The sequence below is a fragment of the Hetaerina americana genome, unplaced genomic scaffold (assembly GCF_022747635.1).
Source record: "Hetaerina americana unplaced genomic scaffold, ioHetAmer1.1.p SCAF_5, whole genome shotgun sequence".
NCBI lineage: Eukaryota > Metazoa > Arthropoda > Insecta > Odonata > Calopterygidae > Hetaerina > Hetaerina americana.
The window spans coordinates 61,096,477-61,164,189 of NW_027287095.1; the positions used below are offsets into that span (position 1 = coordinate 61,096,477).

General features: G+C 35.6%; 4 protein-coding genes across 7 annotated transcripts; 3 read left to right on the forward strand and 1 right to left on the reverse strand.

The window, feature by feature from the left end:
* Window positions 1–8,922: 8,922 nt before the first annotated feature.
* APC7 (anaphase-promoting complex subunit 7) lies at window positions 8,923–27,577 on the forward strand (the record flags this gene model as incomplete). The annotated part of the gene is made up of 10 exons (XM_071592506.1): window positions 8,923–9,037; window positions 9,109–9,331; window positions 9,506–9,687; window positions 13,743–13,855; window positions 15,480–15,663; window positions 17,291–17,494; window positions 17,582–17,824; window positions 18,529–18,657; window positions 22,051–22,196; window positions 27,367–27,577. Coding segments are annotated over exons 1-10 (1,704 nt in total), but the record flags the coding sequence as incomplete, so codon positions are not given.
* On the forward strand, window positions 24,107–25,171 carry LOC139693475 (galactoside 2-alpha-L-fucosyltransferase Sec1-like). The gene has a single exon (XM_071591651.1). It carries the CDS (start codon window positions 24,107–24,109, stop codon window positions 25,169–25,171), a length of 1,065 nt encoding a protein of 354 aa, XP_071447752.1.
* An 8,423-nt stretch (window positions 27,578–36,000) lies between the features above and the next one.
* LOC139693936 (uncharacterized) lies at window positions 36,001–39,880 on the reverse strand. 2 transcript variants are annotated; one of them, XM_071592280.1, is made up of 6 exons: window positions 39,836–39,880; window positions 39,580–39,736; window positions 38,999–39,503; window positions 38,573–38,632; window positions 37,949–38,222; window positions 36,001–36,452 (listed from the first exon to the last, which is right to left on the reverse strand). In XM_071592280.1, exons 2-6 carry the CDS (start codon window positions 39,696–39,698, stop codon window positions 36,145–36,147), a joined length of 1,266 nt encoding a protein of 421 aa, XP_071448381.1. In that variant the 5' UTR covers window positions 39,699–39,736; window positions 39,836–39,880; the 3' UTR covers window positions 36,001–36,144. The 2 variants fall into 2 exon arrangements, with proteins under 2 accessions (XP_071448381.1, XP_071448379.1); XM_071592278.1 differs by having other exon boundaries at window positions 38,573–38,635.
* A 13-nt stretch (window positions 39,881–39,893) lies between these two features.
* Window positions 39,894–56,833, forward strand: LOC139693937 (uncharacterized). 3 transcript variants are annotated; one of them, XM_071592281.1, is made up of 6 exons: window positions 39,918–40,119; window positions 40,242–40,333; window positions 40,438–41,039; window positions 50,155–50,605; window positions 51,057–51,309; window positions 54,280–56,833. In XM_071592281.1, exons 3-6 carry the CDS (start codon window positions 40,478–40,480, stop codon window positions 54,553–54,555), a joined length of 1,542 nt encoding a protein of 513 aa, XP_071448382.1. In that variant the 5' UTR covers window positions 39,918–40,119; window positions 40,242–40,333; window positions 40,438–40,477; the 3' UTR covers window positions 54,556–56,833. The 3 variants fall into 3 exon arrangements, with proteins under 3 accessions (XP_071448383.1, XP_071448384.1, XP_071448382.1); XM_071592282.1 differs by lacking the exon at window positions 40,242–40,333 and having other exon boundaries at window positions 39,894–39,939; XM_071592283.1 differs by lacking the exon at window positions 40,242–40,333 and having other exon boundaries at window positions 39,896–39,939; window positions 40,512–41,039.
* Window positions 56,834–67,713: the final 10,880 nt, after the last annotated feature.

The window sequence follows — 67,713 nt, forward strand, 5'->3', positions numbered from 1 at the left end:
ATGAGTATCCACACAAGTATATCGCTGAGGACATTTCTAATGCTCAGATAAAATACTTTTTCCAGCAATTTTTAGGCAAAGAACATTATGATATCTTTATTCTAGTTAACCTTTTGAGGGGGAACTTAAAATTCCTTTAACTGCCAGACCACTTTATTTGGTAAATGTTATGATTATTTAATTCAAAGTTACCATTTATTTTGTTTTCTGAAGTCCATATATATAGCAAACAAATATGGAATTGGGGCTGCACAAGCAGTGGGCTAGAGGAGGTGTTAATGAATTATTACAGAATGACCACAATTGGTAAAACAAAAGAGTTAATCCAACAAGGATTTGAAACAAATACTGTCAGAAAGATAAATGATATTCATTTCTCCAAAAATTATTTACCTGATTCTCAAGATCCCATTCCCCACATTTTTCAATCATCAACTGTTACTGAACATTAAAATTCAGTTTGACATAGGTTTTGGAGAACCAAGAGTAAAAGTGAGGAGTTCCAATGCTAGTGGTAGGTGATGCAGGAAGGTTTATCAATGGCAATGCAAAATGGTAGATGCGATAACTCCCAGGTTTTCTGAAAGCAAGGAGGAATCATCTAAGTAAGTCAAGTAAATTGTTTGCTCAAATAAAGCTTTTGGTGAAAAATGACATAAAACAATTTTAATGAAACAGATAATAAGTAATTTACTGATATTTGCTAATGATAATAAATTTTGGCAGTGTACATGGCAACATCCCCATATTGAAAATTAAATTTCACATTTTGGTGCTTGGCGAAATTGCATTGAAATAGTAGAAAAAATGTCACAATATCCTTTTAAATGAATTTGAAACTATCTTTCAGCATACTTAATCATTTCCCAAGAAAGTTTAGTACCTTAAATACCATGCAATTTCTTTCCATCCATCAATTGAATCGGATTAGAGGTGAGCTAAGTCTAGGCGACTATGTCCCACGGACATTTTGAGGGTCCAGGGAATCATAACTGAACACAATCACGAAGTAATTATACTCATTATGGTTAGGTGCTCTGTTGTTGTAGTTTTGACCTCAACTACAGTATTTCATTAAAAAAATGGCCTCACAAAACAAAATCTACACTAGGAGGGTTGAAAAACCATAACCTAAGAAAGTAAGTGTGCTACCCCCTAGAATAACCCGGAGTGCATTTTTAAAAGCTATATCCCTCTATAGAAAACAATCATAAATTCAATAGGTAAACAACATCCTAAACTATATGTACTAAGAAAAATATGCATGATAAGTGCGAGAACAAGTTAAGTGTGATTTAAATTATTCTGCATCAACAAACTATCACACAGTAGGTAAGTACTTTTAAAATATCACCTAGTATCAGAAAGAGACACCAAATTACTGATAAATCAACAAAACTTCCACCTCTGCGTAGGGATTTGGCCATATTCCAGTAAAAATTTCATTTTTTTATACCAAAAACAAAAACTAAAATAATAAATTGCAAGTTCGGTAGGAGAGAATAGAGCTCAACGCATATGAGATATAAAATCTAGTTTATGGAAATCACACGTTTCGGTTAGGGTGGCCCGTTACTTTCATGATCATTCAGAGGTCTCCTTGGAAGTTTTAATAAGCATACAATCACTAAGCTTAGATTTAGCTGGGACTCCCCACAGCCATCAATCAGCCAGATGTGGACTCAGGAACTTCCTGTACATGGTTGACCTTCAACTGATCAACGACCAAATATCATGAACTACTAGTGTAACTTAATTTTTAGCCAAAGCTAGTCATACATTTCTCAGATTGTCCTGTGAACAGTACTAAAAAAGTCATTCTCAGTTTACAATAGGTGCATTAAATGTACATATTTTTGTTTTCTGTACTTTTTATTAGTGTTGTGGTAGTTTTCCAATTGGTTCTAGGGATAAAATGTAAGAATAGAAAATGTACATATTCATAAGCTTTCCCGGAGCATTAATGCATGTATTAGTCAAGTAAAAGTGGTCATGATGAAATATACTTTTCACAATGGCCGGAAAAAATCTTAAATTTATATATTTTCTCAAGGCTTGGTAATCATATTTTGAAAAGAGCTTTCAGGGTTTTGATGGACTTGCTTCCATTGCTGTGGAAAAATGAAGTGTCAGAATGAGACATTGAAAATTTGATATTCCCTCCCAAACTCATATTCACTTTTGTCTAAGACTTGAAATTTTCATTTATTAAGGTTAACATAAAATCCCATTCAAATATATGACTAAAGCTACAGTGCGGTCAACTGCAACTTATATAGCTGAACCACAGAACAGACAAATTGTTTATAATCAGCCAATGTTTGATATTTCTTCCATAAAATGTAATAATATTGTTGTCATTGGAAAATGCTGGTGAAAAAACTAGTTTATATATCAAAAGACTTCAAACTAAACAGCCCACATGATCCTGAGAGAGCTCACATGCAATTTAAGCCATAAGGTACACCAATGAAGATTTTCATTTAATTTGAAAAAAAACACTTGGCTACATAATTCCTATTTTACTGTACAATTGTCACTGTTACTACTTGATGGACACCATCTATTTTGGGCTTTGTGGAATCTTCTTTCACCTTAAGTCTAGTATTAGTTTGCTCAGCTTGACACTTTGCCGAAATAGAACGGGAGAGTTTCAAATTCCAGAAAATGAATGAAGACATTGTAATTAATTAATCTCATATGCTTCTCCAACTTATTGTATTTCAGGGCTATTCTGAGGACCTCATGCCACTACTTGTCCAATCCTCTGAGGGTACAGCTGGGCAACAGCTGAAGATGCTATTGGGAGCTATGCTCGACCACAAGGAGTTAGACTCCACAGGGGATGAGAATGCAGTGAGAGAGCTGGCTAAGACTGTCATGAAGGACTTGCAGAATGAGAATAGTGACTTGAACAAGATTATGAAGCAGATAGAGCCTGTCAAGTACTCAATAGACTAGAATGTTGATCAGTGCTAGAATGAATTGAACGAACACTGTGCTGGTGGAGAGCTGATATTTTACAAGAGATCCGTTCTGATTTTATTTACCTTATAATTTAAATGACTGCAATGATCTTAGTAAATTACTGTCTCAGAGATGGTATGGCAAAGAATAAAATCACAATGTAAATAATTAATGTTCACAAACAAATTCTCATCACAAGTGTCATTGAATACCATTTCTGTAAAATACACCAAAGGAAAATGCGTGAAAATCATTATTTTTATAAAATAGCCATCACTCTTTTTAACTGAATTATTGTGACCTGTCTAATACACACAAGTTGAATGTGTGTGCTTTAAATATGCTTATTTACAATAAATAATGGTGCGCTCATTGTGGGTAATGAGGCACTATGCAAAGATGCCTGGATTATTTTATGACCAATTCCTGAGAGAGAGCAGACAGCCATGGAAATGTGTTCATGCATTTTGACTGAAATGAGATATTTGTGGCTGAGGAAAATTTTTAAGAAAGACCAAAGAACATTCCTGATTAGATAATGTATACAGTCCCTGTACAATGAGGGACAGAACTAAAAATGTATAATATACGGGAATGAATAAATCCCAGGAAAAATGAAAAGGCAACACACACTTCATAGATTGAATGATATCAGACTATCTAAGCTAATAACAATATATCAACCCAATGGAAAACAAAGATGCCATGAAGGCCCAAGAATAGATGTGGGTAGCGCTTAATGTAAAAAACAAACGGGCACCTAATCAGTACCATGAAGTGCTTGAGAAAAGGAAGCATTCTTGTTCAAACGTAAAACTGCAAATAGGATGATGATGGAGGCACAAAATATCTTCATTTTTACAATTTATAGAATAATCTGATGTTCTCAGTTCCATTTCTAATAAATTACCTGCTTTAGTAAAAGTATTCTGCATTCTAAAAATAAATGAAAACTTGCACCAATAATCAATTATGGAAGCCAATGAGTCGCCAAGGAGTGAGTTCTGAGATATCATGGATACATCAATAGTGAATTCTTTTTTGTTCATTATTATGAAGCTGATAATAAATAATATCAGCAATTACTCATACATGGAGATCCTTGCTCTTAAAAGACCTAGGATAAATTAACAAAAAGCATGTTTGACAAAATTTGATAGAATAATTGAGGATACATATTATGCAATATTTGATTCCTCCCTTACTCACTCCATATCAGACACTCTAAATCACTGAACCATACAAAAGTCGTGCAAAACACATTCTTCTTGCATCGTTGTCATCAACTTCTGAACACTCACGCAAACATTCATCCACACCACACTTTTCTTCCCATTTTACAGCATTAATTTTAAACATCATATTCCTAATCAATGGAAAATATCAACAATGATTTGAAACAAAAATATCATCCACTATTTTTGAAAATAATATTAATGGATACAAATAAAGCTATGAAAATGAGCCCATGAGAATGAATAGGTTAGTCAAAGTAAGAAAACTATTAGAGAATGAGATGAAATGAGGAGGCATTTCCTGTAGAATACTGGTAGGTTAGGCACTAAAGAAGAAAAGCCCTTTCCCTTTATATACAATATTCTTAACTTAGAGCCACCTGAGCCAAATGAATCCTTACGCATAGAATCTGGTTTAAACACCAAGTACATATTCTTAAATCAACTTCCTCATTTGAATTTACTTGAATTCTATGCTACAGAGTTTTTTTAGTCGTGAACATTTTTTTAACAATTAAAAGTGGTAAATACTTTTTCTTTTTTGACACATATACAATGCTACAATTTACTCATTTTTTCACATGAATTTACAAGTCAGTCACTTGAGCCTAAAAATTCATCCTCGGTATCTACATGTTTACTGAGAAGCACAATGTTTATGCAACTTATTACATTTTCTCTAATAATATCAAGTAACAAAAAAGTCTCTGCATTTCCTGTGCAAAATTAGATATGATTTAATTCTTGCATATACACATGTTTTAAACAAATACAGGTACATAGAAAGGTAGTCACCAATAAAGTTTAGGTTTACCTGGGGAAATATCAGAAAGAATATTCTGAAATAAGATGCTTTTACTTTAGAAAGTTATACCAAATCACAAAAAGGGTGATATGAACAATGTAGGAAACTATAGACCAATAAGTTTGATATCTGTTTTTCTAAAATGTCTGAAAAGGTTATGTCGAAATGTATTGTTAACTTCCTAGAAAAACTCTTTTTTCAAACCAATGACATGGTTTTAGGAAAGATAAATCTACATCTACAGCACTCCATGAATTCATTATAAGTGTACTACATGCTATGGACAATAAGTATCTATCCCTGGGGATATTCCTTGATGTCACAAAGGCTTTCGAGACTATAAATCATGAAATTTTATCAAGGAAATTAAAAAATATGCTACTTTGGGCATCTCAAATAAATAGTTCAGATCATATCTCCAGAGAGAGCATTAAATAGTTGAAGCATGTCATCTCGATGAATCTACAAATCAAACTACCAATTAGTTGAAAAAGAGGTTAAAACAGGTGTTTCTCAGGGCTCTCCACTGGATGTTTTACTATTTCTACTCTCTATAATTGATTTACCTGATTGTATTTTTGAAGCAAAATCCATTCTTTTTGCTGAGGATACTACTATTCTAATAAATACCAAAACCTGTCCTGAGCTACAACAAAAAGTAGACTCTACAGTAACATGCCTTCAAAATTTGTTTCAAAACAACTTATTGTCAATGAATGTACAAATAACAGAATGCATAAATTTTGAAAAAATCCATTACTGCTTGTTTGACTCCATGATAAGGATCTAAATCATGCTTACGGTGTATATTACTTGGACGTTCATTTTGAATCATCCCTAAAATAGCCCTTATATATTGAAAACTTAAAATGTAAACTAAATAAAACTCTCTTTCAGCTGAGATATTTGTTTTTAGTACAAGCTTAAATATACTAAAATGTCTTAATCATTCAGATTTTCAATCTCTTTTATCATATGGCATTATATTCTGGGGTGGGTCAAGCCATAGCCAAAAGATTTTTAACTTTGAGAAATTAGCCATAAGAACTATCTTAAACTAACTTTTAAGACACTCCTTCAGGCCTCATTTTTATGAGCTGCAAATTATGCTACTGGCTGCTATTTATGTATAAATCTAATCTTATTTGTTAAGAATAACATACATAAATTCAAACAAAACCTAAATATCCATCATTATGATACACGTACTAAGACCTTACAACATATATACACAAGGCAAGATTGTCTAATTTGAGTGGTGAAGGACCATACCACCAAGGAGCTACATTTTTTTTACCTGCTTCCACCAGATTTGAAAGAATCTCCTTCAAATAATTTCAAGCGTAATCTAAAAGCAAACTTGCTTGTTGAACCTTTGTACTCAGTGGATGAATTTTGTACATTATGTAAAGATAAGTCTAAAATGTTGTTTGTTAAATATCCTATGTAACATAAATAACCTTTTTTCATGTGATGCATACTAACAAAATTGATGTACATTTTTTGTTTTATGACAAAACCATGCTGAACTGGCCTATGATGAATAAAGCAATAAATAAATTATCATATTGTCACTTAAGAAATTAAGCTCCTCATACATACAATAGGCTGGCTCTCAAGGGTATGCCATTGCTCTCCTCAGAAATGGTGGCATTTGGCTGAAAGAAGATTAAAAACTTTCAAGGCCTTTGCACAGCCAACCTTCTGTAAATTGGCTATGGATCAGAGGTTATGTGCATCAGAATGCTGAAAGTTTCATTGTGTACAAAGTTAATCTTTTAATTGTGGCCAAAATATTCTTATTTAACAGGGTAGCAGATTGCAGCTTGGCAAAAGAAAAAAAAAAGTTATTGAAAAAGAGTAGGAAAGAAAATGAAAGATGAAAATGCACTTCGAGATACAAAAATAAATATTGAAGAAAATATTAAAATGGCGAGTGAACAGATGTTTTCAAGTATTTCAAAGTTAAGTGATGCCAAATTGTTCCCGCTTTATAAAGTTGAGATTCTAATCCATCTGAAAGCTATCTTATATGTGTGTCAATGGAAATTCAAAAATTGAAAATTTAACATGTGAAAAAACAACATGGTTACACCATGGCAAAGACATTGCTGGTTTCAATGGTTGAAAATCATATCCTCAAAACAGTAACTTAATGAACTGTAAAATGAGAGAATAAACTTGAGAAACTCTCTTAAAAATATCTGAGCAAGGTAACAGGCTTCAAGAAGTATATACTTTAGCAATAGTTTTAAGACTTTTCGCAACTGCAAAAGAGTTAGCTACCAAAGGAGAATAAAAAAACCAAACAACCTAATATCAAGTAATACTACTGAAGACAGTCGAGTTAAGGATGACCATGAGGAAACAGCATTTGGCGTGTAGAAAAACAGCTAAAGGTGTAAAGAATGCACGAGTAAAAGCCAAAGACTGTCCAAAAGGAATAAAAGTACTTTCAAATATATAATTTTAATATTCACACAGAGAAGAACTTTTTTTTAAAAAAAATTCCGGAAGATCAGAAACGGGTACATTCATCAAGAAGGTGGATTTAAATTCAAACCTACTCCTGTTTCTACTTCGCATTCACTAATATGCCGTGGAAAGGCAACCCTCCATAAATGAGTACCTTGAATGAAATCCGTTTCAAGGCGGAGAGTACAAAACCCTAAAACTTATGCTTTTAAACAGCTGCGGGAAAGAAGTATCGATAAACGGTGATTATATTTTTTGTTTTTAGAGTAGAGACGTAAAAATAACTTTACTTGAACCATTTAGCTCAATGGAGGGATTGGCGTGGTGGCTAGCGTACTGGATTCCCACCGAGAGTGCCTGAGTTTGAATCCAGGAGACAGCAGATATTTTTCAGTGGCATCCCGATTCCCCTTCAAGGATCGCTTAGGTAAGTATGCAGTCCGTCAGATGGGACGTTAAACTATGAACCTGGCGCTTTCGCCTCTCTTCCTCCTTCACTATCAGCATGGAACAACTATCGTTTTCAGGATTCGTACCATTCACGAGACTTCCCCTGCAAGAGTAGGGACCTAGTTTAGAACAATTGATGCATGCAATGCATGATGCGCTAAGTCTTTGAAAACTATCAAAATAAAAAGTTGATATTATATTCGTTTTATTTCAACGAAACGAACCACAGTGCAAACTTTCGCAGCCCGTGAGACGTCTTCTAAAAAAATTGAACCATACCAGACAAGCGACGAATTCCTGTAATAAAAACCGATGAGTTGAACGAATGTCTGTAAAAACGTACTGATGGGTGCTTTGGAAACTCCTACTGCGGAAAAAGTAAATTATGATCAAAGCTGCTGTAAGATGAAAATGGCGAAAAATCTTTAAGATCATTAAAATACCTTAACCTCATGCTTGATGCAGATAGTAACATCATGGCAAAAGGAGGAATCCAACTTCTTTACATGATGAAACACTAAAATTGTGAAAATTTAGCGTAAGCTGCACTAATTGGCGCCAACTTTTCCTTAAAATTATGTCCAAATTTTTTAACACTTCTTCAAACTTTGAGTCTTCATGTAAGTAATCAAATTTTAAAATGTAATAAAATGTTTGTTTCGCACAAATACAATCTAAATTTCGCTCTTAGAGGTTGATTCAGTAGAACCTATAACATAAGTGCCAAAAATCAAAATTATGACTTCAATTTAACTCTTAATGAATTCTATCATAACTTAGGAGAAAATTACCTTTATTTTAATCAAAATAACTACGAATAATCAAAATTATCACCTAAACGAGCTCTAGAAAATATTTTTCAAATTTTGTAATGGTGGCCAACCACCCGCTCCATCCACCGGATTCAGGGTAAGTGCGGCAACAGCGTGCCCACGTATCGCTGTTGTTCTGTTTTTGCCAGACATTTCTGGTTTTGGTAGGTGTTAGTAGGCGTACTATTAGGGGGAAGGGTTAAGCTGTCGTCAAAACAGTAGAAATGACAGGCATATATGATCATATCAGGCAACTCTTCGATCAGAATCTTCATTCCAATGTTGTGTCTCTGGTAAGTAGAAATATATCATAATATAATAATATATTCAACTGATAGGACTCTTATAATATTTTCTCTTTCAGGCAAATTTTGCACTTTCAGCTAGTGACCACAATCCAGAAATGCTTTCGGCCACTAATAAACTAAAAACGTATGTCCATTATGCCGATTCTCTGTTCGCTCTTGGGCAAAACAGGAAAGCAGAAAGTACGTATCGTAAAGCGCTACTGTTTAAAAAAACTCTTATGAAGTGTAAAGGTGCCAAACCACAACAAGATAGTCAAAAGGAAACTATCTCTGATATAGGTAAGAGTCATCCATCACCCGTTAATACAATCGAATTGCCAGCAGCTACAGCAAACCCTGTCAAATTGTTACATTTTGGATGATATTCGGATTAACGCGTTAACCGGAAAATATTTAATTCTTTCTGAATTAAATTTTCTCAAAAATTGGTTGATGTGACTATCTTTGTTTCAGACATCAAATATCAGATTCATCTCTGTCTTTTAAACTTGAAATTGACTCACCAAGCAATAGGAGTATTGCAGACTATCCCTGGAAAACAGAGAACTGCAAAGATCAACATGGCCCTAGCAAAACTGTATCACCAAGGAGGTTTGGAAAGATCTGCTATCACAGCTTATAAAGAAGTCTTAAGGGTATGTTGTAATTTTATTTGTATTCTCATTTACTTAATTTCGTCTTTTGAATTCTCCTTAGGGTAACTCAAATGAATTATACATGGGAATTATGCAGGAATATTATTGGAGAATGATGCGGGCATGAAATACTCATTTACTAGGGAGCTGTTTTTGCTAAAATATTTTTTTCGAAGCTAGCTAGTTCAACTAAAAAATTTACATATTCCTAACCAAAATTATTTCATTTTTTCTGTTGGCATCAATTCAACCATTGGCTTGACGCTGTTCTTTTCTTTTAACCATATCAGCTAAACACGTCGTTTTTACCTTTATTCCCGTTCCTTCTATTATTTCTATTTTCTTCATGCATGCATATGATATTGTCCTACACCTTTATACGCCTAATATTTTCCAATGTATTACCGGGTGTGCATTACATACTGCAATGATGATGTCTGTAGCTTAGTGGTTATAGTGACCAGCTGTTAAACAGAAGGTCTTAGTTTGGTTCATGGTGACTTAAGACTTTCGCAGCTTCACTGAAGATGTTATTTTTTTGGTATTAGATATTCCCGCAAACCACTCTCGACTAAGGGAAAAATTGGCCTCTCACCCTATTGTTTAAATTTCATGAGTAATAGGACCAATAGTTAAGCTCTACCCTTACCTGGCTGACCAGTGTTCAAAGTTGAGCAGCATAGTTTTTTCTCATTTACTCATTGTGTTTTTTAATGGATGGGAAGCAAGTCACTATTTACCTAAGTGTCCAAGTAACTACTTGATTAAGTAGTTACTTGATTTACTAAGTGTCCAAGTAACTATTGATTACTTCCAGAGGAAGTCAATGAAATCAAATTTTGAAGGTAAATATCAATAGAAATTTGAGTTAGTTACAGTAAAAGGGTTGGCAGTTGTTTTTCCAATTACAGAGACCTCTGCCCAACATTATTTATCCCCAGTACGCTAGTCTTTCCTTGGGTTTTCTAGAATATGGTCTCATGAGCTGCAACTCAGCTACAGTGGAGCCTTATCATTATCAATACCATTATATCAGAATATTAATGTAATAGTGTTGATAACAGTGTCTGCCAAAATCTTGCTTTTCAATTATTGTGTGCAAAAGTATTGTCACCTGGCCAAATTTATTGGGAGTTGTGCCTAGTTTATAGACCACTAATAATTAGTGAAGGAAATGTTATTGCATAATGAAGAGCAGAGTAGCACGCCAGTATCCACACTGATGAAGTTGTTCATAAGTGGACCAAGAACTCTGATCTGATGAAGATTAATGGATAGTGCTCTGGCTGTTTAATTTCTTCTTGTTGGATGCATCAATATTTACATGATTGTTATGAAAAGACTTGGATATTATAAATTATATGCAAGTTGTTTGCTGAAAGTGCCAACCAACCAACACAAAGATCAAAGAATGTCGAGTGGACAAGCATATTTGGACTACTATCGACAGTCCTAACCTTGTTCCTGGCGACTATTTCCTCTTTTTATACTTGAAACAGTGGCTTGTTGGACAAAGGTTTGAAGAGATAAGGAACTTAAATCCACCATTGTAAACTGGTTTAATTCTCAGGTGACCAACTTCTGTGAATTATGAAACTGCTACAATTAAATAAGCTGGTGCAACGTTACAAAAAGTACTTAGAAGTGAATAGTGATTATTTAGAAAAGTGTGGTAGGTTTTTAGGAAACTAAAACCATACATAACAACTTTTTCCTACAAATATATTTTTTATGACCAAACAGTATTTACTTTTTGAACATGCCTCATAGTACAATCATGGAATTACAAACATGTAGAAAATGTTATCATAAACTTCAGCATAAAATTGATGTGTTAACATAAGTGTAGTGTACAGTCACACCCTCTAATAAACAAAAGTTTAATGACTCTCATTAGCCTCATTATCATATATAGCATCATTATCATATTTAGCATATCCATATTTTTTGAGACTGGTACACCATATCGAAAGGTTAGTGATTAAATTTCTAAGATACCACAAATTTTTGCTAAATTCTCAGGCTTAAATTCTTTTTAAATGCTCTTATCATTCATAATTCAATCAATACTTGTGTTCAACATTTTTTTTAGTTCTAAGCCATTATGTTGCAAAGTAATAATAACTAAAGCAGTTGACCTAGGATCTTGCACAAATTTGCAGATCAGATACAGTAGTGGTTATAATGCTTTGCCTCTTGTCCATCAAAATTGCTTAGAAAGCATGGAGTGATTGAAGGAATAGTGCAGTTTTGCCAACCACCGAAAACTGGCGATTTTGCTTTGTGCATTTAAATGAAATGCATGTCAAGAGTTGCACCCAAAAAATAATAAATTTTTATTGATGTACCTGGTCATCCACCTTATGTGAATTCTTGGCCAAAATCAAAACTTAACATGAGCAAACAAAATATAATTATCCAGCGCACAAATACCCAAGGCATTGTTTTCTAGCAATAAAGCAAAACCTCAAAAATATTGTTAGATAATCAATATGCTTTTCAACCGTGTCGACACAATCCATCCATGGAATTCTAGGTAAAAAAAGTTTTAGAATCAGTGGCTTTGGTAATGCAACTTTTAATTGATTGAAATGGGAATGGTAGGAGCACAATGTACAGATATACAGCTCTCATTCAAAACTTCCATACTTTTCACCTCTGTGCAATGTGTAAGTTCCTCCCCAGTAACAGCCCTTTCATTACTATAGGCATGTACTGATAGGATTAAAGCTTAGCTTACTCTTGCTTAATGACGATAGAGCATTATATATTTATCTTAAAGTCCTTGCTTGTTTCATGGTTCAACTTTTTATTTTATGCCTTTGTTCTAGCCTCTTTCACTGCAAGAGTATGGCCAATTATGTTTTAATCAATTACAGTCAGCAGTGTACCAGCTAGTTAAAATGTAGACAAAATTAAGAGAAAGCATTTGAAATTTTCTGGAAAGAAAATCTAGTTCATCTTGCATGTAATCCTTCTTCTGCTGTGTAATGATCATTTCTTTTTTTCTTACCCGTACCTTTTTTATATATTCACATTTGGTAATACTAGTGGTCAAAAGTATTTTCCAACTGGGGAACAAAGTCTTCATCCTATTTTATATGGATTTTAATAACAATACAATGCCAATCATTAGTAGATTCAGACTTGCCAGATTAGGTGATATGATGTTATGTGATGAAAAAGCGATGTTCTACACAAATTGCAATAGGTAACTCCATGACCATCTAATTAACTTTTAGGTGATTTAGAATCAGGAAACCAATAAAATATAATGGGTAGTAAAGGCTTGGTCGTAAGTGAGTGCATCTCTGCAGGATTAATCCCAGTTGTGTGTGGTGCATCAGACCAAATAGAAAAGGGAAAGAGAAAAATAATAAAAAGTCACCCACACCCTCCTACTCAAATTTGTGTGGCACAGTGGCATTGGGGTGTCACTGCCATAGAAGCTCCTCCTGGTAAACTCTGGATGTGTGTGTGATTGTGACTCATGAAGGGCACTGATTTCTACGAACTGGAGTTGGAGAATATGTGCAATAATTGTCTATGATTGTGTGTTCTACCGTAGTAATGTTATAATCTTATTTGAATGGAACTGGTTTTTGCTACTTAATGCATATTTATAATTTGAAAAAAACCAACCGATTACATGAAAGCATGCTAGTCACATTTTAAATATTGTTTTAGCTATCAGAAATATTGTAAATCCATTATTGACTATTTTGATATAATAGACACCATACACTTTTTTAGAAGTTAATTCTAGCATGCTTTATGGCTACATAATTTTTTACGAGTCCAATGAACATATGAGTCCAAATCTTACAAAATGGTCAACGCCATGAATTTGTCAAAATAATTCATTTGGTTCAGTTTGGTCGAATATCAATCAATAGATGAAAATTGAATGAAATTCTAAGTAGGATTTCCAGAATATTTGTTGAGTTGGTTTGGAAGGATACAGGTGTGTTTATGGGAATAATTTAAAATTTTTGTTAATTGCATGCTATCGTCAGACCAGAACTATTTATTCTTTGTTATCTCATCTGATGTAGGAATGTCCACTAGCCATGGAAGCAGTCGAGGGACTCCTCAGTCTTGGTGTCAAAGGTGCAGAAGTGGGCTCTTTTATGCTTGATGGAACGTCTACGTTACCCAACATGGATTGGTAAGCAAAGCACTTCTGAATATTCAACTTAAATAAGGATGGGGCAGTTTCCTGAGAAAGAAATAAGGCTGGCCATTAGTTATCGCTGTTTGCAGAAAACAGTGGTACAATCACAAGGGGATATTTATCTAAAATATTATGCTTCCTTAATCAATTTACTTTCTCTCTCTGAAAGGAGGGAACCAAAGCTGACACCCTGAAACTGCAACATTATTTGATACTCTCAATTATTTAAATAACATAATAATAATGAAATCCAAGCCTCTGGGCTTACTATAATGCAGAAAACATCCATTCATCAGAAAACCCCTCTTTCAGTTAAACACAGTTTCATATTCATAAGTTCGAGTTAAGTTTGATTTCATAGCCCCCAATCAAATTCATTGTGCTTGAACTCTTGCTGAATCCAAATCAAGGAAATGGCAGTTGTCATTCCATGTCCATTGATGTAAAAAACTATTATAACACCTATTACCTCAGTTCTAATGAAATTTGATGTACAGTAAACTTTCAAATACCCGTTTTGCAGATTATCTGTGCCGCTCTCTCCCAGTATCTCAACATTTAAACAAAATTACAATGGTATAGATGATTAAATACTTCGAAACTTTGATATACTTTAAAAAAAATACAAGTGTGACATACCTGGGCTTTCTTAATAGTTTTTGATTTTACAAAATCAAAATTTGCCAATAGTATTTGATGTTTTAATTCAAACAATTTTTTTGTTGTTTCCGACATAACTTGAAAAGAGGAAGTTATCTTGCCGCGCCCTTTATTTACTTGCATTGTAGGAGCATGAAATGAAATTATTGACTTTGTAATTCCACACACTTTATTTAAAAACATGACCCAGGTTTTGATGTTGAATGTTATCATCAGGTGGTCCTCATAGAAGCAAACTTGGTATATATACCTTCTGATCGGGGGAGAGGGGGTTGGTCAGAGAGGTCGGGTAAGGGAGTTTGGAGGGTTAAGAAGGTTAAAATGTAGCTGGGAGGAAAAGAGAATTACATCTTTTGTTGTCAATCATTGACTTGGAAGAGTGGTATGTCTAGGAGTGGGGAGTGAGAGGGATACATAATTAAACTTTATTAAACATTTTAGTACTATCCATACTTTCCCATTATCATTTCCCTCATATTGATTAGCCCTTAGGATTCCATGTACTCTTTTAATGCCAGCAAATACTGGGTGCGGCAACATAACTTCCTTTTTTCAATTGAATTTGCATAGGAAAAGGAAGTTACCTTGCTGAACACTGTAAATATGTAGTTTTACTATTAAATAAAAGTCATTAGCTATCTACCCTGCATTATTTTAATTAGTATCATATAAAGAATATGAATTTTTACCAGCATTCCTTTGTCAACATTCGTCCTTCTCCTTTCATAAGTTGAACTGATGTTGTATGATTGAGTAATAATGGAGAGAGCACAGGGTAATGAAACTACATTTTTTTTTTAATTTATACTTCAACTCTTAACTGGATGTTTCTCTTAAGAAAGATATTGTGCAGGCATGGAGATTTATGTCATATTTCATTAATGATGGAAATATGGAAGCTTAAATAAGCTTCTGTCTTATATTTTAAGTTTTTGGTTATGTTACCTTCTGATTACAGGTTAACAATGTGGGTAAGGGCTCGTGCTCACTTTTATGCTCGAGAGTACACCCAGGCAAGCTCTTTGTTGAGGCAATTAGATGACCGCTCAGCTCTAAGGGACAATCCTGTTCTCCTGGTGGCATTGGGAGAATGTCTTCATCATGCTGGGGATCACTCAGCTGCCCTTAGTGTACTTCTTAGGGTGAGCTATCATTTTCACGGCCCTGAACACTCAGCAATCTACCCCAGTGATTCTAAGCCTGAACAAACCACATTTTCCATCCATAATATAGTTTTACTAATTGCTTGCATTTTTGAAATTACTGCTTTACAAGGCCCGAATGAATTTCAGCTCATTTAGAGTGAAAGGTTTATGCAACATTTGACCATTGCTATGATAAAATGCATAAGGATATTTTTTTATATGTACACACAATGCTTATTAAGGAACAGATTATTGATGGAGATGTATCAGCTATATAGATTTTCAAGAAAAAATTGTTGATAGAATTTTCTCTTGATTGTTAAGAAAAAATCTCCCATATTTTTAAATTGGAAGATAACTTATTTTATTCCACAAAAATGAGTGGATTTATAACATCCAGCTTGAATAATTGAATTTTACTAATTTTCACTCCTCTGTGCTTTTTGGAGAACATGTGACACATTCCAAACTGTAGTTTGAATTGTTTGTAACTAAAAGACAAGAGTATATATAAATTGTAAACGTCTGTTTGTGTAAGTAGATGTTACATATTTTCTTGAAAAATGTATAAATTAAGAGATAGCTGCGGCAACTCTGAAATGCTAATTTAAGATTTTTCTGAATTTTTGTAATTCAAAAGTAATTTGGTGATCTAGAAGGCTGTGTCCATAGAATTTTATAGAAAACATCTGAATTTGTCTGTCGGGAGATTACAGTAGCAGTGTTGTTTATTTTTTTTAATGGAAGACAGTGAATTATGAGGGAAACAAAATTTGCTTTTTTCCACAGATTTATTTGTAATCCTCAGAATCCTGTTTTAACAGCAAACAGTGAAACTCCCTCTCTCCTATTGATTCCACCCTTTGCCTATTTCCCATCTAACCACCCTCGACCATCCACTCTCAGTATGTGTTGAACAACCCTTCCCTGGTAATGTCCTTCTTAGAATTACTTATACCTCATCCCTCAACCTGCCTCTATCCCGTCCATGTCCTCTTCCCACTTAACCCTTCTTCATTCTTCCCTCCTTCCTACCACCAGGATACCAGCTACCTGTCACTGTCCTCAAATAATGACCACAAATGCTTATCTTACCCTCCCTCTCTAAACCTCTAACATTTCTCTAGTTACTCTGTTTTCTTGGGTTTTCCATATTTCCCCTCTTTGTCCCCGCCTACATTACTCCCCACTCTTTTCTCCCCCACCCCCTACCTATGACAGGTACAAATATGATGTAACACGAGTTGAATCTTGTCTTGTACCTGAAGATGGTTCGATGAAGTGAAACACGCTATAATCTCTCTCAGTCTTTCTCATAATGAAGAACTTCCACTTCATCTTGCCTGAATCTGTTGAATATATTCGAAGAGAGAGAATGTCCAATAGCATCTTAATTTGTCTATACTTATATATGTATAAGGTTATAGCTTAAAATAGGTTATTCACCACCCAGTGCTGAAAATCAAAACTCAGAATTCATTTTGTATGGATTATTTACAAGCATTAAACTTGTCACATGACATCCCTTGTAGCATTGTCATTTAATACCAAAATCAGTGTAACAGTGGATTACCAGAACAAATTTTCGTTATAATTTTCTCTATGACTTTGATTTACTTTACAGGCAAATTCCCTGGAGCCTCACCTTCATCGAGGTCTAGACATACTTGCCGCATTGCTTGCAGGGGAGCGGAGGCTAAGGGAATTAGAGCGTTGCATTTCACCTCTTGTGGCCATTTCTGAATATGGCCCAGAAACATGGGTTGCCATGGGATATTATGCTCATGCAGTCAGAAAAAATGCCAAAGCCGTTTATTTTGCACATAAGGTAAAGTGCTCATTTAGATTCATCCTGGTAAGACCCAAAAGAAGTTCCTTGGCCGAGATCATGCTCTTACTCTTTCATTCCTTCCAGGCATGCTTAATCGACCCACGTAATGTTGAAGCATTGATCTTAAAAGGGTTGGTCCTACTTGAGATGAAAAAGTGGCAAGAAGCAGGGCTCCATTTTCGAGAGGCTATGCTGCTGGCTCCTCATCGGTATGAGCCACATTGTGGCCTTGCTGACTGCTACATTGCAATGCATCGAACACGAGAGGCACTGACAGTTGCATCCAGTGCATGCAAGCAGTTAGGGCAAACCCCGCGTGCGCTCACGGTAAGCTCCGTTAACAAATGCAATATATGCAGTCAGTGAATTTAGACTTGGTAATTCCACACAAATATTATTCCTTCACAACCTGGGTTTTAATGTAAAATGTCGTCATCAATTCAGTGTGAATGGATTTGACATGGTTCTGCTTGAAACAATAGACTTTGTATTTGATGATGTATATATTAATTTATCAGTCACCCTCTACAAATTGCACTTGTCTTATAAGTAGTCTTGAAGCATTGTAACCAAAATAAGCAGAGATATTTTAAGTAACAGTATTTTTGGCCTGATTGTTTTTTCTTTGGTTTATGATTAAGTGAAATCTTCCTCAAGGGTTTCACGAAAGAAATAATTTGTATCATTATGATACTTAATGGCCCAAGATATCTCTTAAACATGGTTATTTGACAGTTATAATTGTTAACCAATGAAGTTATTGGTAAAATGATTCCAAATAATAAATTAAAAATCTAGAATGTCTCTGGCTGACAGTATATGTGAAGATAAATGTTATTCCATTTCATTCTTTTGAATGTTAAGTTGCCAGCCAAAAAACAGAAGAACGTTGTTTCTTTTTATCTGAGTTCTTTGAATTTATCTGTTAAGTGTCCATTTGAGTTTGCATTCTCAAGAAGATAGTCTCATCTCTGCGTCATATTTTTTGTAAATTTGATATTTACATAAGAATATTGTTCTTTTTTGAATAGCTCTATGCCTCTGTGCTAATGAAAGATCCTGTTGGATCAGCTCGTGCCAAAGGACTTCTTGAGAAAGCACTGCAGCAAGATCGGACACATTTGCCTGCTGTTTATCTTCTTGCAGAAATTTATGAACAGGTAAGAAATTCCCATCCTAATGGTCTGGCACCTTGATGATGCAATAGAAGTGCTTGGATGATTCAAAGACTCCTATTGTTGAAAAAAATAGTCAGCACAGCACCTAGTGGGTAATAAGGCACTCCAATTGAAAGTTATAATTCCATGTCAAAAACAAAGTTGAAGAAGGAAACTGGGAAACATCTCAATTATTTTGGCTATTTCAGTGAAGTGGTTGTTGAAAAAAGTTTAATGAATTATGACAGCTATGAGATGCTGCCCCCTTGAATAAAAATAAAAGAAATCTTCCCCTGAGGTTAATTTTCATTAGATGGAAAGGGGATTTCTTGAGCAATAGTTATGGAGTAATTTCCAGTGGAGAATTGTGGGTTGGAAAGTCAGGGTTGGGTAGCCATGGAACTGAACAGGAAATTGGAGAGAAGAGTTGTGAATATAGAGCAGATGAGTATTGTAATTCTAAAGGTTTAGACATAAGCAGATCTTGCCAATCTATGGGTAATCCATGTGTACATGCCAACTAGTAATTACTGGGAATAATAAGCAGATATTGTGCATGATCAATTGGAACTTGGAATTCGGAGTGTTCCTGTAAGGAAACTCCTGACAGTGATTAAGGAATGAAATACAGTGGTAGGCAAAGGGAGAGATTGGAGAGGTAGCAGAGCATGCATTAAAAATAAAAATGGCCCTGGGGAGAAAGCAGTTAAATTTTGCTAGAAAAAGATACTAACAAAAAAGATATTAAATAACTACTAGTATGTGAATCAAGTACCATTTCAAGCATTCACGAGTATGGAAAATGCAGGTATAAACATTAAGGTACCAGTAAGGTTACATTGAGTTAAATGTGGAATATGATCAGTACCATCAATTTACACAGTCCTCTGATGGCAGTTGTAAGGTTTTGCTATAATTTAGTAGCTATGAAATACAACTGAATTTAATATAACTGGAAAATAGTATCCTGATGTGTTAATACACTTCATATACCTCCTTGTGGTAGAGTTGAGGTAATGTTGTGTTGGTTATCAAGGTTGTACTTTTAGAAGAGTTCCTAACTTGTTCAAAATGGTGAAAACAGGTCTGGAATATTATTAGACTTTGGTTTGAATTCTGGCATGCAGACAAAAATGTGTCTGAACTGGACAGGAGTGCATTGCAACCATTACGAGGGAATTCTGCCAAGGCTGGATACCTTATGTACACTAAATACCAGTTCTTAGAAAAGTAAAGTAGCCTTGAATGACAAAAGTCATCATGGGTGATGTAGGTTGTCTTTAAGATATATTGATATATTATTAACATATATATCTTTTATGACCTCTCGCAGGGAGGTCATAAAAGGGGTGTATATAGCTGCTTGTATTACTAGATGGAGATAAGTAAATGTAAGAGCAAGACTCAGTTAAATTACAGATGAAAAGGGTGGTTAGGGCTACTTAACTCTGAAAAAGTTACATTAGAAATTACTGTTAACAATATTATCTTATATTTATATTATATATATATATACATACAAAAAATATATGTATATATTTGTATAGAAATGTATATATTGTATATATATATAGTTTTGTATACATACACACACACATACATTTATACATATATATATATATATATATATATATATATATATATATATATATATATATATATATATATATATATATATATATATATATATATATGTATATATACATATATATATATATTATATTTTATTATTATATTATATATATATGTATGTGTGTGTGTACATATATATATAGTATATATGTGTATATATATATATGTATATATATATACTATATATATATATGTATATATATATATATATATATATATATATACTATATATATATATATATATATATATATATATATACTATATATATACTATATATATATATACTATATATATATATATATATATATATATATATATATATATATATATATATATATATATATATATATACTATATATATACGAGGGTCATCCGGAAAGTAGTACCCGTTCGTGCCGCATGAAGTGCTGACGACGCGAGTAGCCGCTGGACGAGGTCAGATAGCTTCAGTGGCTTGTCTGCCTTCTCTGAGCCAAGTTGCGTGACGCTAGCATTGCCTGTGTTGTTTCTGTGATTGTTTACAATGTTTAAAAAAATTGAGAACGCCGCCAGTTGTGAAGTGAGGGCAGTGATTAAATTCCTCAATGCAAGAAACGTTCGCCCATGTGATATTCATCGCCAATTAAAGGAGGTGTATGGAGACAATGTAATGGACGAGTCGTCTGTTCGGCGGTGGTGTCGCAACTTCAACATGGGGAGGGGGAACACACACGACGATGAGCGTTCGGAGAGACCGTCTGTCATTACAGACCAACTGGTGAGCTCAGTTGACGAATTCGTGAGGAACGATCGGCGCGTCACAATTGATGACATCTGTGAGCATTTTCCCAATGTTTCTCGAACAATTGTTCATGAAATTGTTAAACACCATCTGCATTATGCAAAAATTTGTGCAAGATGGGTCCCTCGCGTATCTCAATGAGCTGGCGGCGAAGGACTATGCAGCAGGAATACAGAAACTTGTCACACGTTATGACAAATGCCTTAATTTGCTTGGAGATTATGTTGAGAAGTAGTTTAAAGTATCCTCTTTCAAATAAAATTTTTTATGTTTGTTAATATTTACTTTTGTCTCGTTATTTCACGAACGGGTACTACTTTCCGGATGACCCTCGTATATATAAAAGATAATATTGTTAACAGTAATTTCTAATGTAACTTTTTCAGAGTTAAGTAGCCCTAACCACCCTTTTCATCTGTAATTTAACTGAGTCTTGCTCTTACATTTTCTTATCTCCATCTAGTAATACAACCAGCTATATACACCCCTTTTATGACCTCCCTGCGAGAGCAGGATTGTAAAGCAGAAGTGTTACGACAAGCTCATATAAGCAGAATGGAAATATGTGCACCCATCCATAAAATTCTTTCACAGTTAGAGATAAGCTCTGAATTAGTGCATATGAGATTACAAATGAGTGATGAGTCATGCTATATGGCTTAATTATGTATAGCACCCTAGTCTCTGAGTACAATGAGTGGGTCAATTCTCATAATGTTTTGCAAATTGCCAAATTTCATAGTATTACTTGAAGTTATGCATCCTATACATTGGATGTGGATTACCATTAAACATGAGGTTGTTCAAAAAGTATTTTCCCAAGAATATTTTTGATAGGCACCCTTCCCAGACTCCTTGCTGACTTGGTTGCTGACAATGAGTGAAGTATTTGGCCATTTTAATTAGAATTTAGCATTTTCTAAAGAGTAGTGTTCATATCTTATGCAGCAAGTGTCCTTCATAATATGTATTGTGTTTGTAGGAAATGTTGCTGGAGAACGCTGTTGCATTACTTAAGGAGCAGGTGGATATACAGCCAACATGCAAGCTGCATCAAATGCTTGGGGACCTTTATTCAAGAATGCACGATGCAGATAAAGCTCTGGATCACTACAACATGTCATTGAGGTAAACAAATTCATTAGGAAATAATTAGTGGTATTTATTTTCATTTTGGCTGCATTATTTCAGTGTTTAAAATGGGAGGATAGTTTGAAAGCTTCTTGGACTCAGCACCAGATGTCAGTGCTAGAGCAATTAGTTTTCCGTCAGTGCTCTGGGAAGAGATCTGTGGTGCGGATGCATGTCTGTTGTTGTTCCTGTGTAGTGATTCGTGAAGATGGAAAACATTGAGATTCGAGCAGCTATTAAATACTTTCTAAAGAAAGGTATGACAGCTTAGGAAATTCATGCCAATTTTCAGAACACTCTAGGGGAATCTGCTCCTTCATCTCCAACTGTTGCCAAGTGGGCAAGCATTTAAGTTTAGGTGGAATAGCTGAGATGATGATCTGCGTAGTGGTCAGCCAAAATGTGCCATTAGCCTAGAAATTATTACATAAGTGCATAAAATGATCATGGAGGATCCTTGACTGAAGGTGCGAGAAATCGCTGAAGCTCTAAGGGATGTCATCTGAACGGGAATATTACAATTTAACTGTGGAATTGGATATGAGAAAATTATCTGGTAGATGGGTGACTCTTGACCCACGTTCTTAAATGCACCAGAATGGAAATTTCCAAGCGAGGACCCCTTTTAAGGGGAACCAACAAAATTTTCTGCGGTGGTTTGTGATCACAGGTTAAACTTGGGTCCATTGCTATACCCCGGGGGCAAAATAGCAGTCAAAGGAGTGGAAACCATTTTTTTAGAAAACTTGAAAAGTCTGCACCTTTTGCAGCATGCACCTATTGCTCTCATGAAGGTGTTACATGCTGCACAAAAAGAAATGTGGAGTCACTAAATACTCGGCTGATAGCAAAGCTCAAATGTTTCCTTTGAATCATCATACCACGTGGCATTTCAATCACTCTAATTGTTAAATAATTTGGTTATACACAGATATACATCATTTTCCGAACTTTAAGAAAAAAATCTTTTCAGCCTCAAGTCATCAACCCTTATTTAAATACTATTATTGTATATGATGCTTTAAACTAGTGGTTCATCACTAAATCATTGTGGTGATTCCATATCTTAGGTATTAAAATAAAGTAAGATTGCAGTGCTTGTAGGCAGGCAAAATGCATGTAGGGGATATAGTTTTTCATGTAAAATTGTAATATGAGGCATATTTCATGAGGCCCTCTTATTTGCAAAGTGCATTTGGGCTGAGAGTGCTAATATTATGACTGGTGAAGTATGCTGTTGTTACTTCCATGAAATACTTATCATCATATGTTTCTTCTAGTTCTTGGCTGTCCATTCTAGTTTCCATATGTCTATGCATATGCTATGTATGCTATCTACCTCCTACAGCTTTCCCTCATTCACGTTGCTTCCCCCTTTAAATGAATCCATAGTAATAAAGCCTTATCTTACATCGGTCCTCATAATTGAGGTAGTTTTGGTGGATAAGAGCGGTTTTATTGATCCTATCTCATATGCTGGTGACCAACATGCAAGGAAGGAAGTGTTTCTTCTGAGGGAAAATTAATCTCAAGTGCACTACACAGATTTCATTATCTAACCGGCTTTTTTTCAGTCTTGATGATATCAATTCCTCAGTTATGTTGGTTGTAGTTTAGACCTTTTTGAAGCATTTTTGGACCTCACTTTCAGATGAAAATTTTAAATTAGCAACAGATATTGTTTTTTCTAATTATGGACATCTGGACAGTACTTGATGAATATATCAGCCTTAGTATGTACATATTAAATTTGTTTATTGATTTCTACTAGCAATTTGTAAAAACACTAATTTCTTTGTAGCTTATTATAATGTAGTGTATGGTCTTTATCAGTAGTCATGAAATGTCATATTTCTAAATTTTTTGTCTTTCTTTCTTTCATTGGTGGGACATTTTTCTTGTATCATATGTTTTATGTTAATACCACAATTCAAAAAAGGTCACTTGGTATTTTATGTCCAGTTCAGGGCATAATCACAGTGAGGCAAGGTGGTCGTTTGGGCAATTGCATCTGGGAGTATGCATCCACTGTTGCAATTGGACATGTTCTCAATCTTTCTCCGTACATGCCACGTGCCAACCTGAAGTGCCTAGAGGGAGTATTCAAAAATCTTAGCATACCAGCATATGAGGACACCATTCTTTCAGATCATTGTCGACTGTTGCATGGGGGAATCCTCTCACATTGCAAGACCCCGAGGGTGGAACTCAATGCTCAATATGTCTCTCCATGGGATTATCTCTGTAACACTCTCAAGAAAGGTAAAGCTCTCAATGTCAAAACTTCACGATACCCCACATCATTGCTGAAGAAAATGTATGATGATGGCCAGTTGAGTGATGTTCTGATCCTCCCAAAGTGGATAGCACACACTGAGGGTATCGTCAAAGTAGGCGTGGAAAAATTCCGACAGCTCTTTCACTTTCACAGTGACGTGCTGGATCTAGTCAAGGAAACTATCACCGGAGTGCTAAAAGCCATTGAGGTAAAAGGTGAAGTGTCACTGGTTGGTGTTCATGTGAGGCAAACAGATTACAAAGCATACCTGGTGAACCAATTTGGGAAAAGTATCGTGGGTGCGAATCCTGATTACTACAAGCGGGCCATGGAGAAAATGCGTGCACTCAGGTCTGGCACAACTGTGGTATTTCTGATTGTTAGTGATGATCGGCAATGGTGCCTGAGGAAATTGGTGAATGAAACCAATGGAGTGTTCTGGGGAGGAATGGAAGGAAGTCCTTATCACTCTGGGAAGAAGAAACTGAACTCCATCAGTGGAAGATCCCATGACTTGGCTCTGTTGGCATCACTAAATGACAGTATCATCAGTTATGGAACTTATGGTGTGACGGGTGCTCTACTAGCTGGGGGGCATACTATAGCTTTCAATCTCCAAACAAGTGTGAGTGACGTGGTCCCAACAAGTGTCTCTTTAGCTAACTTCTTGGTGAACTGGGAATTGATGACTTAAATTGTGTTTCTTTGTTTATTATTGTCTCCAATTATATTTCAACAATTTTTAAATGCACTTTGATTGTGTATTATGGCTATAATAAAATTGTTTTACCACAATTTTTTAAATGTATTTCAAAGAGTTTCTATAAAGCAGATCTACACATTGGTGCCAGTTGAAGTCTGAATCCTTTACCAAATTTTTGTTGTCATAATACCACTGACATTTGGTAAAGGTGTATATGTTGTTTTATTTAAAACTGGTGTGTGTGATATAATAAAATACTGTTTCCTATATGATAGCTAAAACTAATTATCTAATTTCCATCAGTATAAATTTTCATTTTCTTTCATTTTCATTATCATTCTTTCTTTTTTGTTTTCATCATGTCTGTCAAGAATATTGAAGAGCTGCATGACATGTATGAATTCCTTCACACAATTCTTCATGCGTCACAATGGAACTTACAAAGTTTTTATGGTTCACAATTCATCATAAAGTTTCATAAAGTTGAGGCCAGTGCCGTAGAATTTGAAATGTTTTTCAGTTTTGGTAATGGTATTACTCAAGTTTTGTGGTTTTAATGATCATTAGAAATTTATCTGTGATTTCCAGCTGTAGGTATGCTTGATTAGTTGGTGTATGAATCAGTTTTTAAACATGTTTCTTTTGGAGGCATAGAGTTTCAGAGGAAACACTGGTTCAAAGCATTGAGTAAGAATAAGTTAATTCTTATTCTTACTCTGAGGTTAAAACATAGTCACTTGCATAGTGCACAAATCAAAGACCTTGAAAATTTAAAAGAATACATTTGGCATGTTAAGAATATCTGAATTAAAAATATAATAGAAACATATAATAAAAATGTCAGTCAGTTAAATGAAAATGTGGCTGTAAAGACTTCAGGTTGCCACTTTCATGCCTTTAGTGAATGAAGCTGGAATCATTTAATGATTCAAAGGCAAATTTAATGCACAAGACAAGTGAGACACTAAGAAAAGCTAATTAATTCTTTTCCTTTTGCAAACATTTGTAATTTCTTCAATATTTGTCACTAGTTGAGGTAGCATGGTAGTCCAGTGAGCAGTGTTCGGTAGATTACCAAAAGGTAATATCTCTGACCTGATCCTTGGCTTCTCACAGGCCAAGTGATTTCTCACAAATCACATCTTCCTGGGAAGATGCAGGTGTCATAGAGGAAGGATTGACCCAATTTCTTCCCTGATGTATAAATGCTGCACTTTAAGGAAATTATACCAGATGATCTATTCCTTCATCTATCAAACCAGCCTTTGGGTTGATTATTGTATTGAATTTTGTTTTTCTTGGGACTTGGTGGATCCTAGTAATCAAAATTTAAATGCAATGAATTGTTTCAGGTGTAACTTAGTGAAATTATTCTATAGTGAATAATGTCAACATAAAACTTTGTAAATCAGGCCCGGTAGGAGGACGAATGATGCTGCATGGCAGTGAAACATGGGTTGAATTAAAGTTTATTTTTCATGTGGATTTACAAAGTTTTATTTTGACATTATTCAAAATTTAGAAGCTTCTGTTCAATCTCATGATCACTGTACTTGGAACTCTCCTGAGGCATGTTTCAGGTTTGAACATTTGTTTTTGCAGTGGTACTTTTAGCCTAAGGAAACTTTTGAATTCCATTGCTTGCAAAGTATTGTGGCTATGTATTCCTTCCCTGTTGCACCAGTCCACAATTTTGCTGTTGAAGACTGCCACTTAGAAGTTCACAGCAATGTTTTTGGGCTGTATTGGTGTGGTTTACTGAGGAGGAATTCTTTTATTGACAGTCACAAGATATTCCTCAGCTGATATTCTCCAAATCCTAGAAATTTCTTGGGTCATCTACCTACATTTCAATGTTCAGATTTCCTGTTATCTAGGGTTATCTTGATCCAAACATTTGATCATTAATTGCACCAGGACTGTAATGGATATAGTACAGTAATCGATGCATCACAAAATGTGCATTATCAAAAATTTGGTAATTTTTCATCAATTTGGATGCCCTAGAAATGCAAATATTTGTATCAGTAATGTAATATTCCTCCTGCATTGATAAAAATATATCCACACTCCTGAAGGAGCGAGTTGTATGATTTCGAATCATTTATTATGAATAACAATGATTTTTTGGTGTGATAAAAACTTGGCAATGGAATTGACCTGAGAGTATTGGTTTCTCCTTCCAGTCTTGATCCAAACAATCGACGGGCCCTTGATGGAATGCAACGCCTGGATGTGGCTGGCAGCGGCACTGCTGGCACATCCGGTGCACCTCCATCTTCTTCAAAGCTTGATTCTTCCTCTTCGTACTATATGTCTGCCGTTGGGAGCACAGTGGGAGGTGCCGGGGGCAGGGGTGGAGGGAGGAATGGTGGTGGATCTGGGGGAGGAGGGGTGGGCAGTGGCAATGTTGGTGGGAGCACTGGGCGAGGGGTGGGGGAGCCCATGGAGGAAGAGGGAGGGGGTGGGGAGAGGCCCCCTGCATACGTGGGTGGGGGTGGGAGTGGAGGGGGTGGGGGAAGGGGTGAGGAGGAGGAAGATGAGGAGGAAGAGGAAGAAGAGGAGGAAATACCCGACTCGGAGGTGAGTGCTTGCCACAACCTCCAATCAGTGTATTGTTTGTTGATTTTTGTGGTCATTCTTGGGTGAAGCATACCATTGATGAAAGCTGTTTGCTCGATTTTGAGATAGCTGGATGGGTATTTTGAGTGCTGCATTGTTCTAAATATAAGGTTCGCTGATCGCTTATATGACAGCCCATGGTTTTCCTAGTTATTACTCTCCAATGCATGTGTAAGTTTTCAGCCATGTAGATCAGTGTTACCAAAATAGTTCAGAAATGCATGTTAAATTACACATCTGTTACACTGTACATGTCTCAAATTTTATAACCTCCAAAATGTATGATGTATGTTAATTTGATGGAAATTAATATTGAATTTGCATGAAAACTTTGTGTGAAATATCCAATATATTAGCAGGAGACAAATAAAAGCAAAGAGAACCTACAGAAAAGGAAAATGCAGTTTAGGAATTCAGCATCATTCACCAAATTTTCTGTCTGTCAATCTTTGCATCAATTGTTGGAGGTCAGCCTGGTTGTTAATTTATGGCATTCATTCATGATATCTGTTAATACCAGAATACTCCAACTAATAATCACGCTTATGATCCTGTTTTCTGAAAAAATTGTACTATGAAATATCTTTGGATATTCGTTCACTCTAATATTTAGTGATGGAGGTGATAAATATTCTGGTTAGAAGGAAACCTGGCACTGATTAGTGGAGGCTTAATAAAAGAGCATGAATGGATATAGTAAAAAATAAAGAAGAATACAGAAAAGGATGGTGAAGGCAATGCAGTGGGAGTGACAATAAGATGGGTTGGGCACACATATATACACAGTATGGATATGAGGAATGGACCTGTCCCTCCTGATTTTCTTCTTCATATCATCTTTTTGACAGAATATATTCCCATGTGCCTCTCTCTTCTACTTCCAAATTGGTCATCCGACAATACTCATACCTTGCCCTCATTTCTCCAGAAGAGGATATATAAGTATGCATGTCAGAATTTTAGATGATTAACATATGAAACTGATTATTTGGTAGCATCTACCCTTTAAAGCACTGCTTTATTGAGTGTGGGGACTATGACAGATTTGTGTAATATTCAGGTATTTTTCCAGTCTTTGCAGACAATCCTGTGATTAATAAAGAGAAATATCATGCTGTGTATGCATTGTCATCATACATAAAGTGTTGTTGCTATCATAATCCCGAAGCTTTCTCAAACATTCTCCAGATTTTATTCTGCCAAGTGTTAATCACATGATAATGAATTACACTTTGCATTTCAATTCATTTTTTTTAAATGTTGAGCAGTGTGATGTCTTTTGGTGTATGCTTGTTTTCACAACTTAAGTTATTTCACTGGGGTGTCTGTAAGAAGAACCCATGAAAGGTAATGGTGTCTATTTGTCTACTCGGTGCTGATAAATTTTTCACTATTTGGTAATAAGTAAGATATACTTCATGTGAAGTGGTTCATGGGTTTAATAAAACTGGAAAAATTTGCAATCATTCTTGATTGAAAGGTATTCAGCATTAGGTAACCCTAGAAATGCTTGCACTACAATTTTCATTGTCATTTCTTTTTTATTTTTCCTTTCTCAGGCAGAGGCTGACGACAGTGAAACAGAGGCTGTATGGTCAGATATTGACTTAGGATTGAATAGCAGCTAATAAATATTATGTTGTTGAAGTGAAGAGAGACTTTCTGAGTGAGATATGGGTGGATGTGTGGGATGTTTTATTTATCATGTTTAAATGGTTATGAAATCTGCACTTTGGATCATTTTTCTTTTTTTCTGAAATTTGCCTATTCAATATTTTGTCAATTTTTGAAGCAAATAACCTACTTGTAAAATACAGTATTTTATATTTGATTGTTATTGGTTTTTGTATGGATGAGATATAAATTGTGGTAAATACCACACCAACCGTGTTGACAATTTCACAAATCAATTCAACCCAATAATTTTGTTATGCTGAACCTTATTTATTTTTTGCAAGACTCAACTATTGTATTCATACCTTGCCTAAAAAGGATCAGTTTTACTTTTATATTAAAAGAAATAGAATATAAAATTATTTTTATATAATTTGAGTTGTTTTCATTAATAGTTTTTAGATATAAAATTTTTCATGCTAATAATGATAAGCTTTGGTCATTTTTTCCTTAATTGTTCCATATACTTTTGATTGTGCAAATTTCCTTATTTGAGTTTCGTATGCACTGGGTCTTTCTCATTGATATTATTTTTACTTCTCCTAATCTGTCTGTATCCTATCAATTATCAGTTATTTTTATTTATAGGTGATGCTAACAGTATATCCACAAGTATATAACATACTTTTAGATTACTTAAAAAGTTGATGTTTGGTAATTGGTAAATTTTGTCAAGTTTTTAAAATTTGAATCAATACTAAAACTCCTTTTCATTTGGCAAGAAACCAGAATTACCATAAAATATATTGGATATGTAATGGAGGAATCCCGTATCAAACTTGAAAAATAAGGTGTATCCAGCCGGGGCAAAAGAATGACTAGATTATCTTCAGCTCACGAAGGCTACAATAGATGACAGTATAGGTTAATGAAAATAGCTGTAACTATACTCATAGATATGCTTCCTTATCAGAGTGAAAAAGAGCCATCAACAGGGTTTTTGTGCAGTTTTATAGAAAAGGGTGAAACCAGAAATTTTTGTAAGAAGTGCTCATGGAACATAAACCAGAAGCTTCATGAGGTTAATTATCAGTGGAGAAAATCCCCAAGTAAATACCTAAGCGGCAAAAACACGTCGATTTTTTTCTACAGAATGATAAGAGATCAAATGGATTGATGTAGTAATTAATGAAGTTCTCTGATGCCGAAGAAGAAAAGGATCCAAGGAATTCATCAATTGAGCAGCATGGAAAGCAAAGATTTCTGAAACAGATGTCAAAAGAAAAGTCGAGATAGAGTGGAGCACTGCAAAGTTAAGCTCACTTACTTGAATGGAAAACCCCCTTCTAAAACTTGAATTGTGAAGAATAGGGCTAAGAAAAGCCAAAAATATCAGTACAATAACATTTGAAAATAGCTTGAATTTTCAACTTTTTAAAATCTTAAGAAATTGAATTTTTGATCTCAAGTAAAAATCTAATTTTTCAGAGAATTATCATTATGAATGAGCTTTCAAATCATTTTTTCCCTTCATCCTGGGCCAATATGTGGGTTAAGAAAAATTCCATTGAAGTGGAGAATCATGTTTTGAAAATGGCCATACTCAATTTCTGGTTGTGAGAAGACCAGCTAGTATTAAAAATAATATAAGAGATTGAGTCAATATTGGTAAAAATTGACGTGAAATGATTCACCATTAAATCCTTATCTTTGGTGGAATGGTACCTTACAATTTTTCCTAAATAAACAAAGTAGATAAATTGATATAATTGTAGGTGCTGAGGATTGTGAAAAAACTAAAATAATGCAACCCAATCTTAAGCATTCAAATATTTATGATAGCCCTTTCATTTAATGTTTCTTGCTAGAAATATTGTTGAAGATTTAGGCTGTTTCATTAAGTGTTGAAATTCTGACATTAATATTAAAAAGTTTCACTCTACTCCTCAAAATACAGGTACATATGTATGTATATGTATATACATATATGTGTATATATATAGTATATATATATGTATATACATATATGTGTATATATATATATACACACACACACACACACACACACACGAGGGTCATCCGGAAAGTAGTACCCGTTCGTGCCGCATGAAGTGCTGACGACGCGAGTAGCCGCTGGACGAGGTCAGATAGCTTCAGTGGCTTGTCTGCCTTCTCTGAGCCAAGTTGCGTGACGCTAGCATTGCCTGTGTTGTTTTTGTGATTGTTTACAATGTTTAAAAAAATTGAGAACGCCGCCAGTTGCGAAGTGAGGGCAGTGATTAAATTCCTCAATGCAAGAAACGTTCGCCCATGTGATATTCATCGCCAATTAAAGGAGGTGTATGGAGACAATGTAATGGACGAGTCGTCTGTTCGGCGGTGGTGTCGCAACTTCAACATGGGGAGGGGGAACACACACGACGATGAGCGTTCGGGGAGACCGTCTGTCATTACAGACCAACAGGTGAGCTCAGTTGACGAATTCGTGAGGAACGATCGGCGCGTCACAATTGATGACATCTGTGAGCATTTTCCCAATGTTTCTCGAACAATTGTTCATGAAATTGTTAAACACCATCTGCATTATGCAAAAATTTGTGCAAGATGGGTCCCTCGCGTATCTCAATGAGCTGGCGGCGAAGGACTATGCAGCAGGATTACAGAAACTTGTCACACGTTATGACAAATGCCTTAATTTGCTTGGAGATTATGTTGAGAAGTAGTTTAAAGTATCCTCTTTCAAATAAAATTTTTTATGTTTGTTAATATTTACTTTTGTGTCTTTATTTCACGAACGGGTACTACTTTCCGGATGACCCTCGTATGTATATACATATATGTGTATATATATATATATATATATATGTGTGTGTGTGTGTGTGGAGTTAGTGGATTAGGATCTCAAATACTGCCCTTTTACCAAGATGATAAGTTAACAATAGGAATGGTGAATGTGATTATGTTAAATGAAAGAGGAAGTATATAACATGGAAATAATGTACAGAGAGCTAAATAATAAACAGTTAAACTAATAGGACCAAGTAAATATAACTGGTGGAACAGTAAGTGTAAGTACATTGAGAAATTTCAAAGGCTACAAAGTAGAAGTGCCTTATTACAAAATAAGAGAACTTTCAGGATGTGTTCTTCACACTTTCAGGATGTAGCAAGGGAATATACATGGACAGTAAGAGATAATGCACTGAAGGTATGAATGGAGCCAGAAGAAATTCAAGGAAAGTGGAAAAAACAAATAGAAGAGCTGTAAAATAAACATTGGGCATTTATATTAGAAATGGAAGGGAAAATTGATATAGATGAGGATGGCTTGGGCCCAGGAATACTAAACAGAAACTTAGAAATAGTACTCAGGGAAATTAGCATGAACAAGTACAGAAATATTCCAACAGGTAGGAAAGTGGTCATGGAAATGTGAAAGGAAGAAATTATTTGAAATTTTACACAGTATTTGTGTGGAACAATTTGGCCAAAAGATTTCATTTGATTAATATTGATCCCATTTTGAAAAAGACGCCAGTGGCTGTAAGGGCTATAAGTTTAGTTTTTCTTGAATATTCCACTGATATGAAATATATGGGAGTGCCCAGAAGTACCTGGCTTGACCTAGAGATGGGCGCTAGTTTGAAAAATATCACACTATTAGAAAGTACGCAAACTATAACGCTCATGTTTCAAGTTTGAAGACGCTATATTGTTAAGCGTTCAGCAGCCATCAATAGTGAACGTTTCCAGTGAATTCGTGAAAATGGAGAAAATTGGTAATCGTTATGTGATACAATACCTCAATAATACAAAGGCCACAGCCCAACCAATATAAAAGCTGAACTGGATTCTACTCTTGAGTGAGTCTGCTCCCTCATTTACAACCGTAAAATATTGGGTAGCAGAGTTTAAACGAGGCCATACGGGCTGTCAAGATGAGCATCGCATTGGTCAACCAAATGAGGTGATGACTCCAGAAACGGTGAAAAAAACTCACAAAGTGATAGTGGATGATCGTCGACTGAAAGTGTGTGAGCTAGCAGACCCAGTAGGCATTTCAAAAAGTGCAGTACATGGCATATTAACTGAAAATTTGGACATTAGAAAGATGGGTGCCGCATTTGCTCACATGCAAGCAAAACCAGTGTTGTGAAGATGTTTCAATTTAGTGTTTAGCAAACTTTCACAGCAAGAAAGCAGAATTTTTGCACCATTTCATAACCATGGATGAAACATGGGTCCATTACTTCACACGTGAGACAAAAGAACAATCAAAACAATGGATTCAAAAGGGAGAACAGACTCCAAAGAAGGCGGAGACCGTTTCATCTGCAGGCAAGGTCATGGCATCAGTTTTTTGGTATGCGCAAAGGGATAATTTTTGTTGACTATCTTAAAAAGGAAAAACTATCAACTTATTATGCAAACTTAAGCAACATTTGAGCAAAGAAATCAAGCAAAAGTGGCCGCATTTGGTTAAGAAGAAAGTATTGTTTCATCAAGACAATGCACCAGCTCACAAATCCGTTATTGCAATGGCCAAAATTCATGAATTAAAGTTTGAATTGCTACCTCACGCACCCATTCGCCCGATTTAGCCCCCTCCCATTATTTTCTGTTTGCAAACTTGAAAAAATGGCTCGGTGGTCAAAAATTTTCCATCCGTGAAGAAGTGATGTCAGCAGTTAATGGCTATTTTGAGGAACAAGACAGTTCTTATTATCAAAAGGGTATTGAACTTATGGAACATCGCTGTGAAAAGTGTTTAGAGCTGGAAGGAGATTATGTTGAAAAATAAATAATTTTTTTCCAAAATTTTTGTGTTTTCTTTGTTAGGCCGGGTACTTCTGGGATTACCCTTGTATGCATATGAATCAGATGACACAGTTTAAGACTGCAGAGGGAGAACCAAGTTGAGCATTGATAGGCTGGGACAAGAGGCAGGTTTACGTAATACTTTTTAAAACAAATATGATTATGTTGGCATGTGAAGCACTTAAGCTAGGAAAGAGAGGGAGCAGCAAGGGAATTAATATAGTTTGGAGATGATCAAGCATTAGTTAGACATCCAAGGGATTTAGTTTATTGTTGATTGATTTGCAGGAGCAATACTAGAGTGTGTGATGAAGTTTAACCCCAAAAAATTGGAAATAATAATTTCCTTAAGAAAAAGGGAAGCTAAATTTAAGCTTAAAGTAGGCAATGAACTAGAGCAAGTGGAGCTATTCACATGCTTGGGTAGAATTTTAGAGGTAAATAGGCGGTGGGGTCATTAAGAGAGGAATTGCTTTGGTGAAAGAAGAATTTGCAAGAAGAGCATAAATGAATTTTATAAATAAAGATGGAAAGAAAATATTAGTGAAGACATTAATTTGGATTGTAGTGGTGTCTGGTTCTATAACCTAATTTTAGATGCTAGAAAATGAGTACAGATTAACATTTTTTGAGATATGAATGGAAAAAGAAAGTAGGATGGAGAAGAAAACTAATGACATAATTTTAAATTGTCTAGGTCTAGGAAATTGTGAGGGAAAATCAGAAAAAGTGGATGGATGAGGTAATGAAAGGTTTTAGGATATCGAAGGTGAGATAGAAGGAAGAATGGTAGATAAGTGGAGGCATAGGAAGGTAGAGAATAGTTTTTTATGCAGCATGAAGGCCAGTAAAAGTTAAAAATTATTGAACAAGGAAATAATGTAAAGCCAAACAAGAGGATCCACTCATGATATCCTTAAGATAATATATAGTCGACAGGGATGTATAAAATCTACCTCTAATGGAATATGTTGAGCTATGAAGAACAGGAGAAGGAAATATGTAAAGCTAACAAGAAGCATCTCTTTGAGATATTTAGAAGATAATAGATGGTCATTGGGAATATATAAATCCTACTTTTAATTGAATATGCTGAATGATTGAATAATCATACAACCTGGGAATCACCTGTTTTGGAACATCTATGGTGTTTCATCATACAGATTACAAAAGCTTAATTTGGAAGTACTTCACCTAAACTGGTAAAACTATGGTGGAGAAAATAGCCCATAGGATATTTCTGAACAGATTTCATGAGCACATATATACAACAGATTTTATGAGTGCATTACATGTTAAAGAAAGGTCAAAAGTGGAGTTGGTTGTAGAACATGGTTACTAATAAATAAAGAAGGCATTTTGAGATCATGTAGCAGTATATACCCTTAGGTTATATTTGGACAATGGCAAGCAGGTCATTAAGTAAAGTCCATTATGGAAGTGATCTGCATTGTACAGTGGTACATTTGTATGTTGTGTGGATACTAATCAGCCCTTTTGGTTCACAATTACTTGAGACCTCTTAGTTCAGTAAATATAAACCAGGTTTTTCATCATGTGTGATGGTAATTTTTAAACATTAAAAGTAAGAAATAATTCTCATATATCAAAGATGATCTTAGGGAGGACTTAACGATGCATGAAATGCAATTCCCATATGACTGGTAGATAAACTTATTCAAAAATTTATTGTATTATGTTTGCAAAAACTATTATTTTTTCACTTATTCATCACATTTTCAAAATCGTCCTATTCTTAGCTAGGAATCACATTAATTAATTTTTCAAACCATGCATTACCAAAAATTCCTTCCAAAATATTCTTTCACATCTTCAACAAGGCATATGTACAGACAAAAATATGACTATCCACCAACTTCATTTATTTTTGATATTTCATGGAAAATTTCTCAGCATAAACCCTTCTGATAACGTAAGGCCATGGAATTTTGTGGCACAGGTCTTTGTAATTTCTTGAGCAGTTCTTTGGACACAGGAATACTTTCTGTGGCTCCATTTAACTTTTTCTTTCTATCAGCATCCCCAGCATCACTTTCCAGTAAGGTTGCTGGAATGGTCACTATCACTTGCTTCGAGTGGGTACAGAATGGCTGAGGACACTTTAAATGGGGGCAAGATGGGCAATGGACCATATCCTCACAACTCTCATCAAGTGGCAGAGCAAAGAGACGGTCATTGATCCCGTATACTGTTTTACCTGAAAGGATACATGAGAATAGCATGTCATTCAAGCGAAAGGCTAAATCTAGATTCCTTGCATCAGTTTTCAAAAAGATTTTGACTGACTTTGAGCCATAGAAAAAGTGAGAAGGGCCCTCCAGAACTGTTGCAGGAGAAAAATTAATTGAGAATACAAAATGAACAAATATGCCAATGGAAGAATAAAATTTAAATATCAATAAACATCACTACGTGGTAGTTGGCACATGCAAGCATGAAATTAAAAGATGCACAATTAAATATGAGACATAAAACAGAACACAGAATATGATTTTACTTTGCCACTGTTTGAGGATTTTCATTGCAGTCAAACACTGCATATATGAATTACACCCACTAAATCTATCATGGCAATAATAAGCTTGTCATAAATAAAATTAAGGAATGTAGCATAGACCCAAGGAGATTTTGTCATCTAATTTATACCATATTAGATCAAATAACATTAAATATCATCATTGTGATATCAATGTAAAGTAAGAGTTCCTTTCCATTTAGAAATGTCTGCTCTATCTCCTACTTTGAAAATTAGATCATTTACAATATATTAATTCTATCCTGTATGTAAAGTTGAACAATGTGCTCCCAAAATTCATTTTTTTAGTTATTTCACAATTTAAAAAGGCATTAAATATTATGAAAGCCATTTAGCATGTGAAAACAAAACTAACTGAGGTCAGAAGCACATTGGCCTATTGATGAAACATCTTTGAGATATGCCCAACCATTTCTCATAAAAGAGTTACCATCGTTACTTTCCTGAAACCCAAGTGATGATTGCTTTGTCTTTGATGCATCTGTTTAACCATTTTCTTTGCAGACCTGACATACATTTATTTTCCATAGAAATAGAATTTTAAACAATATAAAACAGAAAGTTAAAAAGGTTCAAAATTAGAAGCTTTTAATTGATTTTTGATCATTAATAAATGATACAAATAGGAGAGCTTCCCTGATAATTATTAAATTAAAAGGTATTCCCCACAGTGCAGATGCCTCCTTACACATATTTTTTGGTCATACTTAACAATACTAGGATAAAATGAGAGAATAGCTACACAATGAAATTTGATATATTCTGATAGAAATAAATGGGTCTAGTTTTGCATCTAATCTCATTGAGTAATTAGAAATATCATGTACATAGGTTATAGAGAGGGCAACGCAATAATGAGTGATACATGAGGGTACATAACATGGTATTAGACAAAAAATGTCTGCTTTATAAGATGAAAGTATGTATTTGCTAAGTTGAAATGGAAAAAAGTATCATAACTGCATGGTAGATGCAAAGCATGACAATATAAACTCATTTTGACATAATTTTAGATATATTTTTCTGAAGAATACACAAAGAAACTGACCATAGGGGTATTTCAACCTTTGATTTCTAATTTTTTGGTACACCAAATCACCAATGACTTGTAAGACACATGATATTTTCCTAAAAAGGAGGTTTTCAAGACTACTCACATTTTTTATGCCCACAGCAGTGGAAGGAATCACCCATGGATGGATCTGCATGGCAATCTTGCCAGTTTCTTTCCCTGAATTTTTTCAGTCTTTTCAACTCCTTACTTCCTTTTTCTTCATTTTTCTTGCTCATTCTTTCATGCTTGCAAGGCTCTTCACTTCCTGAACTTCCATCTTCACATGCACGGGTAATTGGCTGCCTTTCAACCCTTTTCCCACATTCTGGGCACACAGAATTCTTAAGTGTAAGCTGGGAGCCTTCCTTTGCACTAGACTAAGGAAATTAAACCTGTTAATAACATAAACTACAACTATAATTGATGAAGTCTAAAGAGCACTCCAGAAAATTGGGGAACCCATTTATGAAATACTTTCATGAAAGCTAATTACGGGTGAAAAACCTAGCTCAAAATGATTTAAAGTTAATGAGCCTTTTACTTGAATCAAGACATGTGCCATATCAAATAAATAAGTAAGGTTCATAGGTCATACGCCTCTAGTGTTAAACATCAATAATTAAAATCTGTAAACAATGGATAATATTTGAAACGTTTTTGCTTTTCATGGCAGTATCTTGTGGCAAATGAGTTTAACGAATATTTCCCAGCATGGAATCAATCTTACCACGTCACATATTCTTGCCTTTCGAATGGGTGTTCCTCTGGGACATCTCACCTGTATTTTCTTCTTTTCATGAATAAAAACAACATTTCAGAAAGTAAGCAGTGTTTTTCAGTAAAAATATAAGTTCAAAAATGATGTGATAGGATCAGTCCTTTGGGCAACTAGCATATTTGAATCCAAATTGATGTAATTTTTCAGTAATCACGCAAGTATCTAAAATTATCGGTATATTAAAAGACACCATCCCAAATTATCGTGGAGCCATACACTGAAATTATAGTTGCAATGTTGTAATGCAGCCACAATTGGTGAAAATTTACACCATAACCTCACTTTAACATATTGTAACACAGCTACATAAAATAAGGCCGATTTAAAAAAACGACAGGATAGAAACGAGGATTGAAAATGGAATTTGCAGCTTACCTTTTTCCTTCTTGCTTCTTTTTCCATGTGAAAATCATTTGTGTGGTTCCCTTCATCTTCTTGCAATCTACAATAAACTTCTCTGGTGTACGGCTTGCATTTCGATTTCATTCTTTTCAAAAATGTTGACTGCGGTGAATAATCTATTGTTGAAATAATTTCACGAATCGTCTTTGAATTTTGATTCGTTTCGTCCACTTCACTTTCTTTCTGATGAATTGATTTCAGTGCACAGTAGGCAGTTTGTTTATCTTTGTTAGGAGGATGACTTACAGGATCGATCTCCACATTTTCTTTGCCCCTGCCGTCATTTTCATCTTGACATTCTGCGTTTTTGGATTTACGCCTTATACTACGGGAATGAAGGGTGTATTTACTACGCACACCATCATTTGCAGATTTCGTGCAAGATGAAAATGCATCATTAACTTGCAGTGAATTATTTCTTTTCGCCCAGTTCTTGTATCTAATGTCGTTACCAGCTGGAGATCTATCAGCTGCTCCCCTGAAAGGCACACAAATTCATCAAACGAGGATTGTTTTTACGAAGGATCGAACAATTTATTAATGCACCTCAGTACCGTAAAGTCCTCTTCAAATATTTTAGCTCCGCTTCTATCCGTGAGGAGTGAGATTCAAGTTTATCCAAAAGAAGTTTGTTTTTACTTCTCAGATGTAAAATCCTTTTCTGGGACGGCATAGTGAAAATTTTCGCTCGAGAGTCTCAAACCATCCACACTGTAAGAGAACATGAAGTTGTATGAGATTTATATTAAAAAAGCTTTCTTCTAACAAAAGATGCAATAAATTTTGTGCAACTGCTTTAGTTCAAATTACCTCTCCGAATTTAAGATGCCATATTTGAAATTTGTTTTGTTTTCGTTGACAGTTGAAAGTCGGCGGTCTGTAACAGCGAATTTCAGATCATTTAGTTGGTTTTGGTTAGTTTCTATAAAAGTTCGTCTTTTCTCTTTTTTAAAAGATTTATACATTTTTTAATGTAGTGGATAGTTTTTGTTACATAGCATGTAGTATAAACCGATAGAACAACTTTACCTTAGCCACCCTTTTGTGCCTAATTGTGGTCATTCAGTTAGAAGTTCCGTTTCGATATCTAGGAGGTAAACTATGTTGATAGTGATGTTATCATCCTTTTGCTTGTGCTTACCTTGTATTCTATGTTTATGATTGTATGTACCCTTGATATGTGTAATCTCTTCTTTCTTTCATATATGTGATATAGTGGAGTAGCAAGCAATATTCCATTTGCACTTTTTGGTATTAGAAATATATATTTATTAATAAAAATATTTATTTTTGGAATATACGTTACAGGTAAGGATTTATTTGTTCAAGTTTCAGGTTTTACCTTTTTAGTTTGGAATGAATGCTTAACCATCCTATGCATGTTGCTTAACTGACTTTCAAAACCGTTGCAGATGCGACTTGATTGGCGTTTAAAAACCTACTCAAGAAACAATGAATTTCTCTCCGTTTGGTGGCCACTTTCCAGCCTCTCTTCCGTCCATGCACCAGTTTGCTGCTAAGTTCACCAACGAGGGAGGCTCTGGTGCACTTCAGGCCCAGGGTGTTGCCTCCGGTGCTATGGTGGTTACTGGAGGAGCCGATGGAGCTGCTGCCGGTGCTGGTTTACAGTATCTGAGGCCGGAGCATGGATCTCCTCCAGCCCACTTTGGCTCATCAAATCAGGTGGCAGCTACCATGGGAGTAAGAAGAGGAGAATCCGGCGTGCCGAACGTGTCCGGTAGCGGCAGTGGGGTGCCTGGAAAGTATTCACACACACATCATCATCAAATATTAGGCTGGGGAGAGGTTCCTGCAGTTGCTGTTCACCATTTTACCGCCCATGGGGTGGAAGGTGGTACCGTTGCAAACAAAGGGTCTGGCACTAACTACGTTGGATCTCAGGGTGGAAATAGTAGCGTCAATTTACAGCAAAACCAGGTGCGGCCGCCTACTTCTACACCACCGACTTCATGGCCACGCACCATTGTGCAGAATGCTTCAACAATGACCGCAGGTCAGTACAGCTAATTCACGAAATCTTACAAGTATGAGTTCATAAGCCTTTTCTTCAGGTACATATGCTGCTTAAAAGTTTTTGGTAAACATGGTGTAGGTTTAGAAGGCTCACATTGATTGGAGTGATAAGTTAGTGAAGATTTTTAAGGTGAACAGTTTTAAAAGTGAATACTAAAAGAAATCGCCCGTTTGCATGTCGTGAGGAGTTTTCAGTTGTTCTTATAGCCATCTCTTGCCCCTCTCTCACATACACATTGAATTATAAAATATACCATCCCAGCATATTTAAAAACAATATGAAAAAAATTGTGTTGTACATTAATGGCTGTTAAATAGATACGACACCCAGTTCTAAGAAAGTTGAAACTAATGTGTCTTATCGTGAGGATATAATTTGAGTGAAGTCAATGCTAGGTCATCAATTCTAATAGGCTGAATCTGAGTTTGTAAAAATTTCCAGTTAGAGCCTTTGTTGCTGTATTCAGACAGTTTCAAGTTCATGTTCAAGCTGTACTGATAAATTAAAACTTGGTATTGCTTATATTTGTTACATTGAACATATGTGCTGGTGTGTATGTATCAAATTCATGATAGCTCAGATGCTTTTTCACCAATATTTAGAGAACTTTAGATATGCCCTATAAAAAAGCAAGGCTAATGCAGTACGGCTTATGTTATCATTTATGCTAATTCTTGTGGCCTTACTTCCTTACAACATTTCTTGAATTCCTTAGATGAGGTGGTGATGTTCATTACTTACATTTTCCTGAAATACTTCAGTGCTTTTGTGAAGAAGAGGATACATGTTCATCATACAGTGTAATCCTTTCTTAAGATAATTCCAAGTACAGTTGTGGCCAAAAGGGTCAGTCATCTTGGGTGTATTATTTATAAGCTAGATACAAATTGATTGGTGTTTAGAATATAAGATCATTTTTATATTCCATGAACCATAGGCATAAATAATTAGAAGAAACTAGTAAGAGTTCATTCTTAAGCTCAAAGATGAAATGTTCACAAATTATCTAAATATATTAGTATTATTTCAAACTATCCACTAATATATTTTACTATTCTCTATCTATTTAAGCAGTTGCATGCAGCCAATCTTAGGCCTTTATTTTTGAAAACATTGCCTTTGTGAAGTAAGTGTGTGAAATTCTATAGTCATCAACTTAGAGCATCATATACTTAGCTTTCTGATGTAGGGACATGATTGGTTTTGCCCTTTGGTGATCTAGATGGTGGCATAAGGCGGAAAAATTTATATCATATACATTTACCATGTGTTCAGACCATGAGTGGCACCTCAGCTCTCTGTCCTTTCCAGATTTCCCCCTGTAACTTTCTAGTGAGATTTCAGTCTCTACAAATTTAGCTACAAACCTTCACCCTCCTACTCCTGATACCCCAGGAGCTGTAAAACTATCTAGGATGTCATGCTCCATTACTGAATAAGATTGATATTTTCTAATGTCCCCACTTCTAGTCCTCGGTCATTATTAGTGCACCAGTCAATTGTAGGTTCCAGTTTAACCTGAAAGCTTCTGCTACATCACTGTAGTCTTGGAGGAACTTGAAACTTTGAACTCTATTTGGCAAAGAAAAAGCCATTTACATTTAATTAGTTTCCTCGTCAGGTTCGCACCTCCCTTCATACCATCCAGAGTGGCTTTTCTCCTCTTTCCTCTGCCTTACCTCCCAAACATTCTTCTTTCTATCACAGTCCTCAGTCCCATTGCCTCTCACTATCTCCTCCATTGATTTTTCTACTTTCTTCCAATTTCTCCCATCAGTCTTCCCTATTCTCCTGCCATGTCTAACATTTTTTTCATTTGCATCTTTCCATCCATTTTTTTCAACATGCAACATAGTATGTATTTATATCCTCCTATCTATACTTATTTATTATTCTCAATAACCAAGTTCTTATCCTTAAAAACCATGCATGTAACAGAGCTTCATATAAAAGTTTTCGTTAATATTTTCTTTATATATTTAATTAAGATCCCTGCTTCTTTAGCGAATGCAATTCTTATCGGAATTAGGCATGTCTATCCAATTATTCTCTAAAATTTCCTAATAACTCCAGTTTTCTACCTGCCCTTATTTATGCCTTCCTTTTGGATGTTGTTAACTTAGCTTATTTATACTTTATCTGTATAAGTCGCTGATATCATTTTTCTATGTTTTATCTTCATTCCATACTCTCATAATTTATCAAAGGTATGAAGTGCTCTGCAATTGCTGGAAACCTTTCAATGACTGGCAAACCAAAGCGTGATTATCCAAAAATTTGACTTAATATGCTCCCTGCCCACCTTATTTCTAGCCCATCCCTTACTATGTAACATTTTATTTAGCATAGAGACTGAGAAGTACCTGGAATAACACACAACTATCTTATCCCATGCCTATCCTGAATCTCCATTTGTTACCCCCACATTTGCATCACTAGACTTGTACAGATTCAGGCATGTATTGCAACACCTATTCTCTTCCATTCTAATTCCATGTCCTGCAGTTTGGTTGTTAACTTTGTTTTCTGTGCTCTATGGATATCTTTTCAAAATCCATGAAGTTATCAATGGCACTCTGATTATATTCTTAATTCCTTATAATGTTCGTATTACTGCTTTGGGAGCATAACTCCCCTTTTTTATTATCATCCTTGCCTGCATCTGTTTATCATGTTACTTTTGACAATGATTTTATTAAATGGTCTTTTCAAGTTGAAAAGTTTCTTTTTGATGTGCACCTGTGTGAAGGATAAAATCCAGAAAACTCTTTACATTTAGTTTACTATTCCATCGTGATAAAGTATCCCCTATCTACCTCCACCCATTATATTTTTGAGGTTGTACCGTATAATAAAATCTGTGGAAAAGTACGAGTCTTTCTTTCTATTTTAATAATGGATATTAATTACTTCCATGAAGTGAAGCCTGAAACAATAGAATATGATGAATGGCTATTGAGGTTAAATTCTTATATGGAGCAGCAGATAGAGACAATACCCTGTATGGTGTTTTCAAGGCAAGATGAACACAAAATAAGCACCATTACATTAAAACAGTTTTGGTTAGTCCACAATTATTTGTCTCCGTAGAATGGTCAAAAGAAGATATTATTTGTGATGAGTGTTAGAGGGTGTATGCTGGGTAATGATTCTTATATATTTTCAACATCAAGGTGTCTAATTTTTGCCCGGGTACTGGAAGTAACTGAACTTCCTGAGAAGCTATAAAAGAATCATCGAGGGTAGGAAAAAAATGCCTGATGATTTTTAAAGGGGCAAAAGCACATTCAAAATGAATGTGGAAAACTCTGTAAATGTAACTTTAAAGGAGCATGCATGCAAATGTGAAAATTTTAGCCTGTAAAAATCATTCAGCTGGACTAGAACTCAAACCAGTTCACTCGATCTCCAGTCAAGTGCTTGGGCTAGTGGAACTACTGAGGAGGCATTCTCTTACTGAGTGAATTTTTAGAAACTTTATCAGTGTGTTTCGGAAAGTCCATGCAAAAACAATAACTAGTTAATATTTCAAGATCCAGTTCTTTGATCCCTGCCAAATAATGTGATTGATCGATCTCTATCAAAAAGATATTTTTTTCTACAATTGCGTCCTCATTTGAATAAATCTCCATCCACCTAGCCATTTCATAATATTGGAGAACTAGTATTAGTATGAGGGAGCTAAACCTGTAGAAAGGGGAATAAATTGGAATGACCACTCCATCAAGTCTCTGGCCACAATTTCTGAGGAGTGAGCTGGTGTGTTATCATGAATGGAAGAGGACTTTTTAATACCATTTTCCAATTAGTTAATGAATGATTTAATTTGGATGCCGGAAAACAATGATAACCTTCCCAGCTAAGGAATGATCTTCACCTGCTTTGGTGAACACTTCCAACTGACAACCCATTTCTTGCATTGGTCCTTGGGTCCAGCTGTGAAGTGGTGTATTAATGTTTCGTCCTCAGTGGCCAAATGATGCCTTAAGTCTTGTGGACTTTGCTGAAACAGCTGCAAATTGACTGTGGAACCTCACAATACAGTAATGACCTCTACAGAATTGCCAAAATATTCACGTGGCCAAGTTCATGTGGCCACTCCAAAAATTTTGAAACAACTAAATAACCATTCTAATTGAAAGTTCACCATAATATGCATCAGGTTTATGTTCAGTCCCCTTAGGCAATTTGCTATTCATATAATAATGATTGATTAATGTGCAACATTTCTTTCATTAATATTTTGGAAATCCCTTGACTAGCTTGATTCAAATGAGCATCAAACCCAGAGCGATAAACTGATCTGTCTGAAACTTATTGTGTGCTCCGTCAAGTGATGCTACTAACTGGCATTTATTTTTATGTGCACCAGTGGTGCCATCTCCCAACTTTGCATGGACTTTTCAAAATACTCTCATGAAGGAATAAGATGGCATGATGAATTACCTTACTAACAATGTCGCAAATTAACCTATCCATGGACTGTGAGAATATGATGCCAATGGATTTCCATAAAATGCCAGGTGAGACTCTCGCATAGGAGGGTGATGCATGCTATAGATTTTCTTTTCTTGGCAGTGGAAGTAGAAAACTAATGTCTTATGCCTTGTTTTTATACTCCCTCTCAATGTCTTCCTGGTTGGGTACAAGGTTACCATGGGTGTTTTTGGGAAACATCAGTAATCAACCCAAAGTTTTGTGTGATAGGTGAGGGTAGAGCTCAACTAATGACAAGCCCAGCCACTGTGAAATTAACACAAAAGGGTGGGAGAGAGGTTGGAGGGCAGGGTTCCTTTCTCTATAATGCCTATGATTTCTCCAGGATGATACGTGAACCCCAAAAAATCGCACAGCTTGGTTGAAGCTGAGGGTACCCAGTACCCTGGAATTGAATTAGAGCCATCTGGTCAGTAGCCCAGTACTCTTCCCGCTGAAGTACTATGTCTGTTTGTTTTTGAGAAATTCATAATTAATCAGGTGTTTGATGCCCAAATTCAATTCCAAGAATTATCCTAACTCTATGCTTATTTGTTACTTAATAGATCTACCTCCTCATCTATGATTGATCCTAAATATCTTATTACCATGTTATTTTTAGATTAGTCTACATGTAGTTTCCTCCATTTGTGTGAAAGAACCTGTCAAAAGCATAGAAGGTTATTGTCAGAAAATTAGACTTGGATGTGAAGAGCCAAGGTTATCAGTAAATGGGGAGGTAGGGCTATTGGTGTAGGGACTTAATTTCAAGTAATGCAGTAATATATCATTGTAGAATTAAATTTTTGCTTTCTATCAAGATATATGTATATGTACATATATAATGAGTATATTATCCAAACCATTTATTCCTTCTTCTTCTAATTATTTGCTCACCATGTTTGTGTTCTTTTGAGAAGTCATTGCTTATTAAAAAATAACTTTCTCTTTAAGGGTATTTTGTAGTTTAGAGTAGTCAGCATACTGTGAGTGAGGGGCTGTGTAGTTTTTGGTAAGGGTAAAAAATCACCATTTCATATTGTTTTCAATGACAAAAATGTAACTCAAGTCATTTGTTGAATTATATTTTTGTCCCCTTTTAAAGGGAGAAGTCCTTTGAAACCATCATAATGACATATAGTCATGTTTTATTTGTATTCTAACTTTGTATGAAGTATTGTTTTTACTTTTTAAAAATTTTAATGTGTACACCCATAGCAGTTCATGCAATAAAAGGATATTTAGTCAGTAAATCATTATAATACTATTGTTTTCAACAATCATTGGTTATTAGAAACAAGAAAAAGTTAAAGGCCTCTGTATGGGGTTGGTTCTTCATATTGCCTTTTTCTAGTCTACTCTTCTGAAAACTTCTTGATTTCTTGCTTTATCTGTTCATTTGATCTTTTGTTTATACCTTTAGACTAAGTTTTAGAGGCATCTAATATTATCTGGTCTGCTTTCCAATGGCCCACATTTCTGATCCTAGAATACCGTTCATCGCACATGCCTTCTTAGTTTGAGCAGATTTAATTTCTCTCTTCTTTACTTAGCATAAGCCTACATCTTCCCTCTTTTGCATGTCAAGATTTTAGTTTTCATAATTTTTAATTTTACACTGTACCTCGTAAGCACTTGGTCTATTGTGTTCAATGAAAGCTACAGGTCTTCTTGATTCTTTGCTACAACATCTACAAAATAGAGCATGTGAATGCCTTCCATATTCACCTTGATTTACTTCCATCCCATTCCTTGTGCTTTTTTATTTCCACCTCCAAGTATGTTCCATTTTAGTGTTTCCCATCTTCATTTGGTCATTGATATATTAGCAGCAACTTTTGATCCATTTTTCCTGTCTTCTTAGGCTATTTTATAACTTGGGTTTTGAAACTTTTTGAGCATGGCTTCCTCTTCATTTTTTGGGTTTATGTATTTTCTTCTTCTATGAACTTAGTTATATGTGTCTTTATACTTGGTTGCCTGGTGTGAGCTCTCTTACTCATGAGTTTCTTTTAGACCACTTCTACAATTGTGTTCTAATGATTATTCCATTCTGTGTTCCTGTGATATTCTATCTCCATTTTTTCTTAGTGGTTATAATGAGTTTTTCTCTTTTGTATTTTCCCTCCACAGTTTTTGTGTTGTTCCATCATAATTCATGTTTTTCCCTCTTCGTATTTTTGTATTTTAGTTTGCTGTCCATAATCATTAGTTGTGGTCACTGCATATTTAAAGCTGAACCAGGACAGCTCTTACACAGGCTCACTTCATTCTTGCGCCTTTGCCTCACAAGAATGTATTTGATATCATATCAGGCTGTGTCCTGATATCTTCTATCAGTACGTCCTTTGTCTATGTTGCTTAAAGAATGTTCAGCATCACCTTTGGTTGAAGAATCCTAACAGCTTTTCTCATGTGGAATTTCATATTCCTACACAGACCTACCATGCCTTCTCTTTTAGCTCTTTCCAACTCCTGAGTTCCAGTCTTCCATAATAGTTAGGTTTTCCTTTATTTTTTCAACATGTTGGACTTTTTCCAGCTGTTCATACATTTATATCTTTTATTTCTTCTTGTGTATTGCTGGATATCAGCAAATAAACTTGTACTATCATGCTGTCAGTGGGTTCTCCTATTTTGCTGATCAGCATCCTCTGGTTATATAGCCAACATTTCTGTAATATTCTCTCCCATTCTTTTTTTTAGTTTGATGGCCACTCTTGCTATTTTTTATCATCCCTTTAGCATATCAACCCTCAGTTGATTGCTCTAGAGGTCATTTACCTCACCTGCTTCATTACAGTTATCCCAAGTGTGTCTATTCCCAACCTTCCCATCTCTATTTTTGTATTTTCTAGTTTCCCATATACTCCAAATGCCACATTCCTACCCTACATGCATCCACCTTGACTGAGGTTCCCCTCTCAGTAATCCCCACTTTGATTGGGGAGTTATTGGAAGATTGATTTGATTTGGGGGTTATTTTATCTCTGGAAACTTAAACCACGAGGAATGCCATCACATCATATTTGTGAATGCTAGGCTGAATCTTCTATGGAAACTAATGTGGTGGTTTCTCATTACCTTCCACATCACAGTACTGCGGCTGATTCTGTGAACTTCACGCTTGCCCACAGCTGAAGCAGTTGATGTTGGACCAATCTTCTTGATCGTCAGTGTCTTCTGGTGAAACTGCTGCCTCTCAACAGTGGTGCAGCATAGTTGGTTGTAGAGGACAATTTTCTCATTGTCTTTCCCGGGAAAGTCGGAAAAATAATCATAACTGGAAAGATTGAAATCTTCAGTTTTGCCATATCGTGGGCTGGATGATCTCAGTTTCTAGCAATCATGCATATGTTTCGGTTGCCCAAACCAAGAAGCTTTTAAAGCCTTTGCGTTATACATTAGATTAATAGGATTCCTTCTCTGTCTGGGTTTCATTTGGAATATATTTGAAATTTCAACAACAGGTTCAAAAAATGACATTTTTTATGAAGAACTTTGTTGCTATTTGATAAGGGATCGGTTATGATCCCTTATTCTGTTTCCACAATTGCTTGTTAGTGATTGACCTCAGATATTTAATTCATTCCACCAGAGCTTGTGCTAGTCTCATATCTTCATTTACCTTACTCTACTTGATTGAAAATGGAAAAATAGTTAAAGGAACTTGACTTAGCCATGAAAGACCCTACTTCTAATTCCCTGTTCGGAATGGCAGCTGACCAGTGGGTTCGCTTGCTATCACAGTGATTTTTTTATGACTTATAAACATACACTAGCATCTTTTCAACAAATCCTCTTATCACTCTAGGGGATGTAAAAATTTCTTTTTATAGCTTCTTATGATGCCTTTACCTGGAGAGTACTTATGTTAGTACTTCAGGAGTCCATCACTAGATTGTAATTTGTATGTACCGATAAATCCAACTTGATATAATTATCTGGAATATTCTACACAGTTTGCTTGTAAATGATGAGTTTTCCAACTTCACGGAATAGTGTCAGAGGGTGGTAATGATCTCTTGAATCTCTTAGCATCCCAGCCAAATTGGCAGTTTCCTAATGACCTTGTATACATATTCAAAATTTGGGCAATTATTCTTTATTTTAGGTAACAATGATGCAGTGGTTGGGTAATTCAGATATTTGGTTTTGAAAAAATGTTTTATAAGTTACTTTCTACTGGGATTTTGTATCGGTGCATGGTTTTTTCCTCTGTGCTTGTTTACATACTTATAATCATTTGTTGTCCTTTTAATCTTTTTTTGTGTAATATTGTCATATGTTTGACGTTTTGTTCATTTATTGAGGATACTTCAAATGATTATAAATTTTTACGATAAAAAATTAAATTGGCTCAAAGGTATGTTCCTGAACTGAATCGAGTGTCCTCAGTTCCTCATCACTTGTTACATTTATTTCTATATTTCTTGCTCATTATTCTGTCTCTACTTTTCCTCCATACTTCTTTCACATTTCTGACGTTGTGCTTTTTTAATTTGGTGGACCATGCTTACAGTGTAGGGATTATAGTGCAGGTTTCAATGCTTGCAAAATTCATTAAAAAACAATGAAAAATTTTGCATGATTTGTTTACATGTTTACCCTGATACAGGTGTTGGTTGCGAAGGGGACTTGCAGCCACAGGACCTATGTAAAGGTGCAGTGGCAAAGGGTAAGAAGGCAACTGAGAAGAGGGTGAAGACAGAGGATGGGAGTGCGGTGGGGGGTGAGGAGGATGGTGTGGTGGAAGCAAAGGAAGACACTGATGATGATGTTGCCGGGAGGCTAGCTATCGCAGCAGCTGGAGGCGCTGTCTGGGACCAGGGCTCAGCCACTGTTGCCGACTACCTCTCCCGCCTCCCAGCATCAACACTGCCCCTCAGCCTCCACCACTTCCTGAAATACTCAGCGGAACAGCGCAAGGATGTGGGGCCAACGGTGGCAGCGGTGGTTCCTGGGGTGGTGGGATGTGGCACACAGATAGGAACTCCACAGCTTCAACAGCAAGCAACCCCAAAGAAGAAAAAGAAGAAGAAGAGTAGCTCAGGGAGTAAGGACCGAAGGTGAAATCACTGTTTAAATTTCATTGATTTCTTATGTTAATCCAAGTAGAAAATCATTTTAAACTCAACCATTAAAAGCATCTGTTCCAGTGGGCACTTTGCTTCATGACTGACCAAGAGGCTAAAGAAGAGGTTGTGAGTTGTAGTTCTGCATTGAGATTATTCCTTTTGACTTTTCTTTTATGGTTTTTCTTTGGCCACATTTTACATTAAAGACTTAGAATGGCCTCAGTCATTGCAGTGCCTCTTATATCCTGGTACTAAAGCTCTGCACTACTCACTTCAACATTCCTTTTGAATTGGAATAATAAAATCATCTTTTCATTTATGTCTTTTAATTGGTAATATTACATGAAATGTTCATAGAATACCAGAAAATGAATTTGGGAAGTGCTCTTTGCCATGCACTTTTAAACCTATTACATTAGCCATGCATGAACTTTCCATACAGAGGTCCCAGACCACGTCCTGGTGAAATTAGGTTATCAACTGCCCTGGATGGATCTACCTTATTCTGCTGCCCAGAGTGCCACATGGCATATCCAGAGCGGTCCATGTTGGAGCAGCATCTTTCGGGCCACAAGTTAGAACGGCGGTTCGTTTGTGATGTATGTGGAGCAGGGCTTAAGCGTAAGGAGCACTTAGACCAACACAAACGTGGTCATTCACAAGAGCGTCCATATGTTTGCACTGTCTGCTTGAAGGTATGTGTGAGATACTTCCTAAGTATCCTTCCCAGGCATGTTTTCTCTTGATGGAGTGATGACTCATATTGTAGTCTTGTCCTCAAGATGCAGTGAAAAAATTATTTGGATGAAGTGTGATTACATTACATCAAGTCTGAAGCAAAGAAACTGAAATGATATATTTTAGAGTAAGCCAATCTATTTTAAGACAGACTTGTGTTTCTAAAGTATTTGTGGTGCTAACGTCTCTAGTAAATAGATATGTTCATGACGAAAGATACATGATGTATTTCTTCTGATTATTGTTCAGAACAAGAGGCAAATCTAGTCTAATAAATGCGTGTGTACTCAATGTGAACTCACCATTGGTGAAATAGGATTTAGTACAACATTTTGAAATATTTTTTTCACTTGCTAATTATTTTCCAAGTTACTCAAAGCTATTATTGATATTCTGTTTTTCAATTAGCATTGCATAATTGTTGCAATCAAGGTAAAACACCAAAGATATCATTGACACAAAGGCCAAATAGGTAACACAAAGACAAACACTGAAGAGGGAACAGAGGAATCCCATCATTTTAATTGAAAGAAGGATACCACTCTTGGAGCCCATAAGTTATTATCATAGTTGTAAAAAACTTTCTTAAAATTGTCATGACAATGTGTGAGTGAAAAAATAATTGTACAAGTATCAAAAAACCAACTTTTGAAAGGAATAAATTATCAGACTTCAATTTTATTTTGATAATCATTTATAAAGGAATGTATAGAAGAACTGAACGGTAAAGAACTTAGGTCAGCTAGGCTAGACATAGAAAGAGAATATGACGTAGATGAAAATACCTTAGGTCCAGGCTTACTTGACTGTGAGATAGAAAGTGCACTAAGAGAAATGAAATCAAATAAGGCCATAGGTGTAGACAACATTCCCGGGGAACTACTTAAAGGTTAAGGAAAATGTGGGAGGAAAGGTTTTAATGGGCTAATTCATAGAATTTAGGAGATGGGAATTATTAGTTCATATTCCAAAAAAGTAAAGACGACTTCAAGTGAGAAGTACAGAACAGTAAGTTTGTTATCACTCACTGTTAAAGTAGGTCTCAGGATCATCAAGAAGAGGATGGAGAGCAGGACAAATGATTACTTAGGGGATAATGAGTTTTCAGTTCAGGAAGGGGAGAGGTATGTGTGATGCCATTGCAGTAATGAGATCACTAATCAAGAGGAGCAGAGATTACAATTGGACGTATTTGTCTGTTTCATAGATTTCAAAAAGGCATTTGATAGAGTGGAGACTAATCTGCAACCTGTACATTGTTCAGGTGCGAGTGGGGGATGGAGAGGCTGTATGGGCAGTGTTAGGAAGAGGTGCAAGGCAGGGTTGTCCATGATCACCTGTGTTGTTCAACTTGTAAGTGGAGGAAATGATTAAAAAGGCATGGGAAGAACTGGAGATGAGAATGAAAGTCAGTGGGGAATTCATAAAATCAGTTAGATTTGCTGATGACCAAGCTCCTTTTGTCTATCACCCAAGGGGAAAAACTAGAGCAGGTAGAACAATTTATGCATCTAAGAAGTGTTTTGGGCCAAAATGTTCAAACTAATAGGGACCCGAGGAGAAGAATTGTGTTAGACAAAGAAGCTCTCAAAAGGAGAAAACTAATAACAAGGATGTTGAGTAAGAATGTTAAGAAAAGCTCATAAAAACTTTGATATGGAGTGTAGTTATGTACAACACGGAAACATGGTTATTGTTACAGGATGATAGGTATAGATTAGATGTATTCGAAATGTGGGTGTGAAGGTGAAATGGACGGAAAGGAAAACAAATGATGAGGAGCTAGTAGTGGTGGGGAGGAGAGAGGATTGCTGGAAGAAATTCAAAGGAGACAGAAAAAATGGATGCGAGTCATATCGATTGGCTATTGGATGTTGAAGACTGTGATAGAGGGGAGAATGTTGGGCAAACGAGGATAGGGTAGGAATAGGATAGAGATGTTGGATGGAAGGAAGTATATGGAGATGAAGAGGGACTTGGTTGTAGAGGAAGATGTTGGGTTTTGCTTTGTTTGGAGAGACAAGATATTTATTTTGCAATTCAGTCCATCCAAAACCTACCTTAACCGGTTGATTACTAGTAACAATAATACTCATTAATATTAATAATAATTTCCAAACATTTCTTGCCAGGAAATAGTAAATCAAAAAAATAAAATTAATTTTCATTCCTATTTCATGATTCAAACTCTCAAGCCAGAAACATTTGAAATTGACTCAATTATTTCTATAAGCCATAAAAATATTTATGAATTTTCACTCTAGTTACCTGTGTTAGCAAGGGTCCAAAAATCTTGCAGTGCTCATGAATAAGATCATTACTAGAAAATAATTTTCAAATGAACACAATTTCCATGGAAATGAAAATTTGTTTAAAAAAATAAATTACTATAATTTTGTTGTGTGTATTTAGATGTCTCCTTTATTTTCATATAAAAGTTAGAAAGCACTCTCATGAAAAATCACTGATACCTAAAATCCTTCTCATCATGAACCTAAATGGGTCCTACTATCCTGAGTTAATATTCCTGCTATTCAAGTCCTCATTGGGAAAAACCATTCAAATGCAATTACCTTTATGTTTGTAAACTCTTTGCATATTCATGTGAGAGAATATTGGTATTTGTGGAAATATAAAATGTTGGAAAGATGAACTCTAACGTGATTAAGTTCCTGAGTGAAATTTTGCATTTTTAAGGACGTCTTGATCTTCTCTAGAAAAATAATTGCACTTAAAGATTTGACCAGTTTTTACTCTTAAGGTGACCTCAGTGGTATATGGTCACGGTTATGCATAATTCAGTTCACTCTTTCAGTTTTCATGTCATACAAGCTGATTGAAACCAGTACTAATATTAAAGTGATATTTTATTCATTACTCCTCATTCAGTCTTGACAGCTGACCTTAAAGGCTTCTTTGTCTTACAGGGTTTCAAGCGCAACGAGCATCTGACACGTCACTATGTGATTCACTCAGGCGACAAGAGCCATACCTGCGCAGAATGTGGCAAGGCATTTTCCCGCAAAGACCACCTACATAAGCATGCGCAGACACACATTGCCAAGCGCGTTAAGGCCGAGCTAAGCCAGCAAGGTGTCGTGGTGACCTCTGCTATGGTGACACAGCAGCAGCAGCCGCCACCTCCACAGCAGCAGCAGCAGCAACCGCAGCAGCAGGCTCCAACAACTGTGTCGCTCTCCTGAGATGTGGGAGAGGCCTCGTATCTTCCACTAGGCCATTCTCCCACCATGCTGCCCCCTCTCGCGAGCCAAAATGCCCTCCCTGCCCCCCCTTCCTCGCCCTATCTGTCCACCTCAGTGCCACCCTGAGCAAGTAGGTCACACGTCACCACAGTTCTGCCCTCCCCCAAGTGAAGGCAGCATGTTGGTGAATTTGTCTTCTTGTTTTTTTTATCATTTTGCAGTAGTAACATTGTGCTGTCGTTAATGAATTCAGATTGTTGAGAAGGCAGGCTCTCGTATTTTGCCTAATATTTTTGCCAGATGCCTCCTTTATATTTTATTAACTCTTCTCCATGTCCAAAATAAGGTGTCCCTTTTCAGTTCCCCCTCTTCCATCCTCCCATGTTGTTCTTGTCCCCATAATCTTTTGCACTTGTTAATGCTGAATCAAGTAGCTCTTGAGCTGTCTTTTCTTTTCTTCCCATACCTGACCTTGTGACTCATTATGGATTTTATTATTGATGACATCTTCCAAGCAATATATCTTGTTTATGCATTGCAATAATGCTATTTTCAGTATGACTTGATAATTGCCAAAGAAGAAATATACATTGATAAATGGTAAAAGAATGATTATTTAGGACAGCTTTGAAAGTCGCAAATGACTTTAAAAACAGTATTACCAACTCATTTCACCAGATACCTTATGAAACCCTGTTATGGGGTTTTCTATTGGGCAGTTTTTATAGCTCATGATATCCTCTTGAGTAGGATGAAAATTTTAAAGATATTAAATGTATTCTTGAGGGTTTTGTTATGCCAGAAATATAACTAATCAAGGATGTTATGCTTGAAATGTAAATATTAAGGGAAAGAAATAATATGATACTCTTTTATCTTCTCAATGATCAACTAGAGAGCTGCCTTTGAAAAAATGGCGTATGCATCAGTGTCGCATACGCGCTACAATTATAAAATTCATAGGAAAAAAATTAGTTTTTCACATTGAGGGGATTGCACAATTGAGAGTGGTATTTTCACATTTTTGTGAAGCAATCTCAGGCTACCTGGTGTCCATTGGGCATCACTTCTTGAGTATTTTAACCTATAAAGACTTGAACGAAATGATGAGAGCTGATTTTATTTTTTGAGGGATGGACTTGTTTGACATTTATTAATCTTTAGTATGGTTGAAATGAAATGGAGTGCACATTTTTGGATTTGGATTGGTTGTGATTAAGTATTGGTAACTCAAATTTGTATTTCCTGATTTTTTTTATTGTCATAAACTAAGTTGTATGCAGGCCATGATTTTTTTTTAATTTTCTTTTCATTTCAATGGCCACTTGGTTGCTATAATACAACCTGGGGCCAATACTTCAAGTCATGGCACATATCCTCTTCCAGTCAAGAGCTGTTATGTCATTCATTTCAGAAGGTGACTGTTGCCACATTTGTTGGCTATCATGTGCACCTTCAGTTGTTTTACCAGTCTTGTACAAATTATTTGAACAGTAGTTTTATAGGTTATGTTTATTTTAATGTTTTTCACTCAGTACGATCTGATTGTTAATGTGCAGTTGATGCTGTTTGATGACCATCTAGCTAAAAATTTTATAAATATATCCGTGGAGTATAAGTATGCCTCATTTATATTGAGCATGGATTTGTAAATTGGATTTTGGTTTGGTTGTTTTTTTTATGTTAAGAGAACTTAAAATTAGCTGTGAATTTATACCTCATTACTATGTTACTATGAAGCTGCAGTTTTCAGCGAGTTTTTGATCTGACCTTTGTCAGAGTGGGAATTATGAATGGTGTGTGAATGTGTGTGAGTGAAAATCCTGTAATGGCAGTTTTTATTATTGGCGTGTGTTGAAGGTATTATTGTATGTGTTTGAAATTTTAAATTTTTGTCCATGATTAGCGTTTCCTGCCGTTATTGATTTGCCTGGAAGCTATTAAACTTTGACTGTTAGTCCACTGTTAATTGTTTTTAGCTGTCATAAATTGCTTAGCCAATTGGCAGCTTACCCTATGCCATCATGCAAGCTCCTCCCATTGATAAGTGGTGAGAGCTCCTTCCAACCAGGACATGATCCATCCCATTACCTCCGGAGCTCACTCCTTAATTTTTTCCACTGTTACTGCTGCAGCTAGTGTGGTTCATTGAGTGAGCACTGACTCAAGATTGGGAGTGTGATTTTGTTAGATTTTGACCGTTGTTACTGCAGAATTGTAAGTGAAAAATATCCTCATCATGTGTACCTATATTGAAAAAATAGCTTCTTTTTACAAATCTGTCCATTTTATTTGTTCCCTATACCAACACATCAAATTGAGTTCAGAGGGCACTCTCTGAGCTTGAATATCCATTCCCATTTTTACCTCTATGGTGTTTATTTGATACTAATTATTTACAATTCATGTGTTAAATTAACCAAATATGTAGTTCTTGTGATACTTAGAAGTAAATAGTCATTAGAGACCATCTAAAATCCACTTTAAATAGAAGTAGTACCTTGAATGAAATGATGTGTTTTTACAATCATCAATTCTTTTCCATAACAAAGTACTGGTTAGTCTAGTGGGTAACCTGCATACGTCCTAACCCAAAGATTGTTTTAATCATACCTCAGGCTTACTTGCAATACAAACTCCTGATGGTCTAGCCTCTGTAATTGATGACAGTCAAAGACTGACACAAGTACATACTGCATGCAAAGCATTCCAATTAAGGAAGCAAAACAAATTTTACCTTCATGGTTAATTTTTGTGGTTAATCTCGGGCTTGAAGGCTGAGTTGAAGAATGGATGCTTAGGAATGATAATCGAGTCGAAATCTATAAGTGTACGGGAACGATGTAAAATTAACCGCCTATTAGTTAGTTCAGTTTGCAAACATAAGGATTTTGGGTTTAGGTTAGTGCAGTGTCCAGTGTGCTGGCTTCCCACCCTGAAGGCTCAGGTTTGAATCTCAGTGGTATTTTTCAGTGGTATCCCAATTCATTCTTGGGGTGCCATGTGAAGAGCCCTTCATGTTCAGTCTGCCATCTTTAAGATTGGACACTAAACTGTGGACCCCTTGGTGTCTCTCATTAAGAGAGAAGAGAAGATTCTAAAGCTGGGTTCCTTTCCACCTTTCCCATATTTAACATCATATCTCTACCTAATTATTCACCCACATACCTATCTCAAATGGTGCAAAGACCTCAGATGGTTGTTGCCTCCCCTATTTACTACTACTATAAGGCTTTTTGTGGAATCTTCCTAGTATGAATTTGAGGAGAAGAAAAACAGGTTGCAAGTAATTAATGTAAGAAAAATTTTGTAGAGGGAAGTACCTAATTTTCTAGAATTGGTATACTATATTATTCTTGAATCTTTATCCAAATATTTTTTTTTATTTTCATTTTGTTATTTTTTAAATATTACAATTGTAGTATAATCTTCATCATGTATGATAACAAAGAATTACAGACAATCAATACAAGAAACAATTAATGGTACACTTTATCATATACCATAGTGATATGATCTTCATGATATACCATAGTAATATAAATTAAAAATTTATGAATAGAATACTTATTCTGGTTCTGATAAGCCAGTCAGTTCAGGCTTGAGGGCAGGTGCCAAATAAACAAAAATGATAACTTCAAGTGTGCAATTATAAAGCTATGCATATTGTGTCAGGTTTTGTTCCAAACCATTATCAATCCTGTATAATAGCCAGTCTTTTATTCTCTCTTTCACAACATTTACTGACTGTAATATCTTAAATATTTAGGTATTTCATTAAAAATTTGAGGTACAGTAACCTCGCAACTTTCTTCTTTCTTGATTTGCATGATTTTTTTTAATATACTTATATTGTCCCTTAATGGTAATTCCTTTATATTTAAATCAGATATTTTATATTTGTCATAAAAATAGTTTCCTATTATGATGGATATCTATACAGCCTGTATTCTGGTAGAATTCCTAATTTTTGAAAGATATTTCTTCCTTCTAGGATATTTGTATTTTTTGATCTAGCCTCAGATGTTTTCTCTAGGATACTTTGCTGTTTATTTTTTAGTATATTAATTTTTTTAGAACCAGTGGATCCCTAGATGGTTATAACCTATATTAAAATACTCTCAACCAGTGCAAAATACACTATCTTGATGACATTCAAACTTACAAAACTAGTAATGTAGTGTACTTGACGAAGGATGTAATTTAATTTGTTATTTATTTTTAAAATATGTTCACCAAAGTTAATATTTTGATCAATGAATACCCCCAAGTAATTATACTTATTTACTTGTCCCAGTATGGGGCAATTACTGTTATTGTTGATGTAGGTAGTAATGTGAATGAATCTGTGATGGAATATCTATGATGGCAGAGGTTTTGTATTTCACAAAGATTATTATCACGTACCCATTTACTGATATTATATAAGTCAAGGTTCTTGCCATGAATAGCTGCTTTTAGTTCCCTATGTTGTTTCTACATTGGATAGTAATATAGGGAATAATCAAGAGTATTACTTGTCCAAATCAAATACTACGGAGGAAATACATACTTGTGAAATAAGCTAGACCTTCAAATAATAGAAAAACATGCATTTCCGGTGGTTATATAGTAATAGCTGGTTTTTCTCTTATTATGAGGTAAAAAAAACTCTATTTCCTGTTGTTAAAGGTTATCTATCTCCATTCTCTCTAATATTTATTTTGTTTTTCCCCCATCTACCTCACTTGTCCATTATTCTCTCCTCTGATAGTGTCTTTTTCATTACATTGACAATGACTATGCCCTCCATCCACTTTTCTTCCCTTTTTTAAATTTTTCCCGTTTTGCCCACCACTGTTGATTTTCGTTCGTTGAATATATTTTTTCCACTCTTTTCCACACCACCCTTGCAAGAGCCTAACTTATCTTAACCTTTAACCTCAAAGGCCAAGTTTTAGAACTGTAAAAAAATTCTTAAGTTTTTCTTTGCCTCTAGAATAGTCTTTTGTTTTCAACCCCTTTCATCCTAAACCTTAATTGATTTACCCTTAAGTGGTCATTTTCCATCCTCTCCATCCTATGCCTAGTGATCTTATCTGTAAGTTAGTGAAAAAAATTGGAATCTTCTTTAGAATTTTTATTATGGTGGGTATTTTATTGCCTCATTTAAATGTCATGTCATTTCCAGGGAAAGAAAGCTTTAGTCTCTGGTACAATGAAATTCAAAGGAAACTGAATTTAAAATTATGAGGGCTTCTTAGGGGATACTATGTATAGCCAAGGTAAAGTGTTTCCCCAAATTTTTGTAGAATTCTTTTCTGATGATCAGAATAAATGTGTTTATTGTGAAGGTTCCATACTGCTTCCAGGAATTACTGTCTCATTGATTGGCTTGTTGGACAACAGTTTCATCCCACTCCTGGAGGCATTTTCAGGTGGAAGTGATCTTCGTTGCAAATTGGTCGCTTTAAATAGGAGACGGCTGGTTTGGAGCACTTTTAATGGCTGTATATTGGCCAGCACTTTTGTTTGGTGGAACTCAATTGTTTGTCCTGGTTCTGGCCATGCATGTTCGGTGTTTGCCCAGAGTCTGAACTGCTTCTTATCCGTGGCCCTTAGGTGCTCCTTAATTCTGCATCTAATTAACCCCCCTGTTTGGCCAATAAAGGACTCCACGTGTGCCAATATCATATACTCCTTCGTATATGAGATTAAGGATCCTGTCCCTATGCTTAGGGATGATATCACTGGTTTTTCTTATTGTGGAGAACCTGGTTACTACATAATGATTCCGTAGGGGCTTGCTATCTTTCCAGCCATTCCAGTGACGTACGGGATGGTAGCAAATACGGTTGCTATTTTTCTTTTCAGGCTTCTCACTCTTTCTTTGCCAGAATCTGGTCTTTCATCAGCTCCTTTTCTTTCACAGTGATCCTTTTTTCGGACCATTTGTCCCGTGCATCTGTTTTTCTCTAGCACTTAGATCAGGTGTCGTGTCTCCAAGGGAAGTGATTCAGCATCTGAAATGGTCTAGGCACAATGAACTAATGTATTGACTAGTGAGCTCTCCTGGGCGTGATGGTGGTGTGATCTCGCATCCAAATACCAATCAGTATGGGTTTTCTTGTGATACACTGCTTAAGCCAAGGCTGCCATTAGATCTTCTGCTCACCAATACATCGAGAAAGGGCAGTACACCATCCTGCTCAATCTCCATGGAGAATTTTTTCGAGATTTCATAAGAGAAGCAGTAGAAATAATGAAAAATCCTAATAATTTCAACCATGAGGATGGCTACACCCTAACTTCAACGTAGAAAAGGGTAATTCCACCTTACCGCTAAGAAACAGCCAATCAAGAGTGCTCAATGTCAGCCAGCATCTCCTATATATAGTGGCCTAATGGCAGCAAAGATCAGTTTGAACTGGAGGCGAAACTGTTCTCCAACAAGCCAACCTATATGACGGTAATTTCCGGAAGCAGAACCTTCATCAGATAGACGTCACGGATGCCTTAAGATTAAATGTGTTCAGTCAACCTAAGATAAAAAGTAATTCAGTGCAAAAAGTTTGAATAGTTAATGGGTGCCAATCATCTGAAACTTATCCATACTCTTGTTAATGGAAGAGAAAAATATTATTCCAGGATGTGTGAATTGGAATATTCTTTAAAAACATTGTGCAAAACCTTGAATCATCAATAATGACGAGTGATTGTCGTGAAATAATATTTTTGTCAGCAACCATATAAAGTGTATTTACAGAACAGTGCACTATCAATTTCTTCTGACAGTTTTAATGTACTGATATCACTAAATGCATCCTGGCTACACTTGAAAATTAGTCATCAAAGAAGATTTGAAATATTTTTGGAAAGTCATCAAAAATGCTTTTATCTTTTAAAACCCAAGTTATGAATCTGAACTCTGGTCAACTTGTATTTACGCTTGAAGGTGTAAATTTTCAGAGCCATTTTGCCATTACCTTCTGGGACAGACAGGTAGATTCAATAAATTACCACTGCTATTTCTGGAACTTTACTCCACTAACTTTCTTCTACACTGTCCTCTCCTTTCATATGTATTTTGCTTCAGTTACATCTATATATATTCTGGTACTTGCTCTAATGTTCCAGAGGCCTTATATTCCTAGTTTTGAGAGTCCCTTTGACCATAGTCACCTATGAATTTCATGCTCTATCCCTTACTCAAAAACCATGTATCCTTCTATCTGATTGTTGATTTGACTCTCATTCATTTTCTTAACTTATCCAAACAAGAGGACACTTCTTTATTACTTATTCATTTGTGGTGCATCTATGCCCATACTTTAGTTACCCACTCATTCTTCATGTAATCTCCCTTATTTTTACTGCACCCGATCACATTTAGTCAATATTTAGGCTTATCCTGACACTCAAATTTAAGTAGTGGGGGAATGTTGGGGGATGTACTACCTTGATCAAAAAGTTCCCGGAATAACCACCGTGTGGCGCTCCCATCGTTCCGATTTGAGTTCTGTTTTTTTGTTAAATTGGTACATCTGTTGTTGATATTCCCTTTAAATCTTAGTGTCATAACTTGACATTTGCAAAAGTTACGTAGCCAAGAGTACATCTATCTCTGTGTGTGTTGGCGATTTTTTACAATTTCAGAAATGGATTTAAATTTGCAACAACGAACTTGTATTAAATTTTGCGTAAAAAACGGATTTAGTGGCGCACGGACGTTGGAAATGTTGGAAAAGTGTTTCGGCAACGATTCTCTAAAAAAAACGGTCGTTTACCAGTGGCACGAGCGGTTCAGAAGTGGTCGTGAGTCAATCGAAGATGATGAACGCAGTGGCAGACCATCGACATCGAAAGTCGGTGAAAAAATTGATAAAGTAAAAGAAATGTTGGTCAATAACCGCAAATTAACCATCAGAGAAATAGCGGAGGACTTGAACATTGCCTATGGATCCGCCCAAGACATTGTGGTTAATGATTTGGGTTTCCGTCGTGAAGCAGCAAAGTTGGTGCCGAAAGACCTCAATTTCATGCAAAAAAGAGACCGTGTTGACGTCGCAAAAGACATGATTTGCGAGGCTGAATCCGATCCCACATTCATCAAAAGGATCATTACTGGAGACGAGACGTGGGTTTATGAGTACGACACGCAATCCAGACATCAGGCAAGTGAATGGCGTTCACCAAATGAGCCGAGACCAAAAAAACCACGTCGTTTTCAGTCAAAAAAGAAGGCAATGCTGACGGTTTTCATGGATTACAACGGTGTAGTGCATCATGAATTTTTGCCAGAAGGCCAGACAGTAAACAAAGAGTATTATTTGGGCGTTATGAGACGTTTGCGTGAAGCAATTCGCCGAAAGAGACCAGAAATGTGGGCAGAAAACTCGTGGATTTTGCACCATGATAACGCACCGTCGCACAGTGCTATCATTATTCGTAATTTTTTGACGAAAAATGCAACAAATACCATCCAACAGCCACCGAATTCACCTGATTTGGCTCCCTGTGACTTCTTTCTGTTCAATCGAGTTAAAAAACCATTACGGGGAACGCGTTTTAGCAGCCGAGAGGAAGTAATGGAAAAATCGCAGGAAGCACTGATGGACATACCGAAAACCGAATATAAAAAATGTTTCGAGGATTGGATCAAGCGCTGGCATAAGTGTGTTGCAGTCGATGGGGATTACTTTGAAGGGGACAATATAGATTTAGATGAATAAACTTGTATTTTTAATTTTCTGAATAAATTCCGGGAAATTTTTGATCAAGGTAGTATACTTAAATGCTGTCATTTTGCTGCCTTAGGCAAACAATTTTTGTAATGCACACATACTGATAACAGTTTTTTTGCTGACGCATATCTTTTAATATCTCTATCACAGAATCTTTTACAAAATCTGCCAAGATGTATAAAATCATTCACTTCGCATGTTTTGCTCTTAGTCACTTAAAATTCATACTTCCTTCTTTATCATCAAACAAAACTACTTCTGTTATGGATACTTTTGGGTACCTGCAATTCCATTATAGTGTTACCTCACAGAAGCTATCTAGGCACTTCACAGTAATTTTGATCTCCCAGCCAGGATAACTGCAGTATGTATGAAGAAGAGAAGGTATATTTACCCTTCCCTACTGGCCCAATGTTCTCCCCTCTGTTGTAGTCTTCAATATGTCATCTCCAATAAAGAAGCTCTGCAGCCATCTTTCCTACCTGCTATGGATTTCTCCCAACAATCCTCTCTCCTCCCTCCCCCACCCTAAAACTTCCTAATTTGTTTTTCTTTCTGTCTATTTCACGTTTTTTGTTTTGTTTGGATTTATTCTCATCCCATATAATCACTCTGAATTTCCAATGTACTAGCAATGAATGCAACCCCTTGGGTGACTGGAAAACTTAGGTATAATAATAAAAAAATCTGATTTAATTAATTCTCCATCTGCCCTCATTTCTATGAATGCCTTCCTCTTAGTATGTCCTTTGCTTTTTCACTGATAAGCATGGGTGATATTGGACTCATTCGTCGACCTTGACGTAGTTGAAGGGCTTGTGTTTGTGTGCTCTGGTAATCCATTGGGCTGTGCTGGTAGGAACAATGATATCTGCTCCCGGCACCCATGCCAAATAGGTATAAGGGTAGGAGCCAGACTAGGTAGTCCGTGAAGCATCTGCTCCTCAGTGATGCTGCTATAAAGGCATCTTAACCCAATGAGATGATCATTTCATCAATGTTGCCATGTTAAAAACATTATTTGAGGAAGACAGTTGGAGATTACCCTAATTATTTAACCTTTGAAACAAGAATTAAAACAAACTTGTTACATATGTATTCCCTGGTGAAACTTTGCTCAATTTTCTTTGTCATATATCCTTTTCAGAACAAGAGCAAATGCACAATTAACTTTTGTGCTCATTATGCATTTCTCAAGTATTAATTTAAGTGCAAATAGATACAACCTACTCTTCTAACTGGGCATTATACTACATTGCACTCTCCAGATTTTGTCAAATGTTACCTTCTCTACTTTTTCAATTAACACATTACCAATCAATTTCCTTTGATGTTTCAGTGGCTGGCATCACATTAATCATTACTTTCTCTCTTGCTCTACTATCCTCAATACAAAGATGCAATTATTGCATTCATCAACCAATTATTATCATTAACTTTTACAATTTTTTAAAGTACTAATTTTTAATTGTTTGCTTGGCTGGGTGGTGGAGAGGTTATGTTCTCGCCGGCCAAATGAGGTTGCAGGTTCAAATCCCATCTAGATGGATTTGCCTCCACCTAGGGATTCAATTTTTATAATTACCTTTAATTTATTATTTTAAAATCCAATGTGAAGTCTAAAAACAGAAGGCTGTTTTCAGATCAATGCTAAATAAACAATTAGCACAAATTTCATAACTGATTTGCACTCATACTTCAAAATTTGGTATGATGTACCACCCACACCTGTAGTTGTTTTCATCATTCATGCATTTGGCTCCTTTTTATACTCCTCACCACCCTTGTGTAAGATAAGGTTAGCTCTCCTTCTGTATTGCATTTATCTCTTTACCCTCCTGCCCATTTTCAAAATAACTTATTTTCTTCAAAATTAGTCTGCATTTTCCACTTTTCATCCTCTGTACATACTTTATTTCAAATCGTTTATACATTCATTATTTTTATCTTTGTAAAAATCATCTATCTTTGAATTCTGTGCCTCGGTTTTAAATTTATTACAATGGGTTTCTTTTTTATAGTATATGAAGTGTAAAGTTGTTAAAAATTAGTGAAGGAGAGTGATGGGGACCTTTCTTAGATACAGTACAAGAATGCTGAATGAAATGTATATTTTCTCTCTCATGAATGCAGTTACGATTTTAAGATTAGTTGAGCACAATTAAACTGACTTAGTAAAAAATATACTTGCATGGTAGTGTCATTCTTTTGAATCAAAAAACAGTGGCCTACCTGTAGTTCTAAGCGATGCCCCTTTCTGCTTTTTTAATGCTCATAAGGTATACATTCATCTCAAATGTAGTTTGATAGTTCCTTCCCACTATTTTAAAGAAGATCCTGAAAGAAATATGATCGGTACACTTCCTGAAGAAGTGTATTGCACAAATATTTGATTTCCATTATACTCTTTAGTCCCATGCCATTTGTGACTTACTTTGATTCTTTCATTTTTGGACAAATCTTAAAGAAGCACCTTTGTGTGTGAATCAAAATGCCCTAAGGTGGAAAATTAACTCTTTGAACTGATCCAATGATAAATGTTTATTGGTCTAACATAATGAACATTAGTCATTATGTACAGTATAGAGCAATGCTAACTTTCCAATTGATGAGGAAAGGTGTCTTTCATGATGTTGCTCTAGTGTTTTAATAACAAATGTCCATTAATATGATTAAGGTTCATTTAAAAAATTAATATTCGATCAACTTGGTTTTGTAATGAATGCAAAGTTTAGGATTGATGTAATTTGAGGGTAAACACTGAATATTGAAAAACGTTTGAACTGAGTACAGAACTCTTTGTTGCAAAGTAACAATGAAAATCCCTGGCCAGAAAATGGCAAGGGATCTTCATAATAACCTATGTCCTTGAGTCATACATTACACCAATCGGTGAGTTTACTTAAGATTTTCCATACTTATATACTCCCATGGAAGACAATGTTGATCATGAAAGTGTCTGTCCCTTTTAAACCTGGATTTTTAATACAATTTTAGGCTTTGTTTTAATTTAAGTGAATTCACATATTTCTATGTCCAATAGCAGTTTGCAAATAACTATATTTTCATTAGTATTCTAAATTTATTAAAAAACAAACAATTTTTTAAATTATTTTTTACTACCTATGTTAAAGATTCAAATATCGAAGGGAATGATGAATAATGTTCCACTTCCATTGCTTAATTCCGCTCAAGATATGTAATAATCCTATTATTATCATTTTGGAGCCAGACTAATAGGCGTAAAACAATTTTGGTTTTCAGAGATATCAAATATTAATTATGGAAAAACTTTCAAAAATAGTATACATTATTGCATTTGAATATAGAAAATGGGGTTCTGGAATCAAAACATCACAGTAGCAAACCAATAAACGTATTTCTCTTCCCAAATGTCTTGCCTATGGCAATGCAGGGAAAGTTTTGTAAGGTGGCATTTCGTATATGGATAGATAATTGTTCCTCAAGGTATCACTCATTCTTTAGGAATTCGACTGGTAATTCCGGAAACACTTTGTTTTCAAAAAGCAGAGGGAAATCACAGCAAGGTGATAATATTTCTTAGAAAAGGCTGTTTTACGGCCGCCTTCTCCCAGAAAATTGTTTACATAATATTATTCTACTCTGACCTAGATTTTTCCGAGATCAGTAGCAAAGCTTGGACGAGATTTTTTTACAGACCTTACTATACTGACACGCAACTTTTTCCAGTGAAATTTCTGTGATTGGCTGTCAACTTTCTCACCCTTCACGCTCATTTCCGCAAGAGATAAGACCTTATGATAATGCGCTAGCTTAAGTCCCACATCTTGACTCAAAAAGGAACTGGATCAGTGGCATAGTTCACTATCGTTAGCATTCGAATGGTGTCAGGAATGGAAGCAACGGAAAATTTGAGAACCTGAGCACTCAAACCGGTGCATTAGTGATTATCTTTCATCCGTTATTATAATTATTTATTTTAATCATTAGGTGCACTTGCTTTAAATTGCTTGCCACCGCCGACTTAAGGACTCGACGAAATGGTCATACTTAAAAACGATTGTACGATAGAAAGGCAGTCCTTGTTTCTCATTAACCCTAACCCTTTCAAATTACTTTAAAGGTTATTATTATAATAAAGGTGATACCTTACGTCCTTGGATTCACTTTAGAATGCCATTCTACTATCTTGAAATGCCACAATTTATTTCGGTGCGCCATTATGACCTTTCACTGGTGTAATATTTATAATATTAGGGAAATATATATTGGTTTTTAGTTATCATAAAATTACTGAAAATAATCGAAGAAATCCAGATTTATTGCAAACAAGGTATTTTAAACTGTTTTCCTTGTGAAAATCGTTTTTAAAAACAGTTCAAATGGTCGCGTATTTAGAAGAGACATGATTGGCGGATATACAAGTGACTTGCGCCGATGGCGCAAACTCCCT

Excerpts from the sequence above, each read along its gene's own strand:
- LOC139693475 (XM_071591651.1), top strand. The coding sequence starts at position 24,107 with ATGTTTTATGTTAATACCACAATTCAAAAAAGGTCACTTGGTATTTTA.
- LOC139693936 (XM_071592278.1), bottom strand. The coding sequence starts at position 39,698 with ATGCCGTCCCAGAAAAGGATTTTACATCTGAGAAGTAAAAACAAACTT. Across the intron at positions 39,504-39,579 it reads TATTTGAAGAGGACTTTACG|GGGAGCAGCTGATAGATCTC; the intron begins GTACTGAGGTGC and ends TGTGCCTTTCAG. Across the intron at positions 38,223-38,572 it reads AGGCAAGAATATGTGACGTG|TCTAGTGCAAAGGAAGGCTC; the intron begins GTAAGATTGATT and ends TAATTTCCTTAG.
- LOC139693937 (XM_071592282.1), top strand. The coding sequence starts at position 40,478 with ATGAATTTCTCTCCGTTTGGTGGCCACTTTCCAGCCTCTCTTCCGTCC. Across the intron at positions 41,040-50,154 it reads TGCTTCAACAATGACCGCAG|GTGTTGGTTGCGAAGGGGAC; the intron begins GTCAGTACAGCT and ends ACCCTGATACAG. Across the intron at positions 51,310-54,279 it reads TTTGCACTGTCTGCTTGAAG|GGTTTCAAGCGCAACGAGCA; the intron begins GTATGTGTGAGA and ends TTTGTCTTACAG.